This window comes from Sciurus carolinensis, unplaced genomic scaffold, assembly GCF_902686445.1.
Source record: "Sciurus carolinensis unplaced genomic scaffold, mSciCar1.2, whole genome shotgun sequence".
Taxonomy (NCBI): Eukaryota; Metazoa; Chordata; class Mammalia; order Rodentia; family Sciuridae; genus Sciurus; species Sciurus carolinensis.
In genome coordinates, this window is record NW_025920118.1 from 1,110,747 (window position 1) to 1,182,392 (window position 71,646).

The 71,646-nt window shown below is 48.8% G+C and overlaps 2 pseudogenes; both read left to right on the forward strand.

Moving 5' to 3' along the window:
* The first annotated feature begins 10,699 nt into the window (after positions 1 to 10,699).
* Positions 10,700 to 58,050, forward strand: LOC124973621 (probable RNA-binding protein 19; annotated as a pseudogene).
* An 11,249-nt stretch (positions 58,051 to 69,299) lies between these two features.
* LOC124973606 (biogenesis of lysosome-related organelles complex 1 subunit 5-like) lies at positions 69,300 to 69,932 on the forward strand (annotated as a pseudogene).
* The last annotated feature ends 1,714 nt before the right edge of the window (positions 69,933 to 71,646 follow it).

A 71,646-nucleotide genomic window follows, 5' to 3' on the forward strand; every position in this document is an offset into this window, starting at 1 on the left:
GGGTCTAGTGGAAGGATGTGAGGTCACTAGGAGCATGTCCTAGAAAGGTTTGTTAGGATCCCGGCCCATCCTTTCTCTTCCTGAATGAAGTGAGGACTTTGCTCCTTCACATGCAACCTGTCCTGATGTCCCTCCCCACAGGCCCAAAGCAATAGGGGTAAGTGACCGTGAACCTTCACAAACACAAGCCCAAATCTTCCTTTCTTTATAAATGGTTTGTCTCTGGTATTTTGCCACAGAAATAGAAAACTGAACAGAGAACCTGGTCCCAGGATGGGGTCACTGCTGGGACTACATCTGATCTGATTTAGAAGCCTTTGGAATGGGTTTGTGGGAGGAATTTGAAAAAGTCTAGAGATATGGGGCTAGAGTAGCATAGAGTTGTATAAACAGAGCATAGTGGATGATTCTGGTGGGATCTCGGAAGACCAGAATCCTGACGGGCACACAGACGGTGGAGGCTGTGTTGGTGAGGCTCCCATGGAAATGAGAACTGTTGAATTGGACCAGCAGCTGTTCATGTTGTATTTTGGCAAAGAACTTGTCTACATTCTGTCCCTCCAAAGGCTTTTAAGAGGCTAAGTTTAAAGGTGAAAGATGAACTAATCTGGAGAAAATTTCAAGTCAACATAGCATTTAGGTAGCATGGCTATAGTTGTCTGCTTCTAGTTAGATTTCAGTGAGAACCGGGAGCAAAAAATAGTGGTAAGATTTGAAAACTTGTTTAGCAACAAAACCCTCAGTGACTGAAATTTTAAAAACACTCACCTTCAAAAGAGATGATGGTCATTAACAATAAGCCAAAAGACAGGGGTATAGCTCAGTAGGGGAGCAACTCCCTAGCCCATGAGATCCTGATTTCCCACTCTTCCAGGAAAGTAGGAAAAAGATACATCGAGGACATCTTGGCAATGGGCAAAATTCAAAGCCTCATGGGCCTGGCATGCGCTACCTGCACAGGACCACCTAGAAAATCTATCTCCCCAGGATTCATTTCCCTGTGTTGAGTCATTCAGGCACTCTGGGCACTGTAGCCAAGGTCTGAGTGGTCCCCATGGTGTAGTTCACCTTGGCCTCGCTCACATGATGCTCCTTTTGAAAGGTATGTTGAATGTGAGAATTGTGGGGTTGATTTTTAAAGCAAATCTAGGGAGGCTAAAAAATGGCTTGTTGTCAGAAACCTGTAAAGAAGCCCTGGAGAGAGCAGGTTATGAAGCTATAAGAGTGAAGTCAAAGTTAAAATGGAGACCTCGAAGTTAGAGATGCCGGGAACGTGGGATGGCTGCTGAAGGAAGCTCCAGGTAGTGAGCAGAGCCAGCCCAAGAACGGCTACATGGATCATCCAGCCCGGCTGTAGTGGCCTGGTCATCCACACGCTTTGATGCTTGCATCCTGCTACAGGCATCCCAGATACTAACGGGAAGCTATAAGATCTGATGTTGCTCTGCTGGGTATTGGTCTTCCTTTGGTCTGATCCTTCTTATCTTCCTATAGTTGCCTTTTGAAATGGGAATGTTTACCCTGTGCTTCTTATATCTTAGAAAAAAGAAACCCATTTCTTGGTTTTGTTTAAACGGAGGCTCATGGCTCATGTTTGCCTTGAGTTGCAGAGATGACTTTGAACTTGCAGTTCCAGCATTTCTTGAAGTCCCACTTTGGGGGACTACCGAAGATGACTGGATGCACATTCCTTATAAGATGTATGTGAGCCTTCATGGGCCAGTGATGGAATGCTATGGTGTGCATCTGAAATGTCCCCAGAGACCATGCGCCAAAGCTTGGTGGCCAACCTGAGGTGGAGGTGGTGGAACCTCCAGGAGGCCTAATGAAAGTCACCTTGTGGAGGGCAGGGCTTGCTCTGAAAGAAGAGGCCGAGTCCCTGGCCACTTCTCAGTCCTAGGCCTGATGGGTGAGCAGCTTAACTGTGCCACACCACAGGCCCAAGTGACCACAAACTGCAGCCTCCAAAACCATTAGCTAAAATCCTTCTTCCTCTTACATTGATGATCTTGGGCATTTTTTCACAGTGACAGAAAGCTCACACAGTAGCCAAAAGTGTCCTAGACAGCAGACTGAGTTGACTCATACTCAACAATAAGGGCACCATGATCAGAGATTCCAGTCAGCACTCACAGTGCTAACCTACTTGGAAGTACAGTCTTGGTCAGAGGCAGGGTGATGTCTCTGGTCACTGCAGCTGTTTAAGTTGTGAAGGGAAATGAGCGAGCATGTGGCAGGAACAGGTGGAGCAACTGATGGCCAAAGTTCAATAGTGTCTGAAATGAAAGAATGGTAGACAGTCTTGTGACCTGGAAGTGGATGATCATGACTCACCATCCAAAGTCCTGGTGGGGAATGGGCTGAAAAACTCCAGGGGTGTTTGTTCTGGCTTGGTTTGCAGTCATGTGGCTTGGAGAATTTTCATGCCCTTGCAGGGATAATAACAATGAGGGGTGACATTGCATTCAAACCTGCAGTCAAGCAGTACAAAGTTTAAGGACTTGGCAGTTTGTCCTCTGCCCTCAATTAACTCTGAGTGCCAAGTTGAAATTCCTCATGGGCCATTTCTTGACTTTTGCTAATGATAGTGGGTTTTGGTGACCATGAACTTAACAAATGGTAGCCTTTGAAATTCTGTGCTAGAAGAAATTAGTGTGGGAGTGGTGAAACTTTACAGAAGGTTAGGGGCATAGAGTTCACTTGAAATTGTTGGCTCCTGGATTCTATTTGAAGGAGACAGAAGGAAAAGAGAAGTAAGGACCTTAGAAGATGGTTTTGAGGTCATGGTCATCCCTACATGGATGTTATGGTACACACTCTACTGGGACATTTCCAAGACCATAGAAGCAAATTCCCTGGTATTGGGGTCTTGCTGGGAATAGTCTTGACTTCAGTGAAGAAGTTAGCCCCCTCTGCTGAACCTAGGGAAGTGTCCCTTAACCTGGGGGGCTAAGGGAATCAAACCAGTGAATCAGAGCAGGCTTTGCATAAACAGTGTTCCTTGGCTCTGCTCAGTAACCTTCCCAGAAGGGATTATTGGAATCTGTGGGGTCAAGGTGCCTTTGCAAAAGGAAACTAATGTTTAACCCTCACCTGAGGATAAGACCTTCCCTGAACCAACTCCTAAAAAGGATAAGTTTTTCTTGAAAGAAGAATTTGCTTGTTTAACACATGGAATTCTCTCTCCCTGGATCTGACTAATACTTCTGTGTACCAAAGCTTTTACACTCTGGTCAAGTGGAAAGAAGGAACTTGGATTCCCAGTTACTCCCTGATGATGAACAGGACACCACTGCATGAAGTCTACTCCCTAAAAGATGACCCCTTTGTCACAGGAGCTGGCTGCTCCTCAACAGTCAACATGCTACCTGCATTGAATCCTCAAGTCAAAAATCCTCTCTCCATCGGGATCCTTACTGGAAATAGAGTCCATCTTGGGTGAGTGCTACCAGTGTGGGCAGGGTTGAGACAACCAAGAAGAGAGATTGGTGTCTCTCTGAAGTCTTGGGACTTTGTTCCCACTGCCACCCCTCCTAGAACAGAAAGGGCAGGGACATAAGCAGTGCTCTTGGGACCAGCTGAGCTTGAGGCATGGAAGCCAAACCCACAAAGGAATGCAGTCACTGGGAAGAAAGTAACTAACTACCCCAACCTCTCGGCTCTTGTCTTTCATGCTGCTGGCATCCTTGTCGACAGCATCCCCTGGCTTTCAAGCCCTGTCTTCCAGGTGAGTACCAACAGGTAGTTCTCCTGGAGCACAGGACAGGGTATACAGCATGATAGATCTCTGGAGTCAAGCCAAATAATCACACCCACCTGGAGAGGGCCTGCTCTTGGCCTGTTCTTGGTTCATCCTCCAGCATGAGGACTGACCATTTATGGTCCCTGAAATCCTATGTGGTCCTTTGTTCCACTAGAGTCCTCTGCAGTAGAATGGCATCTGTACACTTAGCACCTCTTCCGTGGTAGTGCAGGCCCCCTGCCTGACTGGTTAAAAGACTCTCCATGCTTCTACCTGTAGAGATGCCCTTTCTGATCTTGGCATCATTGTTATCCCCATCGGTGTTTCTGCTTCTCCAAGAGTTGCCATTAATGTGCCACCTCTTCTACTACCACCAATTCCACACCTCCTGCCCCTGCTATGTTGAAGGTCCCTCACCAGCAGTATAAATTAAGCCAACTGCATAGTCATTTTGGCTACCACTAAGTCATGGTTGAAAAGGGCGATGAAGGTGTAGGGACCTGGACTCTCATGTTAGAAGTACCTTCTTCATTAACTGGTTGGTATTATCTAGCATCTTGGAAAGGTTCTCAGTCTCTAGCATGTCCTGCGTGGGCACTGGCACATTTTTATGGGCACTGGCTCCTGAGGAACTTCTAATCCTAAGGTCAAATCCTTACTGTGAAAGGATGAACCTCGCCTCGTGTGGGTTGCACAGGTGAGGAACCAAGAGTACCTGAATCCATACCTGCAGGATGCAGAGGTATACACACTCCAGCTCCCTTGCACCCATGAAGCCAACTGGAGCCCATCTACACCATCTTCAGAGCTCCACTGGAGTGAAGCAGTTGCCTCTGGACTTGGCTTGCTATTATGCCTCTCTTCTGCCTTCTCGCCTCCCACTTCCTTGAGTGGAATGATCCCTACTGGTGGATCCCATGGGCGCTTGGTGGTCACTTCTGGATCCCAGAGCAGATGCCATGGGACACACTGAAGTTGCCTTTTTACCTTGTTTCTTGGCAATAAATAAACCTCAGATTTGTACAAATCAAGTAGATAAAGCTGAAGTTCAGTTTCCTACAGTAAGCCAGCACTTGGTGTGTGAAGTGGAAGTGGAGATGGCGTTTGAACCTAGATCTAGATAGAGTCTGGTGCTGTCTGAGAGAATAGTTTGCTCTCAGGGAGATGAAACATGGAAGTGAAGATGGAATAAATAACCATGCATTGCAGTGAGCAACCCTTCTAGGTGCTAATTCCAAATGGTCCCAGACTGCATCCAGCCCAGACCAAGGTCATTCCTCATTGGGGAGCAGGAACCTATAAAAACAGATGCACCAAGTGAGACTGCCTGCTCATAGGAAGGAGGCCTATAAAGATGCTTCACATCACCATGACTTTGGACACATATTCACTTCATAAACACTCTTTAAGTATGGGACTTGGGAACTTTGCATTTTCTACATGTAATAAACATGTAATAAAAACACTTTGAAACCAAAAAAATAAATACCCTGGGATTCCTGCCCAGGACCCAACCACAATATATTTGCTGAGCTTAAAATGACCCTGAGCTCATGGAGCCATTTGAGTGGCAGAGGGAATAAGACCTAATCTGCCACCTCAGGCCACTGACACATGCTTTGGGATCGCTTTTTCCCTCTTTCCAAGCTGGCTCACTTAAAGGACATACAGAAAGGAATTTTTCTGCCTTACATAGATAATTTGGCCTCTCCATTCACCCAGCAAAGCCCCTGGCTTCCTGCATCTCTTCCCCCACAGAGACTGTGGGTGCTGCCATGTCTTCTGACTCACCCTCCTCCCAGTTACCCAGACGACCAGCTTGGTTCTCGGCTGCTGCATCTGTTGGTGAGGCCATAAATCAGAGGCAGCCCCAGACAGGGTCAGGCCTGGTCAGCTTGCTGATGGAATTAGAGTAATGAATGGGGAGTGGGGTATTTATATTAGTTTTGACTCTGGACCTGAAGGAAGAAGGCTGGCATTTAACTTCTTGATAAACTCGGCACCAACACATCCTGGGTCAGCAATTATGGTTTAAAGATCCCTTAGGATGGGGCCAAGGTGGAACCTCCCTGGGGAGCTGGGCCACCTGAGGAGCCCTGCCATCACGTGAGAAGTGGGCAAGACATGAACTGGGAGAGGGTGAGCTGCAGGCGGTGTAAGGTGATTGTGGTGCTGATTGAGATCCACTCCCTCATATGACTATGCATATGTTGAGCAATTTGGCTGAACCTGATAAAGGGAGAATGAGATGCAGAGAGGGGAGATCTGGATAATGACCCAGGTCTAAGGACATCTGAGCAAACCCCAGTGGGATGCTCTAGAGCAAAGAGCACATTTGAGCAATGCCACATTAGGTACAAATGAGCCAGGCCCTGGGGTCTTTCCTGTGCTCAACCCCTGGCTGGGGTGTCCTCAGAAGCCCATGGTACATTGCCCCTGCTGTGATGGATCCCAGAGGTGCTGCAGACAGGTGCAGTCATACAACTGAACGACAAGTTTCTCTTTGGATAAAAGACCGGGTAGCTCAGTCTGTACCACATGGATGTTTTCCTCCCTGCTCCAGAATCCAAGTTCCCTGGAGAGGCTGTGAGGTGTCCATTTAACCTAAATGTCACTCTTGGGAATCTTCTCGGTCTGTGGACTTAGCAGTCAGCCCATTTTTGATACTCAAGGCAGTTGGAGTAAGAGAAGGACCTGAATTGCCTGTTCAGCAAATGGTGGGAGGGTCTGAAGCTCTGGGTTCAGCAGTCTTCATGTCTCCAGGCATCTACACTTGAGGAAGACCCAAGGCCATGGGTGCAAGTGGTTACTTGGGAGGTGATTCCAGAAAGCACAAGGATGGAAAGGGAAGAAGCCACTGCGGGTTTGATTAAGGTTGCCTCCAGGAGTGTCCTAGCCCCAGGGCTTTCCAGAGGGTTCTGAGCACTGGCTCATCCACAGGCAAAGTGACAGAGAAACTCAAATGCTAGAAACAGGCAACTGGAGTGACTGCAGGGAAGGGCTAAGTGATAGGGGGCCAGGAGGTCAACAGAATAGCAGATATTTTTAAATGGTCACCAGGTCCTGTTTTTCAAACTGCATGAAGAGAATGTACATCCCTTCCTACTTAGAACTGGACTCATCTTTGCCTTCTTTGATTGATAAAATATGGCAGAAATGAGTCTTCCAAGGCTGGTTCATAAGGGTGTCAAGATGGAGCTCTATCGACTCTTTAGGGATGCTGGCTCTTGGAACAATGCCATGTTGTGAGGAAGCCCAAGCTTCCCTGTGGAGACGCTATCTGCAATGACTCACCAGTCAAGTGAGTGGAGCTAACAAGTCCATGTCAAGAATGCTGTGCCATCACCCGACTGACAGGATGAGCTGTCTCTTACTTCCCTGATCCCTTCACGTGTGCGGATCCACAGACAAACGGATTGCTGTTGATTTAAGGCACTGTTTAGACAATGGATGATACAAAGAGCATCCCAGCTCTAAAACCCCAATATAAGGTGGGGGGATATAACATGTCCTTTTTGGATAAAGTTTCAGGGAGGTGAAGTTATATTCCTGAGATCACAAATCAAGTAAGAGAATAATCCTCAAAGTTGGATCTGTCTGACTTTTAAACCACACTTTCTAGGCCACCGACTATTGAGTCTTCAGGATGTTCTTCCTCAAACTTCAGGGAAGTCATTTAATCCCATATTCACACAGAAAGTAGTTAGGGATCCATGCTGGGGAGTACTAACCACCTACAAGACATGAATGACCCCACGTTGCTGGGGGAGGTGTTACCTATTATATTTGTTCAGCAACCAAGTCGCAGATACAGGGTTGCAGAGAGAAGCATATGTGCTTCCTAAAAGTTATGAGTCAGGGGCACTTCTCAGATCAGCCCAAGATGGGCAGGGATGACTTCACTTCTGAGCCTTTTCCTCCACTGTAAAATGGGAATAAAGAGCTGAGGAAGTGCATACTGGAAATCCTGTGGATTCTCAGCCTAGCCTTTCACCTTCAGTCAGGCCAAAGCTGTCCCCAACACCAAATGTCAGACCTGCAGATGACATACAGCTTCCCTCACCTGGACAACAAGCTTTCTCAGCTCTAGTGCTTCCAAGAATAGCATACAAGGGGACTCTTGTGCAGCTCAGACCCCAGAGCAGGTCCCCTTTACCCTGCACAATGAAGGGCACCTTGCTATGTTCCAGAGGGCTAGCCTTTCCTACTGATGCATAACTGAGTACTCCTTCATGTTTCATGGTCCCATCTATAAAGTTTGTTGCTGAAACAAAAGAGTCCTCTGGCTGAAACTGCCACTGGTAATCTGGTCTCCATGCTGAGAAGTTATGTACACAGACAGAGAAAATTATGAAGAATGAAATGAGACATTCCCAGGGGAACCAGGTAATGACTGGCAAGAAGCTGATGGTGTCCACTCCAGACACTCTGGTACCTTTTGGAGAGATGCTGATGTACTCACTGGGTCACTGGGAAGAGAGACCCTGACCCATCCTGAGATCCACGGGAAGGTAGAGATACACAAGACAAGAATCCAGCACTGACCATTGTCAACCGGTGCAGGTTTGGAGTCCAATCCTAGCTCTGCCCCTTGGCTATGAACCTGGTCTGATCAGAAAAATGGAAACTAACTTCAGCATGGAGAACATGTGACACCCTGTGGGACTGTGCCCAGTGCTTGGAGCACCAAGCACACGGACGCTCTGGACTCATTATGTTGTCAAGTCTGCAACATCTCTCTGCAGTCACTAGTTTCAATAGAGGATGTCATCGAAGCATTGCCACAGGTTGGATCTTCTCAGAAGACAGGCATGAAGGTAGGGGTTATGAGGGGTTCCTTGGGCTCAACCCCCATGAAGGTAGAGGAAGCAGGATGTGGGCAGAGATGAGGAGTGGAGTCACAGCACAGGCCCAGCAACAGACCCCATGGGGAGCTCTGAGTCTTGCATGGCCCTTCAGAGGCATTGAGGTGTCCTGCCCAGCCCCTCATAACTACACAGGCATGTCATCAGTTGGAAACCATGCAAGAAGATGAGTGACCTTGGGCAAGGCTGGCCCCATGGATGGAGTCTGAGAAGGACTGATGGCCCTAGCTGGCAGTTGTAGGGAAGTCTGGGTGCAGCATAGGCTACCCAGGGAGCTGGGGGCAGGGATTCCTGGAGGAGGTGGTGTCCCAGCTGAGTAGGCAAGGTGCAAGTGAGAGGGAGGAGCTCCAGACAAACCTCAGAGTTGAGGAGTGGGGAGAAGCAGAAGTGGAAGCTGGGCCCATTTCCACCTGCAGGCTCACTTCTTTTCTTCACTTGGGTTTCGTGGCAATCTTTCTGAGAAGGTGGCATTGAGCTGAGGGCCCTTGTCCATCCCTTACCTTGCCTTTTCTTCCTGGTTTTCTCCACTACCTGACACCACATCACAAACCTGATGAGAAAGTCCTTCTTCTCTGAGCAAAGGAAACTTGGAGGGGGCGGAGACTGACCTCTTGCTGAACATCCCCAGTACCCTGAGCAAGACGAGACTTGGACACATCCAGCGACTGTCCCATGACCCAGGTCTTCGAGAGGTGGAGAGAAGGGCCAGGTGCTACAGTGGAAGATGTCATTGAGTGCTAGGGTGTTCCCAGGTCTTGGAGGGATGGAGTTTGGAGAATGTCGGGTTTCTCTGCACCAGGGGTGGGAATTTTGATCCAGTTCTTGCCTAATTGGAAAGGACACCTGGATTTTCACAAAGGACTAGAGCAGAGTTCTGACACAACCTCAGATGGACAATCAGAATGGGAGAGAATAGTGCTCCATGGCCTTGTTCCCAAAGCCTTCAGGAGACAGACCTGTGCCACTGATAAAAAGGTGTATCTGCCCACGTCCTGGCCAGATGATCCCCTAAGCCATCCCACATGGGCAGCTCTCCTGCCTGCCCAGAGAAGGCCCCTCCTGAAGTCTCTCATCAACTTGCCTTGAAGTCGTACCTTCCCAAGCAGGATACTTTTATTGCAAACTCCCCAACTGATTGTTCTCAGGACCAAACCTTTGATGGTTTTATTGTCCCTAAATTCACACCAGGCTCCAATAACTTCAGAGCAGGTAGAGAATGCAGAGAAGGGAGGGTCTGGGAAGGGAGCAGCCCAGGATCAAGGCAGGAGATTGCCACTTCTAAATCTGCCTGGCCAGACTCCCTCTGAAGACTTGCATGAGTTGGGGTGGTCCCATCATCTTTGGCCAAGAAGGCCCAAGTTAAGTGGATCAAGGTGGCGGCCACCTCTGGGAGCTCCTGAGCACACCTGCTCCCCCTGGGTGTGGAGTGGTGGATCCATACAGCTCGCTGCTTCTCTGCCTACCAGCCAATCTGGGACCGAGTGGCCTTCAAGACATTTAGGGGGTTTCATTCTAGATTCTGAATTTCCCAGCTCCGTCTGGGACCAACTTCTCCAACTTATTGGCTCCATGTCTGCATTTGGAAGTCCCTAGACTGGGTACAATGAAGTCCATTCATCTCCTGCCCTGTCTTCTTTCCCTAACATCTTGCTTCCTTGGAATGACCTCTCAACTCTAGGAGACCATAAGACAGGAACTGGCCTGAGCAACGGGGCTTTATCCTATTGAGATCTGAGGTGACCTGAATATTTCTTGCACCAAAACTCATGTTGCAGACCTGACACCAAGATTATAGTAGAACATGGAGGCTTTGGGCAACTGGACCATGAGGGTGCAGTGTCTTCATCCCTCATGAAGGGACTACTACGCTTATAAAAGAGGCCCCAGAGAACTGTCTTGCCCCTTCCACGTGGAAACCAGAAAGGTGTCTGTGAACCAGGAAACAGGCCCTGACCAGACACTGAATCTGCTGGTACCTTGATCTTGAAATTCAAAGAACTGAGAAACTTGTTTATAAGCCACCCCTAATCTATGGTCTCTTGTTAGAGTAGCTCAAACAGACTAAGATAGGGACAACTTGATGGATCTAAGGATGGATATCCAGGTAAAGAGGAAGCTGTGGGATACTTAACCATCTTTTGTTAATCAGATGAGGGGCAGGGCCTCTGGGTGTGAATGTCTAAGTACTTCTGGATTGTGTGTGATTCTTGCATGCTACAATGGCCAGAGAAAGACTGCAGGTTGAGACTTTGAGGTGGGAGGCCATCAACATGATGCTCATGTGGATAAGAAATGCCTGCTGAAGTTGCAGATGAACTCCAGAGTGGGCTGGGAGGCTGGGGAAATGTGCACTGGATTCTAGCCACACACACCAGATTGCCTGAGTTGGCCAGTACATGCTGAGGCACCTACTGTGTGTCAGGACCTCTCCTAGGCCAATTGTAAGAAAGCACTCAGTCAGGAAGAACAAAGCCCATTGAGATCCATGTTCAATCTCTAGAAAGGACAGAAGAAAGGATGTGGACAGGTTCAGAGTGTTTGAGTTTACTGGATGGGCTGATGGACAGGATGTGGAAAGAGGGAGACTTCAGAAGGTGGGCATGTCTGATCTCTGATGTTGGGCTGCCAAGAAAACAAATGCAGAGATGGAGTAAAAAGGGACAGTGGTTTATTAAAGGCAACTCCCAGGGATAAATTGGAGCCAACTCTCAATTGTGAGTGCTACTCCATATCATGTAATCGGGTGTTGTGAGTTTACATCACAGAAATTGGCAGATGCTACAATTGGAGAAGGTGGTTAAACATTTGCCTGCACACTGCCCATGTCTGCTAAAGATGGAGGAAGCGAACCTAACATTATCGGTTAACTGGGAGTGGAGACAAGAGTGCTTCTCTAAGGAAGAATCCTGCACTGGGGGCATAAATGGCCAGGCCAGAGCACTGCCATGCTCAGCCCCTGACTTAGGGCTGCCTGGAAGAGCAGATATTTGGCCCAAAAGCCAAGATTGATCCTAGAAACTCGGCTAACAGCATTACTGCAGCGAAGTAGAAAGATGATACTGATATTTTTTAATTGACCAAAACATGTTTTGAAACATGTACATTGAGGACTGGCCCAAGCTAAGAGTTGATTTTACTTTCTTATTACAGAAAACAAGTATGCAGGGAAATGCATGAGCAACTTTCAAGAGTACTTTGTGATTTCCATGTTACACACTAGACCTCTTGAACTTGATCTTCATATCAGACATTTTGTATTCCTTGATCATCTCTCCAACCACCACTGACCTGGTAACTACCATGGTACCCTGCTTCTGAGTTCAACCTTTTTTAGTTCTACATATCTGTGAGCTCTCTTGGGTCTGAGACATTCACCTAAGAAAGGGGTAGATGTGCCCTGGTTCTCCTGCTGTCCATGGTAGCAGAGGGAATTCAGTTCCTCCAAGGGGAGGACAAGAAGGCACAACTCCTCGGCCTTGTCAGACACCCGGTGTTGATCCCCATCTCCAGGGATTCCCATCCTACCTGAAGCAGAGCTATGTCACTTCTGGCCTGTGCCATATGCCCCTAGTTCTGCTTTCAACTGAGTTCAGCCTGCAGAGACAGAGGCAAGACCTCAGGATGTGGGGGAGAGGTGGGTTGCCTGTTCCCCAACAGCAGAGGCTTTGACCCTGCTCATTCCTCTATATATGCAATCCTCAGAGAGTGGCACGGTTCCCTGACTCCCTTCGGGTCTTTACTGTTGTGCCACCTTCTTCATGAGACCTTTTCTATCACACTTACCATTATAACCTTACCCCTTGTCTCCTTTATTTTCTCACTGCCACTGACCACCAACTAGGATTGCATTTTTTGGTTTATCTGACTTCCCCACTTGGAATTCATAACTCCACAATGACTGGGGTTTTGCATTTGTGTCCTCTGCTAAATACTCAGCATCTGATTGACATCTGATGCCAAACTGCTTCTATCCTGTATAACTTCCAGGGGGACACTGCATGGGAGGTGCCCTGGATTGGCACAAGACAGGCACAGATAAGCCAATGGCATGTCCATTACTGGCCCCAGTCGGAAGGAAAATGCTAAGAACTTCAATTTAAAGGAACTGAATGTGGAGAATCAGTGGCAAAGCCCTTGGAGATGCTGGAGCAAAAGGAACCCCCCCAAACACACACACCCTGGCAATCATCAATAGCCAGAAGTCACTACTACAGAGGCTGGAGGGGAAAAGAGGTGGCACTACTAGAGGCCAGAAGTTTGAGCCACCAGGTTGGAGTTAGGAAAGCTCTGGGTTTTCACAACAGCAATTGGTGACTGTGGAGGAAGGAGCTGGTAGTGGGAGCTGGAACCAAGAGACAACTTGGAAAGGGGTAGATGAACCCGGGTCCCGCTGCTCTCTGGGGTAGGATTACATGTGAGAGGGGAAGGTGGCCTGATGAGATGAAGCCCGAGGAATCAGAGACCAGACTTGCTCTGCTATAACATGCTCTTACAAGAACCATTCCACAAGATGGCATCCATCTCTTGCAAGGGCAGTGGTCCCAGTGACTGGACCACCTCCCACTAGGCTGCTTCTCTTAAGGGTTCCATCACCACATGGACTGCCAGGCTTCTGTCATGTGAGCTCTTAGACATGGACCAACCACATTCAGGCCACAGTGGTGGCAGAGAGGGATAACATGTGCTGCTGCTAGGGAGTCTGGGAGTCTGCAGGGCAGTTCTTTTCTTGCTGGACTCACTCACACACACACCTGCTTGCTGGGACTGGACATGGATCCCTGGGATGCACGAGGGCTCTCTCATGTTCAGGGATCTGCTTGCTGTAGATGGACCTAGGGTGGTCTTGACTGGGACAACTGGGTCCTGTGATCCATCATTCTTCAGCAGGCTAGCTTGGGCTCCTTCATGTGAGAATACCTTATTTTCTCCCCTCTTTCAAGTCTAAAGTAGAAGACACCACAGTGTGCTGCCCTGACCTTAGGGCTGAGCCAATGTTCCCCTAGGGCTGCAAGTTGGGGGTGATCATGACTGTGAATCTGTTCTGCAGAAATTGCCCTCAGATGCAGATAACAATTTGACCCACCTCACTCTTCCCAAGGCCTCCACCATTCCAGGACTGGTCTAGGAGTGGGACAAAGCCCACCTCCTCCTCACTCCAAATTAGGGCAGTTCTGGGAGATCACCCCAGTGCCAGAGCTCTTCATGGGTCAGCAGGGGCCTCTGGTAGGTATACTACCCTTCAATTTCTCCAAGGGGTAGCCCAATTTTCTGCCCCCAGGATGTGTTACTGAGGTCCCACCTCAGGGAACTCGACTTTCCACCCGTGACTTTCCAGCTATAAGTCAGAGTCTGATACATCTTTTAACATTTACCAGCATGCCACTAATTTCATGAAAACCACTAGCTTTCCAGGGGGATATTCTGATTTGCATGTCTGAAATTGCCAGGGTAGAAATATTTACACCATGGAAATTGGCAAACTACCATTTGGAAATCTCTGCATGTGGACTGATTTCTAAAATAGCAGTCACTAGTCAATAAGAGCTGGCCCCAGAAGACCACTTGTCCTAGTCCAACCTACCCGTACACGTGTGTATATGTCAGTGAAATAAAAATATCTTAATGCAATCTGTCTTGGCTACCTTGCCTTACTAGTGAACTCTTTTCTACTTTTTAGGCTGCAGTTTGAAATGCATGTGTTAGGAATGGGGGGCTGTTTGGCAGAAAGGGCAGGAGCTGAGAGCTGGAAGGTGGGAAGTGTTGGAGGGGATGTTTCCTGTCCCTCCAGGATCATTCCAGGGGGTATTTTAATATCAAAAAGTTGACAAAGCCTCTTCTCCAATTTAGTTCCCCAAAGACCCTCATTTAAACTGTCTTACGATGACCTAAGAAGTGTTTTTGCAAGCAGGGAAAATAAGCATGGTCCTGCCTAACACATCCTGTGACCCCTAAAAGAAATTCTCAGGTTGTTCTGACACATGGTTATGCAGGCAAGTTGGGAACTCTCTGGATAACTCATATTCAGCTGTCAATATAGTGTCATTCATTGATGTCACCTCCCTAGATGGGACAACACTTTCAGAACCTTCAACCCTTGGCTACCTGGCTACAGTAAGGTCAAATTCAGCAGCATTCTTGTCAATTTGGCTTTTGAAAATGGAAATTTGACATTAAGGTAAAAGGTTTTAGTGCAGTGGAAGTCTGCAACCCTGGACCTGCATTCTCACCTTGCAATGAGCTGATGTAGTTAAATTAGAATTATCCTGAAGACACAGGGTCCCAATTAGCAGGATGAGTCTGAGGACCCTCCAAGAGCAGTGGTGGGCACAGTGGTCCTGGGGTAGATCTGAAAATCGGCACCTTCCATTGCACCACATTTGACTTGAGCAACTGATCTTAGCCAAGCGGGAAAAGAACTTGCTCCTCACCCAACACCACCATCAACTGGGGCCCTCACCATGGCTGCTTGTAATCAGTGGGAAATTGTGGCCTCCTGGTTAAGGTTTCTCTTCCTAGGCAACTGAGCCTCCTCTATCTCTTTGAAGATTACAGTGCTTTAGTATGCCTTTAAAGTGAATTTTTCCCTCTGCATTTTATTATAATTAATGACCAGAAAACTCTTCTCTTTCCCCTTTTTTATATTTTCTTAAATATGTTTCTTTCCGCTTTAAAAATGCAATATATTTTTTTTAAACCAGGATATGGATGAGCCTGTCCCTAGCAGGGCAGGTCCAACTTCATCTGTGAACTTGATTATGCAAAGCCTGTTTTCAGCTGACATCTGAGGTGGATTTCAGAGCCATGACTCATGAGTACTTCCAGGCTTAGAACACAGGGAGCAGCCCATGCACTCGATGCAGCCTGACTTCCAAGGCCCTGGGGGCTGAATGGTTCAGACTTTGTACACGTGCCTGCTCTAATACGATCATGTCGTCTGCTGACCTGGGCTGACAGTCGTGGACTGCTCCGGGATCAATTCACTTGGAAGAAACACAACTGCAGTTGCTCAGAATTGAGAATTTGCTGGGTAAGGGTGCAAAGACTTACCTATTTTGGTAGAAAACATTAGGGTGTCATTTTTTTCCCTAAACGCTCTCTAGTACATGCAGGTGACAGAATGATAGATCTCCACGCTAGTAAGTGCAAACAAGCAAAATTCAGAACAGCAGTTAAAGTGTATGCTTGTGCATAGATTTGCATATATACAGGATAGTTCTAGAATAGGGCTTCTCAACCTCAATACTGGCAATGTTGGGATGGTGAATTACTCTTGTTATGAGTCTGTCCTAAATATTGCAGACTGTCCTAAATATAGCAGACCGTTTATCAGCCTCCCTGACCTCTACCCACCAATGCCAGTAACACTATCTAGGTGTGACAACCAAAATTAGCTCTGAGCATTGCCAAATGTCCCCAGGGCAAAATTGCCCCCAAGTTAAGAACCACTAATCTCTGAAGCCATGCACCAAAATATCAAGGCTGAATTCTGCATAACAGTATTAGAGAATCGGATGAGAGGGAGATTTTATTAGTTGAGCTGAGTTAACTTTGATTAGTTTGCAGAGTGAGCTCTGAATCTTTAGGAGGAACACAGCGTATTCAATCCAGAGCCTGATTTAATAACCAGATATAGTTCATAAGCAAAGTGAGGTAATGAAAGATCAAAGTCTGCATAGCAATAGCTCCATCAAGAAGCTTTAACCCTTTATGTATAGGACTCATGAGGTTTTTGTTCAGGACATAAATGTGTCCTGACATAAGACAAAATCAGTGGGCACATTTCTCTGGCTGTTCATACCTTGCACTTGACAGAACCTTAATTTGGGTAGAGGAGCTTTGGCAACATAGACTCTTACACATTCTTCAAAGTATCTCTCAATCATGTTTTTTCCAGGAGCTGGGACACAGGTTTCCATCACTATGTAAGGGACGTGACTGGTCTGTGCCTCCATTATGGGACAACTCCAGTGGGAGTTGACTTAACCAGGATGGAACAGAAATGACAAGCAGAGGCCACATTTGCACATCACACTCGAGGAATCCAACAGGATGCCTCAGTTTGTAAACGACTTGAAAAGGTGTCTGTGGAATAACTGTGGGAAGATGATTTGGGATTACGGCTCCTTAATCTGACTTTGATCCCATCTCTGGAGACTTAGTCCAGAGGCCTGCACTCTGTCCCTCAGACTGATTTCAGTGGGTTGGGAGTTGGGCCTGGGCCTCTGGACATGAAAAAACCTCCCAAGGGACTCTCCTGTCACCATACCCCATTGCTTGCAGGTCACTTTCTGCAAAAGCCCACTGTCAGACCCTCTGAATAAGGGGATAGAACTGAAGTCGTAATCTCTGCTCTGACAAAATGTGGAGGAAGCTCATGATAGAAGCTTGACAGGAGGCCCCTGCGGCCTATGCTGTGGGGGGAGGCCTGTCTGGGTTTGGTCCCCTTTTAAAGGGCCTGTGCACCTTGTGTCAAACCTGCCTCCCAGGGCTGAAGACCCCACATCTGAGCCACGAGACTGAAGGGCCAGCTGAATTTGCTCAGAAACACTGAGAAGAGATGGAGGGCCAAAGCCCAGGCCTGGGATTCCACAGTTACTTGGTGTTCTGTCTAGAACAGTGCTGCCTGGCCGGTTTTACATCAGCAAGCAAGAATGTAAACCAAGTGCAACTTGCCCAAGGTCACCTGGGGACAGTGCAGCCTGGGACCAACCTGGGTTGGAGAACACAATCTACCCATGCATTTGCTCGCCCTCCCTGGCTGACCCCATGAAATGGAGCTGGTTCCTATAGACTGACCTTCTATTGCAGGGTGTAAGAACAGAGGGGCCTCTGTGGGAGAACTGCTGGATCTGGGGCGCCAGCTAATAGTGACATAGGAAGTTAATTCCTTAAGATTCCGTGATGAGATGCATACCCAAGGATGCAGGTTGGGGGACACAAGGGACACTTCTGTACCATCTGTGCAGGCTGGTGCATGTGCTAGGATTGTGGACTTCAAATTTCATGCCCCAGCTCTGCCACTGAGCTGCTGGGATTTTTTGAGGAAATGGGGTGAAATTCCCTAACCCTTCAACTCGGCTCCCCAACCTGTGAAATGGTGATGATGGAACCAGCCAGCAGCACTATTACAGACTGGGTGCATGACATAGAGCCTTCTCATAGTTTCGTCTGGTGGCTGGCATCACAGGTTACTCAGAGCAGGGACCTCTGAGCACCCAGAACCCAGATTAAAACTGGTTTCACTGCTTTTATTTTGTAGAAGGAGCCAGGAAGGGAGAACTGGCCCTTGGAATTAGGAGTCAGTTTTGTTTTCTGATTTTCACTTTTCAGCATTTTCCGTGAATTCACCCTGCCTGTTCACATATTTTTTGAAATATGTGTTTTTGTCATACACACATCCAGAGAAGAGAATGGTTAACAATACAGGGGTCTCCTTACAACGTGAAGTATCATGGACAGATATCTATGCTGTAGAGTGAAGTGAGAAAAGCTAGATTTGACCCCAAATATAAAAAAAAATAAACCTCAAAAAAGGTCAGATACAATGCTTTAAAACAGCAGCGATGATGTTACTATTCTATAGTTGTTACACATTTCTTCTCTGATCTCTATTTTCCAATTCTATTTTACGACGGAGGAAAGACGAGTATAACTGAAAGCAGAACCATAATCGCCCTGTTATCTTTTCTGATTCAGTACTTTGCCCCTCCTCTCTTTATTGGGCCGCACTTTTCTTGTTGCGCTGATGATCAGGGACCAAACTTCTCCTTGCAGAAGAATGTCATGGAATTCCTGGCGCCCCTGAAGCCAGAGGCCATTTGGATAGTGAGGAACATGCATGGAAACAAGACGGCTGAGGTCTGGGAGCTGTGCCTAGTCAGGGAGGCCGGCAAGGGGCGGGGCATGTCTCCTCTCTGGGTGGTGGTCCTCACTCTACCCTGGTCAGGACACTGCTCTGATGGCCTCCTTCCTGCCTCTGGCAACCTGGTGGACAGTGTCAGAATCTTCACCTGTTTCTCCTTGCCCAGCCTCTGCTCTTCTGGCAGGTTCCCCCATCTGTTTAGATAGAGGTCAGCAGTTCTGGGTTTGCTGGGCTGAGTTCATGTTGGTGGAAGATGGTGGCGTAGACAGGGTGCTGCTCTGAGGCTCCACGGGTAGAGGCCCCATGAGTCTGAGGTTATGGAGGCCTCCCATGATCAGGAAAGACTCCCCACCTGCTGGTACTGTGTGAGTCGCGGCCTCTTGCTCCCCAGGAGTGGTGCTGGCAGGCGGCACTTTGAGCGTGCGTGGTGCTGCCCCTGGGTGTCCTCTCTGACAGTGAACCTCCGCCCCTGGCCTTGGAGCCCTGGATCTGGCTGCCCAGGGGCAGGGGGCATGGCTGGAGGGAAGTTGGTGCTGGGAGGGTGGTGGCAGAGTCCAGCCCTCCAGTGCTAGGTTGGGTCAAGGGGCCTTTGTGAGCATTTCTCCTTTGCAGAACCTGGTCAGGGAAGGGCTGAGGCTGAGAGGGAGGCAGAAAGGCCCTTGTTTCTGACTCCTGGCATCTGTCTGCCTTCGCCTGCCAAGCCAGGCTGGTGTGGAGGGCTCCTCAAAAGGGAGTTTGACCTGGTGGGGAGGGAGGCGGGTGTGCTTTGGAGACTTCCAGCCTCTGCCCCGAGCCGGGTGCAGCATCCCCAGTGACTCCCTGTGTCTGCAGGGCCTGCAGTTACCTCTGTCCTGGTCCCCCTCAGGGTACGTCTTTGTGAATTTCAGCAGCGAAGAGGAAGTGAAGAAAGCCCTGAAGTGCGACAGGGCATACATGGGTAAGGGGGCACTGGCAAGGCCCCTCGGGCTCCTTGTTCCCTTGTGAACTTCTTCATGTATGTCTGTGCCCAGCTTTTCCTCCCACCCTATGTTGCGGGCTCTGAGGGTATAGCAGCAGAGGGGCTGAGGAGAGGTAGGCAGCCCCCGAGCCCATGAGCGGGCCAATGGCCCTGGGCAGTACGGAGTGGTCAGGGCAGTGGTGAGGGCTGGGGTTGGAGGAGGCAGGTCTCTGGCGGGGTGGCTACTGGGCCTCCTGGAGTGAGGAGCAGGCTCTGGCCTCTGGACAGGGTTGGTGGGGGTGCAGCAAGGGCACCTTCCCCAAGCTGGGACGTGGTCCTCCACCCTCTCTGGCAGGGATGGCGATTGCACCCAACCACGGACTCCTGGGGTTGCGTTGTGTCAGGGTATACGGGGGTTCCTGGGAGTCCTGCTGGCAGGTTGGGGGAAGGTATCCATCAAGCTCTTGCAGTGCGGGCAGAGGCAGGCCATCCCTGCAGCCTCCTTACACATGCAGGGTGGTTTTTGCAACCTGCTCACCAGCAGGTGATTGTTCAGGGTCGGGCTGTCACATGAGACCTTTCCCAAGGCAGAGCCGCCAGCAGTGCCAGAGTGGGCTCAGAGTTCAGAGGACCTGTCACTTGGCCTGGGATACTGGGAGCAGGCCCCAAAGACCAAGGCCATGCTGGCAGGCTGAGCGAGGTCCCGGGGGCTCAGGCTGCTGCCCTGCTACAGAGCCTGCTGTTGGGCCCATCGCCTTTCCCAGCTGGAGCATCTGGCAGCCTGCAGCCAGGGCCTGGGTCCCCAGCCAGGTGTGTCAAGTCCCAGGCTCCCCGGAGCCCTGACCCTCTCCTCCTGCAGGTGGATGCTACATCGAGGTGTTCAGGGAGAAGCACGTGCCCACAGCCAAGGGGACCCTGCAGAACAGTGTGCAGCCCTGGCAAGTCTGGTTGCTTGGAAAGAACCAGGAGGAGGAGGACCTGACTGACTCCGGGAGGCTCTTTGTGCTCAACCCGCCCTACACCAGTACCAAGGAGGACCTGCAGGGGCTCTTCTCCCCCAACGGTAGGTCTCCACTCCTGGCCACGCATGTAGGCCCCTGGTGCGCCCGGCTCCCACTTACCTGGGTCAGCCCCATCTGCCTCCCACTTGCTCTTGACCTTGGGCAGTGGCTGTAGCTGGTCTCCTCATCTGAAAACAGGGCTCTCTGTCCCCACTACAGATCTAGTGGCATCTTCTGCTTTCTGAACTTGAACTTGAATTCCTTTTTTTCCTTCTTAACAGTGTTGGGGATTGAACCCAGGGTCACTCTGCCACCAAGCTACATCTCCATTTTCTTTTAGTTTTAATTCAAGACTGTCTTGGTAAGTCCACGAGGCTGGCCTTGATCCTCTTGCCTCAGCCTCCCAAGTTGCTGGGACCACAGGCATAGCCAGCACGCCCAGCAGAACTTGGTTCCTTAGCTCTCACCATTCAAATGCAGGGCGGGAGTGATGGAGGCATTTTCCTGAGATTCTTTGGCTTCTGGTGTTGGAATTCAGCAGCCGCCCAGCCCTCCCCACCCACCATACTCCTGCCTGGGAATGGTTTTCTTTCTCAAGTCTTCCCAAGCAAACCGAGCTTCCGAGAAGAGGCAACAACCAGGGCCATCTTTGGTTTTGCTGCTGTTACTTCTTGGGCTGGGAACTTGCAGGCCCATAGTTGAGCTTGGTCACAGTGGCCGTTTGTCGAGGGGAGGAAGGTGGGCTCACAGTGCAGGTGAATCTGTGCTCTGGAGATGCTGCCGGTGCCCTTGTCTCCTGGGAGGCTGACCTGGGTGTGGAGGATCAGGGAGGCCGTGTGAGTGACTTGGGCCTAGGACAGCCCAGAGTTCCCAAGTGGAACCTGCTTGCAGGCCAGGTGATGGGACCTAAAGGTCTGTCCACGCTATCCTGCTCCCCAGATCCTCCCATGGGCTTGTGTCCTAGTCACACGGCAGTGCTAGGTGGATGGGAGGGGGCTTGACCATAGACTGCAGGTGTGCATTTGGGATGTGGCCACACCTGGTGTTCAGAGTGGAACCACTGCAGACAATGTCTTCTGAGAGGGACGGTGTCATGAACACTTATGTGGCACTAACTGCAGCAGGCCCTGGGTAGTGACTGCACACTAACTCTTGGGCCCTCGAGGCCACTGTGTGTGGGGCGACTTTTGTGCCATTCACAGGCGAGAGGAGGAGGCCTATGTGGGTGAGGCCACTGCCCAGGACAGGCTGTGCGCAGCAGGCTGTGGAGCCAGGTGCAGCCCGACACCTTCCTCCTTGCTTCTCTTGGGGTGGGCGCGAGGGGAAATGACACCCTTGACCTGGAGGTGGGTCTCGTGGCTGGCAGTCACCATCCTTCCCTCGGACTGAGTGGATGTGGCTGGTGCACAGCAGCTGTTCTATGTTCGTGTGGCCAACCCTTAGTGCCCAGCACTTTCCCCTGAGCTTGGGCCCAGCTCAAACCCAGGCGACTGATGCTCTCCTGTCCTCAGGTCCCCTATCAGAGCTCCACTACCCCATCAACAGGCTGACCAAGAAACCCAAGGGCTTTGCCTTCGTCACCTTCATGTTCCCCGAGCACGCAGTGAAGGCCTATGCGACAGTGGACAGGCAGGTGTTCCAGGTAAGGTTGCTCACGAGCCCACCAGGGTCACCGAGCCTGGTGACAGAGGAGGGATGGCCCTGTGGAATGCAGGGAGCTCTGCTCTTCAGGGTCACCTTGTGATGTGCCCAGGCCACCTCCCCTCCAGTGCACCTTCATTCACAGTGTATGGACCTTGTGGGCTCCAGGCCAGACCTGGCCCACCCATGGCTGCTCATGTTCTCCCTGTGCAGGGCCTGGGGGCACAGTGTGAGGGGCACCTTTCCCTTGGCATGGCTGTGTTGGGGCCCCCAGCACCAGCTGGACTGAGAGTAACTGAGTGTCTGCTCTGGCTGCCGTCCCTGTCCTCCTGCAGGTCCAACATGTTTAGGACAGGAGGCCCCACTAGACAGGAGGCCCCACTGGAGGGCAGGGCTGGAGGGCAGGAGGGCAGCTCGCCCACTTCCTCCCTGTTCCCACAGGGCAGGATGCTGCACATGCTGCCGTCCACCATCAGGTAGGAAGCCAGTGAGGATGCCGACACCCCCGGCTCTTCCTACAAGAAGAAGAAAGTGTCCAAGGACAAAGCCAGCAACTCCAGGTCCTCGCCAGCCCCACCCAGGCTCTGCCACCCTCTTCACCTTTCCCGACCGCCTGGTCCCTTTTGTTCTATAGCTTGAGGTTCATCGTCACCTCTGAGCCCGCTTCCCCACTGCAGATGGGGAGAGCGGTGCTGTGCTCACTTATGCTCTGAGGTATCACGTCCACTATGAGTGGACAGTTGCCACCTGCTGGGCCCTGCACAGGCCAGCTGCCGGCACTGCCAGAGGTTAGATCTGTCAGCCCCTCTGCCTGCAGGTTGGGAGCCCACCCAGGACAGGCAAGCTGGTGGGAGGGCTAGGAAGGCGGGGAGGCTTGTGACAGGCTGTGTCTGAGAGAGCACCTGTGGGTCCCAGCGTGGCCTGTCCTGCTCTGCCCCTGCCCGCAGCTCCCACAACTGGAACACGTTGTTTATGGGGCCCAACACCATGGCTGATGCCATCACACAGAAGTACAGTGCCACCAAGAGCCAAGTGTTTGACCACGTGAGTGGCCCGTGACTTGCGAGCTTCGTGTCCGCAGACCCTCTTGGTGAATATGTCTGGACCCCTGCAGAGTTCTTTCTGGGCAAAACCAGGAGTGCATTTCAGCCACTTGGCAAGGGACGTCCCTTGATTCTGCCCATTGACTGCTTTCTCGGTCCTCTGGCCTTCCTTAAGACACTGGAGGCCAACCTGTCGGTGGAGGTGGACAGCAAGCCCGTGTGTAACTGAATGGCCTGGTGACCACATTTTTAAAAGAAACAGGAAAATTAATTCTAACAGATGCTGTCTTCAGCTAATGCATCTGAGGGATCATTGCTTCGCTGTGTCCAGCGTAGTCATAGGGTGTTTCTCCTCCCTTGTTACACGCAGGCCACTGAGTTCCATGCATAGCAGGACGTGGATTTGAACGAACCACTCCTCAGGTGCCCAATAGCTCATGGCTGCCATGCTGGGCAGTGTAACTTGGCCTGAGTTGGAGGGAGGGACAAGGGACAGCTGCAGTGGCTTAGGTGCCAAAAGTACCCCAAGCACCAGGGCTTCGCAGTGCCAGGACACAGTCCTGCCTTCTAGAGCCTTCTGGTGCCTTCTGGAGCCTCCTAGTGGAGACAGGTGGAGAGAGGAGAGTCTGGGATGTTCAGGGAGGTGACAGAGCAAGGACTGCTTAGAGTGAGGGGTCAGGGTCAGGGTCAGCCCTGCAGAAGCCCCCAGGGGCTGCAAGAGGAGCCACAGACCTGCCCACTGTGGAGAAGGGAAGAGCCCGAGTAGGCGTGGGGACATGTGGCTGGAGAAAGCGCCAGAGGGGGTCAGGTGGGTGTGGCTGGGTGAGGGGCACCGCTGAACCCACTTCCACTGGGTCTACTCAGCTGCTGGCTGGAGAGAGCAGATCGGGTCCACCTGATGGCCACGGGCCTACTTTCTTCCCTCCCTCAGGAGACCAAGGGCAGCATGGCTGTCTGTGTGACCCTTGGGGAGACCCAGCTGGTCCAAGAGTTGTGGCGCTTCCTTCTCCACAATGGGGTCAGCCTGGACTCCTTCAGCCAGGTGGGTCCCCATTGCCCTCTCCATGGACTCTGATGGCCCTGACTGATGGCTGCTGTAGAGCTGGGGACAGGGCTCCAGGGAGGCTGGGGGTGTATCGACAGGCCCTGTGGTGACTGGAACCAAAACAGGGCTCACTGCTCCGCAGCCCCTTGCAGGGACAGGCTGCGCCTGGTGCTTCTCTCTCCACGCCTGTGGTGGCAGGTGGCCTGCAGTTCCACACTGAGATGCCAGTCTGATCAGTGGAACAGCGGCTGGGGCACCTGGGAGGTCCAGCAGGCTGGTCATTCTCTGTCAGGGTCTGCATGGGGGCTGACCCCTCAGCAGAGCTGCCCAGCTGTGGAGCCAGCAGGTGGCCTGCTGGAGAGGGTGGCACCTCCTGGGTTTGCTTCCCAGGCGCCTGGCCCCTGGGGCCCCAGACAGTGCTGGTGCCAGACTGGACCCCTGCTGCTGTCCCTCATGAGTCCTGTCCGCTCCACAGGCCACAGCAGAGTGAAGCAGGACCCTGATTCTGGCCAAGAACCTCCCTGCAGGCATCCTGGCAGCTGAGTTGCGGGAGACCTTCAGCTGCTTCGGGAGCCTGGGCCGAGTGCTGCTGCCCAAGGGCAACGTCACTGCCATCATCCTGGAGTTCCTGGAGCCCCTGGAGGAGCGCAGGGCCTTCTGACACCTGGCCTACTCCAAGGTAGGGCTGCCCCAGCGCAGTTAGGGGAGAGGGAGCGGGCCTGTGGGAGGGCGCTCAGCCTGAGCTCCATCCTCCCACAGTGCAGCTGCAGAAAGCACCCTGCCCCCTGCCCTGCCCCCGCTTTCCCTGGCTTCCTTTCCTGCCTCAACTTGAGCCTTCACTGTCTGCTTCTCTGCTGTCATGTACCCGTGATAAGCTGAGTTCCCTACACAGGGCTGTTTAAGACTATCTATAGCCACGGCATGTTGGCTTAGACCAACAGAAGGTCACTGTGGCAGAGCTGGCAGGCAGGTGTCCAAGTCCAGGGTGTGGCCAGCACCTCTGAGGGCTCTGGGGAGGACCTGTCCTTGTCTCTGCCACCATTGGGCTCCTGGCGTCCCTCAGCTCCCTGAATCACTACCCTCCCACTCCCGTCTGTGCCCCATCTTTGGACCTTCTTGGTCCCAAATCTCCTCCTGGGTTTACAGCCCACCCAGATAACACAGGACATCCCACCTCGGGATCTTGGTGACAGTTGCATGGGATGTCTCCTTAGATTCTGGGGTGGAGGCACAGCCGTCTCTTGGGGAGCCACCATTTAACCCACCACGAGTACTTTGTCAGGCACCTTAATGCTTTGCAGACCGAGGTCCCCCAGTGATCCTCAGGGCAGGCATTGCAGGTGCGGAGGTCATTTCTCCACAGCCACTGCCCTCTGTGGTCATCCCCAGCTAGGACCCTGCCCACTGTGCTGCCAGGAAGTCAGTGAGCTCCTGACCCACAAGACAGGTGCCGGTGCCAGCACCACAGACGCCCTTCTTCCTTCCTCCTGCTGCTGTGGGAAGGAATCATCATCAGGTGAAGGGTGGTGAAGGCCCACCCAGGCAAGGCCACGTTCCTCTTCTGCACATAGGGAAACTGAGGCCCAGTGACCCTGAGTCACACAGCTCAGAAATGGTACAGCTAACTCTGCTCCCCAGTCTGGCTCCTGTGCATGGGTTTTCTTTTTTCCCTTTTTTTTTTTTTTTTTTTTTTTTACTGGGGATTGAACCCAGGGACATTTAATCACTGAGCCACATCCCCAGCCCTTTTTTATATTTTATCAGAGACAGGGTCTCACTGAGCTGCTTAGGGCCTCCCTGAGTTGCTGAGGCTGGCTTTCAACTTGCGATCCTCCTGCCTCAGCCTCCAGAGCTGCTGGGATTACACGTGTGCCCCACAGCACCTGACTGCTTGTGGTTTTTTTTCTGATTGTAATTAACTTGTGAACCTCGCATTGTGAAATTTGAAAAAAGTCCCAGAGGGCCCAAGTTAACAAGTCTCCTTCCTCCCGGCCCTGCAGCTTCCAGTGCCTTCTACTGAGGCAGCCATTAGCAACATCTGTGTCTCCTTGGTTAAGAAACTGCCTCTAAACATGTATGTGGAACAAGAGCGCTTCTCTGGGTGACCACACTGACTTCCTGCTGGAGCGGCCCCTTGCTAGCAGTTCTTCCCCTTGTCACACTCCCCCTTTCATCCTATGACTAGAGAAAATGCAGGGGTGCCTTGACTCCACCCTCGTCCAAGGCAGCAGAGGCATGGGTGCTCCTTTGCAGCCTGAGGCACAGCCCAGGGGCCGGAGTGTTTTTCTCTTGGGGCTCTGGGCTGAATTTCTCTTTCTGACTCCTCTGCCCTGGGGAGCAACCATCTCCTCTGACCCTCAGACTCTTCATCTGCACGTGGGACTGAGTCCCTCTCCAGCCATGTCCCAAGATGGAGTCCCACAAGGTTGGCACCTTTGCCTCTGCAGTTCCACCACATCCTGCTGTATCTCGAGTGGGCTCCAGTTGGCGTCTTCTCCGGCACAGCCCCACAGAGGAAAGAGCGCCAAGAGGCACCAGCGAAATCTGCAGAAAAGAACGTGGTGGAGCCAGAAATGGGTAAGAACAGGTCTAGGTGGGAGGAGAGCAGGGCAGCACGGAAGTGTTCATGAGGCCACTGGTTTAACACTTTGTTCATCTTGCACACCAACGGACTTCGGTCTCTAATTGTATAGGTGTGTAAAATATCCCTGAAAAATAGAACATCAGAGCCAGGCATGGTGGCACACACCATTCATCCCAGCAGTTCGGGAGACTGAGGCAGGAGGATTGTGAGTTCAAAGCCAGCCTTAGCAACTTAGCGAGGCACTAAGCAACTCAGTGAGACTGTTTCTAAAATATAAAATAGGGCTGGGGGAGTGGCTCAGGGGTTAGGCACCCCTGGTTCAACCCCTGGTACCAAATAGAGCATTGTGAGCACAGTGTAAGGTAGCAGCTGAGGGCGAGGGAAGAAAACCTAGATCTCTTCATACTCAGAACAGTCGAAAAGTGTCCCTGCTAGGTAGGTGTGGAGAGCTGGCGGCAGGGAGGAGAGCCCTGTTTGCATCTGGCACAGCGCCCCCTGGTGTTCAGCAACTGCACAGACAGGAAAGGGAAGAGCAGTGGTGGGCCACCCCAGCCTGGGTGGTCCCAGCCCCCTGGCTGACCCACACAGTGGGCTTGTGAGCAGGGTAAGCATTCCTTGTCAGGACTGTTGTGCAGACTGCAGGACCTGGCACGTTCCTGAACCTCACCCCTCTCAGGATGCCCGAGAACTGAGACCCACCCCATACCCACCGCTGCCCCAGGAGACAGGCAGTTCCCCAGGGACCCACAATCACACCTTGTAGTCAGACACCTTCAGGAGCCTCCTGCGGACTGGGTTGTTTGACCCAGGTGTTAAGATTCTACCCCTCAGCCTACCACACACAGGGTTACCAATTGCTCAGTTTACTAAAATGAGAATTTTCTTCTTAAAGACAGATAAGCCCCTTGTCTACCATCTCCATTGTCCTCATATATTTACACAAAACGTGTTTTATGGCAAAAAAAAAAAAAAAAAGCAGAGGGTGGCGGAGCCTCTGATCGCCCCTGTAAGGTTTGAATCTGTGGCCTTGCCTGGTCGGGGCCTTCCTCCATGCCTGTGGCTCACGTCAGCATGCCCGTGGGTCTTCAGGACTGGCCATCTATAAGGGCATTTGGGACCCACTAGCCTGGGAGCTGCACCCATCCCTTCGCGTTCTGCCCATCCCTTTGCTCTGTGAATGGAGCGCACCCCATCTGCTATGTGGGTGGTGAAAGGCACGAACCTTTCCAGTCCCTCCTTGCTGCCGCCCAGGTCAACTTTGTGGTGGGGTCCTTTCCACCCTGCTTGCACTTCTGGACCTCTCCCCTCGTGGGGTCCTCCTGTGTCCGTAAGCAACCGTCGCCCTGCAGCTGCCAGCCACCTTGGCTTTCAGTTCCGCTGCTGCACGTGAACCCAGATGATGATTTCTGACCCAATTGAACCCTCCTCTCAAGCACACACACTGGCGGGGTCAGGAGGCTTGCATACAGCTCTGGTCTGGCTTCTTCCTCCCTGCTTCGGGCACAGGCATGGCACAGGAGCATCAGGCACAGTGCCTCCTTGGGGGTCTGCCTCCATCTGACTGGGTTGATTTTGTTTGAAATAGATGGTGCCCTCTCAAGCAGGCACCTCGTCTGCCTCGTTGACCATGCACCCTGTGGAGTGCCAGGCCCTGGGAGTGTGGAGAGGGTGCTGCCCCAGGGCAGAGCGGGGCCTGCTCCCTGCCTGCTGGCGCCAAGCTCTCCATGTCCTCACACTGAGGTGCTGCTTCTGGGGAGGAGGTCATGCGTGCCGGTGATGGTGGGCAGGATCCCTGTCCCATGCCCACTCTGGGGCTGGGCCAGGTGCCTCTCTTCAGGCTGTTTCTGGTCCTGAACAGTGAGGGTGGCGCCCAGGCAATGCCCTGAGGATGGGGGAGATGCCATGCTGACCACTGTTACCCCCACGCAGCGGGAGCACACATCTGCCACGGTTGTCCAGGGTGACCACAACGGACATGGCCCAGACTTCCCAGGAGCTCCTGGGCTGGTCACGGCCACATCCGAGGAGGGACTTGGGTGCAGACCTGCTCTGGGGTGCAAGCAGTGTCTTCTTGGCACCAGGGTCTGGACCCTGTTAGAACGCTCTTCTGTCCCCAGGCTCAGGTTAGTGTTGAGGGTCCTGACAGGCTTGGAGGGGCTGGTGTCTGCTCACTGGCTGACAAGAGGCCTCAGAACTGAGGTCTTTCCAGCCCCACTGGGCTCGCCGCAGCCTCTGGGAGGTGATCTCCTTTACTGACCATGTTGCCTGCATAGCCCCCAGTCCCTGGTCCCCTGAGCTGTGCCCTCTCTCCTGCTGTGCCTCACCCACCCTCTGCACATTGTTTCAGATGCTTCCACAGGATGACAGGAGGTGGGGGTACCCAGCAGCCCCAGGCCCTGGGTTTGGGGCTGGGCAGGGGGAGCAGGAGGGACCACGTTTCTCTGCAGCCCTCTGCTCTGCTCTCTGCCAGTCTCCAGGGAGGGGCCAGTGTGTTTTATCTCCCCACAACCAAAATCCTCACCTCTAGATAAAGGAATCTGGATGGGGGGGTCCTGGAAAGCTGTTTGCAACTGATAACAGTCTGCCAGTGGTCGCAGCCCGGGAGCCTAGAGGAGTGGCACAACCTGATTATAATAAAGCTGTGTGGTGCTGTGTGCCTGGATTTGATTGTGGGGCTATGGCAGAAGCCCCTCCCAGCCTCCTGCCTGCAGCCCAGTGGCTCCTGCTCCTGCTTCTGCAGCCGGCTCCTCCACTGCTTCTTCCTGCCGGGGCCTGGTGATTCTGTTGGCAAACATCTGCTTGAGTTTCACAGTCATTTATTTTTTCTTTCCCATCGTCCTTTGTCTCCCCATTGAGGCCGGCAGCAAAGTACTTCTTATAAAGACTTTTGGGTGGTGGCCTCAGCCCTGGGCCACATCTGGACCTGCCTGGATCTGGATGCGGGTTGCGGTGGAGTTTGGTCTGGTGGCTCAGAGGTGCTAGGAGGTGCAGGGGTGACTGGGTCAGGCTGGGTCCTGTCCTCAGGGCCAGCAGGGACAATATCCCCTGCACCCAGAGGTCTGGCCTGGAACCTGCAGGAGGAGGGCTGGGCTCCCCTGCAGCCGCCTTCCCTCAGAGGGGATCATGGACTCCCCTGGGTGCCAGCCTGGCCAGCTGGACATGCAGGGTCCAGGGACAGCATTCATGGTGCAGGGTTGCTTCTGGGGTGTCGGATAGGCCCAGGGGCTGTCGCACAGCCTCGATGTTCATCTCCCAGTCACCTTGCAGGCAGCTATGGCCATGGTCCCCACTCACATATGGAGAAGAGGAAGCTGCGGAGTTAGTGACCTCTGGATGTTGCACACGTGGAGTGCGTGGGGATGTGCCCCACAGTGGTGAGCCCTGAGGCCTGAGCCCTTGCCCGTCTCCACTGCTCCCCTCGAGCACTCAGCTTCTTGGTCATCTGCAGATGTTTTTGGAGTGTCTTCTCTGAGCCAGTGCTGGGGGTGCAGGGGTGACTGTGTCAGGCTGGGTCCTGTCCTCAGTGAACTCCCCTTTAGTTGGGGACCCAGATGTAACCAGTAAGGAAGGTGGTTTCAGAACAGGCTAGGGGCTCTAGAAAGAGGACACTAGGGAATGGTGGCCTTTTTTACTAGTGTGGCCAGGAAGAGCTGTCTGAGCGCAGGATGTTTGGACTGACACTGGGCAAGCAGAAACCAGGTCCAGGAAGACAGGAGGGGAGACGGTTGGGCCAGGAGGTAGCAAGTGTAAAGACCCTGTGGTCAGCATGGCTCTAGCAGGCTTGAGCATCAGCGAAGAGGTCAGTGAGGTCAGGGATGAGGTCATAGGAGCTGGCAAACTGGGAGGAGGCACTGAGGCCACTGGCAGGGCAGCCACTCTGTTGTCCTATGGCAGGTGATAGTAACCAGGCCTGTGGATGAATAGTGGACACTTGTTTTTCTTAACAGCTCAACACAGTGCAGAAGAGAGAGAGAGAGAGAGAAAGAGAGAGAGAGAGAGTGAGAGAGTGTGTGTGTGTGTGTGTGTGTGTGTGTGTGTGTGTGCACGCGCGCGCATGTCAGTGTGGTTTTACTCCGGCTGCAGGAGGGATGCGGAAGCAGGGGCAGCTCTGTCACTGGCCCAGGCTGCATAGGTGGTACACAGTGGAGCCCAGCAGTACAGGCCCACAGCCTTGTGTTCCTGCCTGTGTGTCCCACGGCTCTGCCCCTCCTGACCACTGTCTCCAGATCCCTGGGGTTAGCAGATCTCTAAAGACTGCCATGCCTTCTTCTCGTAGCATTTCAGGATCCGGGCACTCCAGGGGCAGGGATGTTGTCATGGGCATGAAGGGTTAGGGAGTGGAAGTCTCTGGAACTAGCTGGCCTGCGCTGTTGGGGAAAGGCTGGGCACACGGGAACATGGCTTTCATCTCCAGCCAGCTGTTTTTCCCAGTGCCTCTTCCTGGGTGGGACTGAGAGCAGCTGACCTGCCTGGGGAGGGACCGTTCCTGAGCACAGTTCCTGAGGTGCCCACTGACCCAGCCTGCTCAGCTCAGCTCAGCTCTCACTAAACCCAAATACCTGTGACCACCTGACCAGGCTCCTGGACTGGGTTCGGGTGGAGTTGACTCCACCTTGCTGAGAGCCCTGGGCTCCCCAGGGTGTCCCTGGGAGGCTCCCACTCCTGGAACCCCAGCAGGCTCCTGGGACAGTGCAGGGAAGGTGATCAGTCTTTGCCTCCCTCTCTGAGTAAAAGGGAGGTGTCTGCTTGCTGGTCAGTTAACCAGCTCCTGCCTGGCACAAAAGCCTCCTGCCGTTGAATTAAGGTGCCAAGATTGAAAAACTGGGTTTTCCCATGTAAAGTTGGGTTTTACGCTTCTTTTCAAAACTCTGAACTTCAGGTCATACTGAAGGGGCAGAAGCTGGCTATTGCTGAGAAGAGGCTACCCCTTGCACTGGCCATGAACCTTCTGGGGCACCATCATCCCCAAGCCTCTCCCCTCTATAAGTTTCTGTCAGTATTCTGGGAACCTGTCTTGCCTTCCTGAAGCTGCTTGGCATCTAGTGTTGGAATGCTGAATGTTCCCGAGGCCACCTGTTTGTGTTTGTGATGTTGTCTCTGTGGTTGTGGTTGAGTCCAGGTAGTCAAGGCACCTAGCTGAGGTCCTGGCACGTGGCAGGAGATCTACTGCCCATTCTTTCTTTGGCCTTCAACCTCTGAGATGCGGGATGACCAGGAGACCCAGAAGGTCTTCCCACTGACAGTCTTTGACTTTCACTTTGATTGAAGTCCTCCTCCAGAACCTGGAGTTTGAGCTGCTGTGTCCTTAGTAGGCCGTTTCCTCCTCTCTCCTTTGATTGGGCTTCTGAGTACTGATGGCCACACCTGGAGTCCCTTGCTGGATCTGTTGGTTGTTTCCTGGGTGCGGGGGAGCCTGCATGTAGATTTCCTCTTTGTGGCCTGGGGCCCAGGAAGCTGGAGGACTGGAGTTGTCCTTTGGGCCCTGGCAGAGATCCAGCTCAGTCACTAGCTGTTTCTGTGAGACTTGAATGTCTTGTTCAGTGGCTAAGCGGTTGACAATTAATCAGGACTAGAAAGCTTCAGGCCACAAGCAAGAGGCAGGGAACAGGACCCTGGAGCTTGGCATGGCAGCGCAGGACAGGTCTGAGGACCCAGAAGTCCCCTTAGGCCCTGCACAGGTGGGAGCTGTTGGAGGGAAGTGTGCTGGGGAGAAGCCCATGGGCTCCTCTTCGACTTCGGGACCTCGGGAGTTTCTGCAGCCTGGGGGGCAGGGCTGGAGTCTGGGGCAGGGTAGTCACCTGCTCAGCACCAAGGTGGGTTGGGGTGAGGAATCCCCACCCTGGGGCTGTCCCCCTGGGGCTGTGGTTATCCCACTGTTGAACCTTTCCTGGGAAGGGGCTTGTCCCCAGGCCAAGCTCTTGGGACCTGGTGAAACTGGGGAGGTTGAACCAAACTGAGCGCATTTCCCTAAAGTAGTGTTTCTCCAGTGGTCCTGAGCCTGAGCAACCACCACCCTCACCAGGGCAGACACCCACACTGGGCCCTGGCCAACCACCCATGTCCCTGCCCCTTCTGTCCAGTGTGCCCGTGGGCACCGCCACTAACTGGCAAGGCCACATTTGCCCTCCCTCTCTCTGGAACCTGTTCCTTCAGAGGGGGTGAAGTGCAGGGGCGGTGGTGACAGGTACTGGTGCAGTCGCCCGGGTCTGCTGCTGCAGGAACGGCCACGGCCCCGCCCTCTGTTCTCACGGCTACATGCGCATGTGCGCTTTCCCCACTTGAGCAGACTGATGGAACCACACACCACCTTCCTCGTCTTCACCTTCAGCTCCCCTGGTCCATCAGCGCCCTTCAGCATTCCTCAGCACAGCATTTCATTGGTGACCTACCATCCCAGCCTCTGGTGGCCTTGCTGGTCTGTCCGTGACTCTGTGGTGGGTTTTCCCAGTTTCCACTATTACGAAATTCTATGACTTCCTCGTGTATAAACAAAACCACTTTGACACACATGCATGTTCAAGGGGTATTTGAAATCCATATTCAAGGGGTTTTAGAATGCTGTAAGTTTTCCCATTCTGTAATTTTTGCAAAACTCTTGAGATGCATTTCAGTTTGAAAGTTCACTAGTGCTGTTTTTTAAGGAAAAATAACGTTTTGCTAGGTTCATGGTTCAAGAACATAGTTTCCATAATTTATTTTGAAGTTAAAATGAGTGTAGCCTAGTCCTATCTGGGGCTTGTAGGTTTGGATCTCTGTCACATTCTCTTTAAAACAGAGCAGGATCTGGGTGCAGTGATGCATGTCTGGAATCCCAGCAGCTCGGGAGGCTGAGGCAGGAGGATCTTGAGTTCAATGCCAGCCTCAGCAAAAGGGAGTGCTAAGCAACTCAGCGAGACCTGGTTTCTAAATAAAATACAAAATAGGGCTGGTGATGTGACTTAGTGGGTAAACACCCCTGGGTTCAATCCCCAGTACAAAAAAAAAAAAATACAACAGGGGCAGACTATGGGACTTTGTCTCTCTCCCTGGCTCTCTCACTGCTGACACCTGCAGTCCATCCTGACCCTGTCACAGAGGCAGAGCCCCTTGGTACAGCGTTCCGTGCTTTAGGCCCTGGCTTTGGTGGGTATATGTTACTTAATGGGGTTGTTTGTTTTTGATGGGGTTAGTGGCTGATGGTGAGACCCCAGAAGGTGAGAAACCAGGAGGGGAAGGAGCAGAGGCCCCCACAGTCGAGGGCAGAAGAAGAGGAGGAGGAAGATGAGGAGGAAGACGAGAGCCTTCCAGGATGCAATCTGTTTATTAAAAATCTCAACTTCAGCACCACAGAGGAGACGCTGAGGGAAGTGAGTATCCACCAAGAACGGGGGACGCTCCAGGCTGCGATGCGGGCAGTGCGTCTGCTCTGGGTCCAGCCCGACTCAGGTGGTGGACAGCCCACCCTTCCGCACAACACCCCTGCTGTCGGTGCGGGAGTCCATATTCCAAACGTGCTTAAAAACAGTTCCCCAACTGCTTCTGTGGTGAGCGGCCCAGAAGTCAGTGCCACCACTGTGCGTGGCCTGATGGAGCCTGCAGGAGACTCATCAGTGAGGGTGTCCCCGCCTGGCATGTCTGGATGGGGTGAGTCTGCACCTGTGGGAGGAGAGCAGGAGGGGCAGGGTAGGGAGCTCCAGGCAGATATTGGCAGATGCCCAGTGAGCATGGCAGCCCATGGACTGCAGGGCCAGGATGGGCAAGGGGCCCCTCCTGCTCAGAGAATGGGGTCTGCGAGCTCCCTGCCTCCCCAAACGGGACTCCCCAGCAGAGGTACTGCTTTTGGTGACTCCAGTGCAGCACAGAACAGACGCTCACCTGATTTCCTGCTTAATGGATGAGTGACACAACTCACAGCCGTTAACTTGTCCTCGAAGGGAGATGGACAGAGGATGCAAATCTGAATCTCCTACCTTTCAAAATGTCCCCTGAGCTCTAAAATTCTATAGAGGGTTCAAGAGAAGAGGCATTATCCACTGACCCCGCCTCTGTGCTGTGACTGTCCCTAGGTAGGAGGACAGCCACAGCAGTGGAGAGGCCCAGACCCAAGCAGGCAGCATGGCCAGGGGCCCTGGAGCACCTGGTGAAGCCCTGATACCCATGTGACTCAGTTTTATAGGCGCACCCTAGCAGTGTCTCAAAGGCAGGTTGCTCTGAACCTGTCAGGACAGCCTCTGGTCCTGTGTTGTCCTTGTCACTCCTGGCGTGGTGTGGGATATCACTATTGGATCAGCATTTCCCGGAGTTGCACAAACGACAGCTCAAGGGTGTCCTTAGAATTGAAGGCCCTGGAGCTGGAAGGTTCAGCTAGGATCATCTAGTTCAGCTGGGAGATGGAGCTTCAGAGAGGTTGCCTCACTGTCCTGAGCTCACACAGCCCATTAGAGCACTGTGGGGAAGCACACCCAGATCACAGGACCCCGTCCCAGCACCTGAATGTGGAGCCATGATCAGGGGATAGTCCTCCCAGGCCTGGATCCTGGCCTCAGTCCTTACTAATGGGCAAGCCCTGCAGCCTTTCTGTGCCTCAGTTTCTCCGACTGTCATAGAGACGTGAGTGGAACTTTCCCATTGGGTTGTTTTGAAGGTTTGACTAGGATGAGTGAGATCCTCCAGGTAGAGGGTCCTATGCCTGAAGCACGAGTCTGCCGCCAGTGTGTGTGAGGGTCTCCGCTCCTCCTGCTGCCTGTCGCTCACTTGGTGGACAGTACTAAGCACCTGTTTGTCTTTGGTGCTGAAGACAGGGCCACAGCCAGAGTCACGTGGAGTGTGCCTTAGCTGGACTCTAAAGGGAGACAGGGGAAGGGAGGGGAAACGTAGGTTGTGACTTACAATCTTTTAGGATTATTTTGGCTTTAAGCACAGAGGATAGTGACGTGGTCGGGCCCGGGGTCAGTAGACTCCATGCCTCTGAACTGACCCCAGCTTCTGGGATCTGCAGCAGAACTCTCAGCTTTTCCAAGGCCTAGTTCTTCCCTATGTAAGTGGAGCAAGAAAGCAGCCCAGCTGCCATTTTGAGAGGCCTGGGGGACTGGCAAGTTTACTTGGTACAGGCCATTGCTAACCACCTCCGAATGACCCAGGATCTCCATGGGCAAACGTGGGAGGACAGTTTGGCAGGCTGCACAGTGGCTCAGAGCCTGGCTCAGCAGCCCAGGCCAGGTCCAGCATTGTGACCCCAACTGCCAGCTCCTGAGCCCTGCCTTCAGCTGCCCATCTGAGGGTGTCTCTGGGTCACTAGGTGGGTGGATGGTGTGGGGCCTGGCACAGACCTGTGCATGGTGAGCCGGCTCCTGGGGTCAGCTTTGCGTGCCTCCTGCTTCCTGTGCCCACAGCTGGAACCATGGTGACTGGAGAGGTTCCCGCGTAGGTGGCGGATGCTCCCAGAAGTTGGGGGCTGCATGATCCTCTCTTGTCCAGGTGTTTTCCAAAGTGGGTACTGTGAGGAGCTGTTCTGTCTCCAAGAAGAAGAGCAAAGCAGGTACCCATGGAAATCTTGGTGAAAGGAAGTGGTTCCAGAAGAAATCATACCTGTGGGCAGGGAGGACGGGCAGGCTTGTCTGAAACAGCCCCTCCTCTCTCATGGAGACTCCTGCTGCACAGTCAAAGAGGCCCACGTGTCCTGCTCTGTCTAGAGCCTTGCAGGCTCTCACATGGTCCTGGAGCTGTGTACCTAGTGGGCGGGCAGGGAACTGTCAGCACCCGGGGTCTCCCTCCTCCCCATTCCTTCCAGACATAGCAAGAAGGACTGATTGTGGGCTTTCCCACTTCAGTTCCAAGGGAAATGACCCATACATAGAACTTCTAGATCATTCCACCAGGTCATTAATCTTCATCTCCCTGGCCATTAGGTAGTGGGCAGGCAGAGACCACCTGGCCTCTCCCTTCAGCCCCGGGTCTTGTTCTGACCCTCCTGGCCTCCGCTCATTCATGCCCTGGTTCCTTGCAGAATATGAGCAAGGACACGTCCTTTGTCCTTTATCACAGCCACGTACCCCATTCAGCAGCCCTTTGATTCATGGACATGGTGGGGTGCAGCACAAGTCAAGAGTGACCACTGCTCATTCACCCCCTAACTGGCCTAGACCACCAAGGAGTGAGTGCCAGAGATATGGTCCCTGTCCCCAGGTACCTGCAGTAGCTGGGGGACATGTGAGCTGGTGGCTTCAGCACAGGACCAGGAGGGCTGTGGAAGGTTTTTAAAGTCAGAGTGGGCCTAGAGGCAGGGAGGCTGAGCAGCCTGGTGGCAGAGGCCAAGGTAGGAGGTGCCCTGGAAAGGGAGGCAATTTCCAGCTTAGGAAGTGACTTTTATGCACTGCAGGGGTTTGGACTGTGGTCTGGTGGGAACCACCGAGGGTTTTAAGCAGATGCTTCTGTGCATGAAGTTAGAGTTCCCTTGCCTCTGTCTGCTCATGCTGCCATGGCAGCAGATAAACCAGGCCACAGGGACACTGCCCCTCTGGGAACCTGACCCCTCCCCTGCAAGCACTCAGCAGCGCCTTGCCGCCCTGTCTTCGGTGTTGGAAGCAGCTCTTGGGGTGTCTGTTGTCCTTTCAGGAGCCTGCCATCTGGCCAGGCACTGGGGAGAGCTAGGTGGTATCTGGTCAGCCATGTGCAGCAGGATGAGACTGCACTCGGCCTGGGGCTGGCGTGAAGGACAGCTGGTTGCAGGTGGCTGTGCAGCAGGTCATACTGCTAACCCTTGAGGGGTACAAGGAGAGATGGTGGGCAGAGCTTGTGCAGAACTGGCACATGGGGGGCCAGAAGAGCTGGGTCCTTGGCACCAGCATGTGCCCCTCTCCTGCAGTCCCAGGTCGGCATTTCCTGTGGGCCGATCCCATGGGCGCAGAGGCTGGAAGCCAGGTGCTGCTCTTGGCAGACACCAGCCTCCCAGGCAGAATGTCCCTGCTGTGTCGGAGGCTGGGTGAGCTCCTCTTTCTCAGGAGTTATGATCGCCCACCGCCCGCGGGGACAATCACAACGCGTACGCTCTTCTTGATCACAGGAACCAAAAGGACTTTATTCCACAAGTCTCAGACTTATATTGAGAACATCAGCCTATCAGAGAGTAGACTACCAGGAAAGTCAGCCTATCAAGGAACAGTCTCCAGGCAGATACCAGGATCGCCTCATGTACAACAGCCAACCAGAGTTACTTCCTAAAACTTGTATATGAGTGCAGCTATGTCTGGCAAGCTGCCAGGCGCCATCTTAGAGATCAGGCCACGGTGTGGCTCTGGGTCCCTCAGAGCCCGCCCCTGACAAGGAGTATGTTGACACCCAGGTGCAGATGCCACCAAACAACCACCCCCAGCCTTCTGCCCTCAAACAAAAACTCTGCTCAGAGAGCAAACTGACAGGCACCATGGGAGAGGACTGCCTGCCCCCTGCAGTTTTGAGCCATGCTCGGGCTGTTCACAAGGTTCCCTAGCGTGCCTGGCCCTGGGTCCCTCAGCCTCTGGATAGAAACACAGGTGCAGGGCTCTGCAGGGGAGGCAGAGGTGCAGTTAGAGACCTTGTGCTTTGGGGTGCACCATGGGACTCCCCAGTGTTACCCCTTTATACCTGAGACACGCACACACACTGTCAGGAAGCAGCACCGCTGGAGAGGCTGCTGTTGCTCTTGCCCTCTGACCTCCTGTTGCCTTGGAGTGGGGAACCAGGCAGAGCCAGGGCTCCTTCACCTCCATGTCAGAACTTTAGACCTGAAATCCAGGAGCCAAATTCGAGGGTCAGAAATGTCCCCTGGATTCGGCCCTGGGTGCTTGTGATGCCACATGGAGGCAGGGCTGTCCAGGTAGAGGCTCCTGTTGGAGAACAGTGGTCAGCCCCGAGTCAGTTCCCATTCCCTCATGAAGGCAGGATCCTATTAGGAAGTTAATTATCACATCAGTCATCTGTTAATTAATAGTCAGTGAACCTCTGCAGCTGATTTGCTGGGGCAACTAGTCGTAAATGGCAAGCCAGGAGCTGAGGCCATGTGGGGGCTGGAAAGGGAACTGGAAAGGATCCAAAGCTGAGCCCTGGCTCACTCCATGCTCCCTCTCGTGGTGGGTCCCCTGTACCAGGAGTGCTGCTTTCCATGGGGTTTGAATTCGTGGAGTACTGGAAGCCAGAGCAAGCCCAGAAAGCCCTCAAGCAGCTGCAGGTAAGTGGGCTGTGAGCCAGGGTCCATGCTGTGGGCCCGTCACCTCTGAAACTGGGGGCAACCCCTGATCTCCTGTCTTGCTGGGCACGTCCTTTCACCAGTTTTCCAGGGGACAATGCCCAAGCAATGAAGACCCCTCTCAGCACTCCACGGCCACTTTCATTCACTTATTCCACCCACACGCTTGTGTCATGGGCCTAGTTTGTGACAGCACTGTGGTAGGCCTGGGGAGACCCTTCCACTTTCTGGTGTGGAGACGGGCAGTGAAGCCATGAATTAACACAAGACAAGATCATGCCGAATGCTCAGTCACATGACTTCAGAATTGGGGCTGCCTTGGGCTGGGTGGGCAAATGGGAGTCCCTGAGGAGCAGATGGCTGAGCCTACACCTGCCCACATGAAGTCCTTCACAGAGACCTGGAGGGAAAGCCATCCAGGAGCAGAGGATGACATGTGTAAAGGGCCTGTGTCAGGGACTTGAGGGAGTTGGGTTAATAAGCCCCCGAGGGAAGCTGGCCGAGCAGTGTGTGGTGGGCATCAGGGGAGGTAGAGGTGTTTAAGACCAGATTTGCAGGTCACTTAAAAGACTGGATGTCAGCCTGAAGGCTGGGTGAGACTGTTGGAGGTCTGGGAGCACATTGGGAAGGGTCTCATTTGTGCTTCAGGACAGTTTCCAGCCCCTGTGTGAAGATGAGATGGGAGCAGGGTGAGCAAGAAATCCTCAGTGGTCGGAGAACAGTAGCTTGGGCCAGGGATGGGCAGCAAATGTGGTGGGATGTGCTGGAGAGTATTTGAATGTAGATTGAACATCCTGTGCAGATGGAGGAGATAGCCTTCTGGCTGAGCCATGAGTCCGGGGATAAATGGGACCCTTAGCGAAAGAAGGGAGCCATTGCCGCAGGGAACACATGGCCAGGGGTTCTGTACCACCCCTGGGGAGCTGACCTCACTGCCAATGACCACATCTCCCTCACTGTGGCCCATGTGCCAGGCCCTGTCAGGGCATGGAAGAGGGAAGAGCACTTCCTGGTCTTTGGATAGACACTGGAACTCCCACTGTGTCACTGGCACTATGCGCTGTCAGGTCAGATGCAGCTCCTCTGACCCTGTGGGCATCTTCCTCTTCCACTTAGGTCAAGGTTCAGTTCAACTCCCTTGTGCAGACAGCACACTGCTCAGCCCCAGCTGTGCACACGTGTGTGCCCATGGACACCGAGGATTGCTTATGCACAGCCACCTGGCTATATTTTCTGGGAGGTTGGAGGGATTTTTGGGGTATTTCACACAGACGCCAGCCTCACCCACAGGGACAACTGCTTTAGGTGCAGGGTGTTGGGCCGGGAATTTTGGGAGCTGCAGACTACATAACAAACTCTCTCTGCAAGTCACACCAGAAGGTCTCCTGAAACTTAAGATGCTTTTAAGCAATGGCTAAGTCTGAGCACTGAATGCTGTAAGGTCAAGGTTACTGCAGTGTTCAGGGAGCATTTGGAGTCTGGGTCTCTGTGACCACTGGCCGCTGCCTGGCTCTCATCCTGCCATCTTGGGGAATGCTCTTCCGTGCCTGCCCTCCTGACCCCTCAGCACCGCCTCTGTCAGCTTGGCCTCTGTGAGAACGCCTCTGTGAGCTTGGCATCTGTGAGCACTGCCTGTATGAGCAAGCCCTCTTTGAGCTAGGCCTCTGTGAGCACGTGCTGACCTCTGTTAGCATGGCCTATGTGACTTGGCTTCTGTGAGCTCGAACTCTGTGAGCTCGCATTCTGTGATAACAGCCTCTGTGAGTAAGGTCTGTGAGCTCAGCCACTGTGAGGTCGGCCTCTGAAAACAGCCTCTGTGAGCAAGACCTCTGTGAACTCAGCCTCTGTGAGTACGGTTTCTGTGAGCTTGGCCTGTGTGAGCACCGCCTATGTGAACAAACTCTCTGTGAGCTAAGCCTCCATGAGCTCAGCCAATGTGAGGTCAGCCTTTGTGAGCTAGTCCTCTGTGAGCTCAGTCTCTGAGAACGGCCTCTATGAGTATGGCCTCTGAGCTCAGCCTCTGTGAGAACAGCCTCTGAAGCAAGGCCACTGTGAGCTCATCCTTCATGAGAACAACCTTTGTGAGCAAGGCCTCTGTGATTATGGCCTGTGTGAGCAAGGTCTCTGTGATCACAGCTTCTGTTAGCAAGACCTCTGTGAGGAAGGCCTCTGTGAGAAAGCCCACTGTGAGCTCAGCCTCTGTGTGCATAGCCTCAGTGATTACACCCTCTGTGAGCAAGGCCTCTGTGAGTTCGTCCTCTGTGAGCATGGGTCCTGTCAGCTCAGCCTCTGGGAGCCTGGCCTCTATCAGCAAGTTCTCCGTAAGCTCGTTCTCTGTGAGGATGACTTCTTTGAGCTTGGTCTCTATGAGCACCACCTATGTGAGCAAGGACTCTGTGAGCTAGGCCTCTGTGAGAACAGCCCCTGGGAGCACGGCTTCTGTGAGCACGGACTCTCTGAGCAGATATCTGTAAGCACAGCCTCTGTGAGCTCAGCCTCTGTGAGAATGGCCTCTTTGAACTCGGCCTCTGTGAGCACTGCCTATGTGAGCAAGCCCTCTGTTCCTAGGCCTCTGTGAGCTAGGCTTCTATGAACATGGCCCCTGTGAACTTGGACTCTGTGGCCAAGGTCTATGAGAACAAGGTCTCTGTGAGCACAGTCTCTGTGCACACCACCTATGTGAGCAAGGCCTCTGTGAGCTCGGCCCCTATGAGCATGGCCTCTGTGAGCAAGGCCTCTGTGAGAATGACCTCTTTGAGCTCGGCTGCTGTGAGCACTTCTTATGTGAGCAAGCCCTCTGTTCCTAGACCTCTGTGAGTTAGGCCTATTTGAACACAGCCGCTGTGAGCTCGGACACTGTGGCAAGGCCTCTATGCACAAGGTCTCTTTGAGCAAGGACTCTGTGAGAAAGGCCTCTGTGAGCACGGCCTGTGTGAGAAAGACCCTGTGATTTGGCCTCTGTGAACATGGCCTCTGTGACCATGGCCTCTGTGAGCATGACCTGTGTGAGGAAGGCGTATGTGAGTTCGGCCCCTGTGAGCTCAGACTCTGTGAGCAAGCCCTCTGTGAGTATGGCCTTTGTGAGCAAGGCCTCTGTGAGCAGGACTCTGTGAGCAGGACTCTGTGAGCTCAGACTGTGGCCAAGGCCTATGTGAGCAAGGCCTCTGTGAGCAAGGCCTCTGTGACCAAGGCCTCTGTGAGCAAGGCCTCTGTGACCAAGGCCTCTGTGAGGAGGACTCTGTGAGCATGGCCTCTGTGACCAAGGTCTCTGTGAACTTGACCTCTGTGAGCACAGCCTCTGTGAGCAATGTCTCTGTGACTATGGCCTTTGTTAGCACGGCCTCTGTGAGAATGGCCTCTATGAGCACTGTGTATATGAGCAAGCACTCTGTTCCTAGGCCTCTGTGAGCTAGGCCTCTATGAACATGGCCTCTGTGAGCTCAGACTCTGTGGCCAAGGCCTATGTGAGCAAGGTCTCTGTGAGCAAGTTCTCTGTGAGAAATGCCTCTGCGAGCACAGCCTCTGTGAGCAGCACCTCTGTGAGCATGGCCTGTGTGACCATTGCCTCTGTGAGCAAGGTTGCTGTGAGCACAGCCTGTGTGAGGAAGGCGTCTTTTGTGTTCAGCCCCTGCGAGGTCAGACTCTGTGAGCTGGTCCTCTGTGAGTACAGCCTCTTTGAGCTCAGCCTCTGTGAGCACCACCAATATGAGCAAGCCCTCTGTGACAATGGCCTCTGTGAGAATGGCCTCTTTGAGCTTTGCCGCTGTGAGCGCTTCCTATGTGAGCAAGTCCTCTGTTCCTAGACCTCTGTGAGTTAGGCCTATTTGAACACAGCCGTTGTGACCTCGGACACTGTGGCAAGGCCTCTATGAGCAAGGTCTCTTTAAGCAAGGAATCTGTGAGAAAGGCCTCTGTGAGCACTGCCTCTGTGAGCACAGACTCTGTGAGCACTGCCTATGTGAGTTCTGTCTCTGTGAGCACTGTCTATGTGAGGAAGGTCTCTGTGAGAAAGGCCTATGGGAAAAGAGCCTCTGTGAGCAAGGTCTCTATGAGAATAGCCTCTGTGAGCATGGCCTGTGGGAGAACGGCCTGTGTGAGCTCGGCCTCTGTGACCCTGCCTATGTGAGCAAGCCTGCTGTGTGCTAGGCCTCTGTGAGCTAGCCCACTGTGAGCACCGCCTCTGCGAGCTGGGATGTTGTGAGCAAGACCTCTGTGAGCAAGGCCTCTGTGAGTTCAGCCTCTGTGAGATCAACCTTTGTGAGCAAGGCCTGTATGAGCCCACCCTCTGTTAGCTAGGTCTTTGTGAGCATGGCCTCTATGAGAACAGCCTCTGTGAGCATGGCCTCTGTGAGAACTGCCTCTGTGAGCACATCCTGAGTGAGCTGGATGTGCCTTTGTGAGCTGAAAATGTACAGTGTGCCCCAGTCCCACCATGCTCTGTCCCTCACTGGGCATGCTGTCCAGTTGCTGCCCTGGAGCACGGAGCCAGGGACCCAAGCCCACAGAAGCACACTAGGGATGCTGGGGCCCTGTTGCCATGTCTGGAGGCCTCTGTTGATGAAGGCATGAAGCAGTCCAGGGCCAAGCCCTGGTGCTGGCTCTCGACCATCCTTAGTGAGTCCTGACTGCCCTTGGCAGGGGTGCACCCCTCTCTACTGGACCCCATCCCCTGCCAGGACCTGGACGTATCGCAGGTCTGATCTGGCCCAAGAGGGGGCCAGGTGGGAAATGGGAGATCAGATGGGCAGGTGAAGAAGAGAGGAGGAGGGTTGGCCAGTCCTCCTGCCCAGAGAAGACGAGTCCTGCCAAGGACACAGAGCCTCAGAACTGCTGGTCAGGGAGGCACAGAGCATGCCTGACACTGGTGCAGGGTGCGGGTGTCACCAGGGACCTTGGGGTGTGCCTGTCCTGGGCCCAGATGCAGCTGGCATCTCTGTCCCCCAGAGTCTTGAGCTGCACCCTCTACATGGGTGAAAGAAGAGGCTGGGCCTCTGGAAAACACTGAGTTTGTACTGAGATCAGAAATGACGTACGCACAGTGATAGCCTTGGGAGATGCCCTGCCAGATCCCAGTGGTGCCAGGGAAATCAGCACTGACCTCACTGCTGAGGAGCAATAGCCACACGGTCACTCCCACCTGTGAGCATGTGAGCTCTCTACCAGGGAAGGTGGAGAGACCTGTGTTCACCAACACTGGGATATGCCAGGGGGACTCAGCACAGGACCTCAGCCTCAGCTCAGTAGAAGCCATCTGGGCACTGCCTTGGGCTTCTACTGGCTCAGTAGAGGGGCCCAGCAATCTCTGGCAGGTGCTCTGCCCCTCTCTGAAGCTCCTGCCTGCCCACAGGCACTGGGACTCCTGTGGCCCCACTGCCCAGACACCTCCTCTCTGTGTGGGCTCCCTCTCTGTGCCTACGCATCTTAACACTGTTCAGCCATCATCAAAGCACATCCGGCCTGATACTTTCTGACCACCCTCTGTGGGCTGCTTTGCTAGGCAAAATCTCAGGCCTCATTCTGAAGAGTGAGTTTTAGCAGATACAGGTGAACAGACAGGTGGAGGCCCAGGTGCCCAGCACCACACCTGCAAGGTCAGCTGGGAGGGGAAGGCTTCCTCTGAACTTAGATCTCAAGCCAAGCCACCTGTCAGACTGTCCCTGGTCTGGATGCTTCTGTGCAGCCTCCGTTATGTTCTTTGTTCAGACTATGTTAGACATGAGTACTTTATTTGGAAGAAGAAGTGCAGGGTGGCTCTAAGACAAAGTTCATTTTTACAAGATGACATGGAGATCACAATATCTGTGAATTTGAGTCCTATCTTTTCCACTTAGCATTATGCCATGAGCATGTCCCCATGTTATTAGATGCTTTACTACAGGGACTTTGGATTTATACAGAGGCCCTTTATGTAAATGTAGTCACTACTTTTAAATTGACTCACTTAAAATCACTGTCTTGATGACATTGTTTTCCCCAGGTTTGATTTTAAAACTTACAATTTACATTCTTGGTGGTCCAAATCTTAGTGTGTGTCTGTTTGATTGTTTCCTCAGGAGAAAAATCGGGAGTTATAATTGCTGATCCAAAAGAGGTAAAGGTCTAGGACACACCTGATCCATGGAAGATCTGCTCTTCTGAGATTTCACACAAAAGGACACACTCATCAGAGAGGTATGGAAATGATATTTAATTCCTAGCAACAGCTGACAACTGTTGTGTTTTGTTTTTGAAAATCTGCTTTTTTGACCATTTAAAGAATGGCACCTGGTTTAGGTTGTGTTCTCTTGGCAGCTGGTGAGGTTGAATAGTTCTCATACGGTGATGGGATGCTTTAGTCTTTTCTGAATTGCCTATTTGTATCCATAGTCCTTTCTTCCATGGAGATACCTTTTTTCTATTGATTTACAAGTACTCTTTACATATTGAGATAATTAACAGCCTTTTGATATTGCATGTTTTAAGTATTTTCCCCAATTTATCATTTTCTCCTATTTTTTAACATGAAAATGGTATGGAAATTTTAGGTTGCCAAATTCATCAAATTTGTCCTTAGTGTTTCAACATTGATATCATGTTTACAGAAATCTGTTTCCACACCAGATATGTATGTATAAAATATTCTTTCCATAGTTTCTTATGACTTTGCTGTTGTAGTAATCCATCTGGAGTGTATATAGATATGTAGTGTACTATGTGTCCAATGTATTTGTCTGTTTATAGTTGAGCAGTTATTCTGGTTCAGTCTGTCTCCACCAATTTAAGGTGCAAGTGGCCTTACATTAAAGGGCAGGACAATCTGGCTTTCTCTTTGCTCCGTTGAACTCTGCCTTTTCTCTGGCACTAAATCAGCCTTCCTGTTTCCTTACCCATATGAACTTCCACATCCCGCTTCATATACATTAATGAAGTTCACAAAACTATGCAGGAAGATTTTTGTGTGTGTGGGAATTTCCTTTTGTTTGCTAGTCAATTTGGGGAGAACTGACATCCTTACAGTATATGTCAGATTGTTCATCTAGGAATAGAATGCTTTTATTTCATTTGTTTCCTCAGTAAACATATTGCTGGATAAAGGGTATTTTTCATCATGTTTATTGACTTTTGTTTTTATGTCATGTGGTTATTCTGAACAGCTTTTTAACTATTGCTGATGTATAGAAATTCATTATATTCATAATAGTATTATTTTGTTGCTGACTGTCTACCTTGACACCACAGTTCACATTTCTTGGCTCTTTGTGATTTGCTGTTTGAGAGAGGGGCAGAGGAGAAAACCTTCCTGTTGAAATTAACAGGAGTTGTGCCTCTGCCTTCCAAATCCTCTGATTCCAGATGAGGATGGGTGACAGGAATGAGGGTCACATGCTGAATTTGCTCTTCGCAAGGTGCCCACAAAGCTAGGAAAGCACTGGCCACTGATTCTCCATCTGGGACACAGGTCCCTTGTGAAGTTTGGTGGTTTGGGTACCAGGATTGAACCCGGGGATACTCTACCACTGAGCCATATCCCCAGCCCTTTGATTTTGAGGCAGGGTCTCCCTGAACTTGCAATCCTCTTGCCTCAGCCTCCCAAGTTGCTGGGATTGCAGGCATGTGCCACCACACCCAGCTGTGGTAAAGTTTTAAATACATATTTGTTTTCTGTCCATCTTCACTGGACTTTCCAGCCATGGCTCACTAGTACTCCTCAACATTCTTCCAGCCTTTCTCTATCTTTAAATGCATATGTATTTTCACTCTAGGACTTGAAATGTGTAAATTTGTAGTCTAGTTTCTCTGTTGGCTGTACTTGGTGTTTCTAAGATCTGAGCTCTGCTGGAGTTCTCTGCCAACATCAGGTCTAGCTCTCACTGTGCAAGACCAGGGAGGACCGTCCTTCCTCACCGGAAATGCTCTAGAACATGTCAAGTGAGGTCTGGGGCTTTATAGCAGTAAAGAACCAGTGGGGATTCCTCGGCGTTGGGGAAGTTTTTCTGTCAGTGGTCAAACTGCGTGTATGGTTGCACGTCTATGCCAGGAGCACCCCTGCTGTGTCCCTCACTCAGGTCCCGTGGGTTTGTGGTGGCACTCCGTACCTGTTTAGAAAGGCCTTGCTGTCTTTCTTAGTGCTTCGTGTCTGGCACAGTGTCCTGCACCAAAGGCTGCACCCACACTCACCTCCTCAGAGCTGGGTCCATTCGTCTCAGGCTTTGGTTCTTGTGCCTCAGTGACAGTCTGGGGACCCTCCATTTCAGCTGACATGCAGTTTACCCTGAATGCTCCAGCACCTGCCAGGGACCCATGCTGCGTGAGTCTGGCAGGACTTCTGGTCACCATGGGAGCTCTCTGCACTTTCTGCTCTTCACGTGTCTAACTGAGCTTCTCTCTGAATTGCCCTGGACTTCAGTGGGCCCCAGGAAGGGATCCCAGGTCTGCAGCGAGCTTTCCTACTACCACTGGGCTCTGCTTGCTTCCGTGAAGACCTCAGTCCCCAGCTTGCTTTGTGGTTTCCCTGTGTCCTCCCATGTCCCATCTTCCTGTTCCTTGCCAGTCCTTACCCAGGTGCCTTCTGGCAATCTTCCTCTTTACCCCATCCCTTCTCTTGGTCTGTGGCCAGGTGTTACACGCTGTCCCTGGCAGGTGTCCAGCTGGCTGGATCTGTGGCAGGTGTGGGGCTAGCCTACCACTCACTAAGTACATTCCTGGATACATTGGAAAGCCATCTGTCCCTCTTCCCTTTCCTAAAACGATGTGGGAACCACTCAGCCACTGGAGCCTGGGCTCTACCCACCACCTTCTACTGCTGGCCAGTCCACTGTTGGATCAGGGAACCCGGGAGGGGTGCAGAAAGAGACCAAGAGAACCTGCTTCTGAGAAGGTCCCAGGGCAGCAGGTGGCAGGTGGCAGGGGAGGGCTCTTGAGGGTCTTCCCAGGGCACTGCTGACCTTCCTGACCTCAGTGCTCTGCTGCACGCCAGCCCCCATCATTATTCATGCTAGACCAGTCCATCATGAGTGCTTGCTCCTTGGCTTGGTCAGCAGTGACCCCAAGGACGGGAGGAGCCAAGTGCTTCCCAGACCCCATTACCTCCTCAACCCTCACAGTGATCCTGGTGCCCACAGATGGGGCATCTCCTGTGGGCCACAGTCTAACCCCTTTTCTGTTTTTCTCTCCTTTACTAATTACTCTGCAGGCAGAAGTTTTCAACTGGTAGAGGAAATTAAACTCTCTGAAATAAGGTGGCCATGTTCCTCCGGAATGCCCCTTGGTTTTAGCAGAGAAAACAGCATCTCCGATTGTGGCCTTGCTGGCTCAGGGTGGAGGGGCAGCTCTGACCTCACGCCAGGTCTCCTCGGTGTCTCTATGGCCATGTAGGTGTTTCCTGCCATCCTCTTGTCCATCCAAGGTCCTGTCCTGGGCCTGGTCATCTTGACCCTCAGAGGCAACCTGTTTTTCAAAGCGAGTTTGTTCCCAGTCCACTGTGAGCTCCTGTGCTCTGCTGGCCCACCTGCCCCAGGCCGGCTGCCTCCTGGCCACGGGCAGCTGTGGTCCACAGCTCTGCCCTGGTCCCAGGGCGTGGCTCAGTCCCTGGCTGCACCTGCACACCCACCACCAGCCTCTGCTCAGCCCGCCTCTCACCTGGCCCTTGCTCCCAGCTGCTCAAGACTCAGCCTGAGCACTCGAGCTTTGCCACAGGCTATGACAAGCCAAGCCGAGATGAGCTCCCTGAGGCAGAGGCCAGCAGAGGAGGGAAAGGCCCAGGACCTGGCGGTCACTGCAACAGGCATGCTGGGGCGTCTCCACACCTGGACAGCCCCCATCATCACAGGTGTGGTGTCACTCTCACCTCCCAAAGCAACACGGCAGTCGCTTCCTGGGTTCCGCTCTTGTGTGTATGCTGCATGTGTTTTTGAAGGGAAACCATTACAGCAGGAGAGCAAGTGGCCATGGTCAGGTCCTCCTCTTGGAGAAGGCAACTGGGGCTACTGTGCAGCAGATGAGTGAACACGAGGAGGCTGCAGCCTGAGAGAAGAGACGGAAGGTGACTTCCTGGGGACAGTGAAAGATGGCGGTTTGTGTCAAGCCCAGCGGAAGTGGGAGAGTGAAGGCCTGAACTGTCCTGGACGGGGCTTGGCAGGGCCCTGCTCAGCAGGAAGTCACTCCCTCCTGAGCCCTGGACCTGGCCCTCAGGTGGAGCCTGACCTTCCTGACATGCCATGCTGCCGTGCCCTCTCGGGGTCCACCTTGCATTGCTAGAGGGATCCAGAGGCAAACCTGGGCTCAGGCGCCTATTCCAGTGGTATCTGACAGAGCAACCAGAGGACTGGATCAGAGAAGGTACTCTAGCCAGTGGAGTAAGAAGAGCTGGGCCCACGGGCCTCCGTGAAGAGAAGGGCCCGAGGGCAGGGGAAGCTCCCTGGGCTCAGCAGGGGCCCCTCCACTGCCCACAGGGCGTCTGATCAACGAGTGGCCAGTGCTCCTTCCTCCCTGTGTCCCTGGCAGCTCTGAGAGTGCCTCAGGTCTGTGCTGGATCTCCACCCTCCCAAAGCACAGTGTCTGGGTGGTGGGAATGGCGGAGCCTCGTGGGGCCCATCATTCACTGAACACGGAGCCCCAGGCAGGCTCTCCCTGCTCCTGGAGCACACGCGCCTTGCTGCCTTCTCCCTCCCATGTCTGCAGACCCCTCCACGGGTTCCTCTTCCCCGTGCAAATGCACACAGTGTGGCCCCAGCCCAGCCCCACAATGTCCTGGGCCCAGGATGAATGTCTTCTGTGCCCATAGTGCCCTGGCTTCCTGAGGCCCTGCTCCTGAAAGAGGCCTCTGGGTTGCTCCCAGACACTCTGGAAGGTCCTCCACCTCTGTATCACAGACCCACTCTCCCCTTGGAGCATGGTTGGGTCTCAGGGAGGTGTGAACTCGATCAGAGATCAGAGAGGTGACCAAGCTGCATTTGTCCCCGGGACTGACTGCCCCTTTGTAAAGCCAGGTCTTGCTTTTGAGAGGCAGGCTCTGTCCTGCCTCTGCATGTTGGCTGGCCTTAGCCTCCTTTGACCAATTGAATGTCATGCAGTGACATTGCAGCTCCTGGCTGTGCCCTGAGAGGCTCCATGTCACCGCCTCTGTGCCCTGGGTGTGCGTCCCTAGGGCACTGCTCCAAAGCTGGACTGGCTGTTGGGGGCTGAGCACCACGTGGAGAATGACAAAGCAGCTCAGCTGACAGCAGGCACCAGGCAGTGGCCTCTAGACCCAGGAAGAGGGGCTGCACAGGAGCCCAGGCAGGGCAGCAGGGGCCCACCAGATAGCCTGGTGAAATATGAAATCCTTAAGTGGCTGGTTTGTGGGTGAGCGGTTCTGTAGTGACACCTGACTGGCAGAGGTCTGGAGACTGAGTGGGGGCGATGCCTTGGAGGCCTGAGCTACTGGCACTCCATGGTGCAGTGACGTCTGGACCTTCCAGTGGTTTCTCTCCCACCAGTTCCTCCACAGCCCTGTGAAAGCATGTGGGTCTTGGCAGCACATGTCTCAGGCACCAGGTGACTGAGGAGAGGTCACCAATGTCCCAGCCTGGAGTCCTCTTGCAGAAGACAGAGACTACGGAGCTCAGGACAAACAGCACAACAGGCTGCCTTCACCATGCAGAGATGAGGGCAAGGGATGCTGGTATGGAGAGTGTCTGGCGCAGGTGCCCTTGGAGTCGCCTCTGCACTCAGAAGCATTCAGGCCTCTCAAGCCCATGAATCATTGGTTAGACTATCAGCCGGCGAAGGGCACTGAGGCTCAGTGGTGCTCAGCAGAAGCTGGGAAAGCCTTCCCCACCTGGCCTGGGAGGCAAAGGGACAGGAGGCCTTGGGAGATCGGGCCCTAACAGAGCAGTTGATTTGTTCTGCTCATTCAGCTCCGTGATATTAAAATGTAAGTAAGCCTTTGCGTGTTTGAAGATGCATCTGAACACACTCACTGGCATAGAAAGGCCTCTCTTAGGTTGGCCTTTTCCAGAAGTGTATTTGCATTTTGAGCCAAAGCTGTGCCTGACCCACCCTAAAGATTGAGAGGAACCCAGTGGGTGAGCTGAGGACAGACAGGCCCTGAGTGAGCCTGGGCCTAAAGGGTAGAGGAGGTCAGGACCTGGCCCTGCCTTGTGAGCATGCAGAGGGTGGGTGTGGCCAGAGACAGATGTGTGGGCTGTCTAATCAGCACAGGAATGTCCTGCTTGAAGAAGAGGGACTCAGGTGCTTGGAGCTGGGTGGGAGCTGATGTGCTATGGGTGTTCCTCCATGCTGGCCACCTCTAGTGACATGTAGACAGAGAAGTAAAGGAACTGAAGCTCTAGCCTTGTCCATAAACCCCATGAACAAAGTGCTCTGATTGGAAGGATGGTTTCTCCTGGGAAGCCTCCTTGGGTTGGGTTGTGGGTGCTCTTCCAGGGGCAGCCGGTGCACTGTGGCCAGCCTGATGGGCAGCACCCAAGTCCTTTCCATCTCGTGCTCTGCTGCCTCACAAGCTGGCTCCCAAAGGCACCAGGATGTCTCCCTTCTGGAGAGTGGAGAACAGGGAGGAGGTGAAGCCCTTCTGCGTTCCCTGGCTCCTCCTCTGTGAAAGGCCCCGGTGCAGCTGCAGGAGACGCAGTTGGAACAGGAGGGGTGCAGCCCTGCCCTCATATAGCTGATCGTCTGACTACGTTAGGCCCACTTTTCTCTTGCTTTTTCTCTACCCAATTTCCAGTTGTGATTTTCATACCCAGCCAGACTCTCAGTCAAGGTGGGCATCAAGTTCAGTGTATACTCCTCCCGATATCTATTCCAACTGTCTTCTCTGCCCTGAACTAAACCCCTCAGCCTCCCACCTGCCTTGCCTTTTGTCTTCAGTGCCTGCCCCATACTACCAGCAGGACGGCCCTGGTAACTAAGATGGCAGTGTGGTTCCATGTGCAGTCACTTTCCCAGTCTTAGTGGATGGGGTCCAGATTCCTGAGAACAGAATCCAAGATCCTCTGGAGGGCCTCTGTCCAGCCCCAGTCCCATCCCTCACAGCCTTTTCTCACCTCCACACACACACACTCCCACTCCCATAAAATCCCCTCTCCACACCACATTGCTCCTTCTTGCTGTTTTGAGTGGCATCCCTCTCTCACTTTCTTGGTAAACTCCAATTAATTCTATACTTCCAATTCTTATAAAATATTTGGTGTATGTATAGTCCAAGTGTGAATTCACTCTCCTCCAGCACATGTGCCAAGCACAGGGCTCCCTGCCTCCCTTGCTCCCATTTACCCTCCTCAGACATGATCATTTTCAACTTCTTATTCTAAAGGTATTTATCTCCATGTGTCTAAATAAAAGTGTCTAGGTTGCTCCTTCTTGGAGTCTTACCTTAGCCCTGACTTGCTGAACGCCTTCATGAAGATGTGAACCAGCTTGTTCTTGCTTTGCATGTCCTCCTGACATGGCGGTGCCGACTCTGAAGCTCTTTCTACCAGCTTGACTTACGTGGGTGTTGAGCATGGGCACTGTGCACTGTGCCAAGACTGCTTTCCCTTCGCTGGCTGCCCAGGGCTCCTGGAGTTCACAGCTGTCCTCGTATACCCTCATTTTCTATGTACTTATAACTAATTACAGCCCGACCCTTCTCTACTTTTCTAATGCTCTGAATTTCAGGTCAACTCCTGGCATCTCTCCAGAACGTTTTGGGGGTTGGAGAGCCTCCTGGCCTCACCCATCATTGTGATCTGAGGATTTCTTTGCCTCTCTTATTTCCTGGGCTGCATTTTCCCTTTCTCCCGATTCACCCCTTCCTTTTTTGGAGGGCTCCCTACAGTAGCTTTCTGATAAGGTATATATTTGAGGTAAATTTTTTGAAGAATCTGTTACGTCTGAAAATAATCCTGATTTTACCTCATTTTTGTTTGCTATTTCGGCTAGATGTGAAAGTCTAACAGGAAACACTTGCATTCAGGATGTGATGCAACCCAGTTTCCTGGGTTGCTGTGGAGAAAGCTCTGGTCCTCTGGTCCTCTGTATGTGACCTTGCTTCTTTTCTATCACATTCTGGACTCCACAGTGCAGTGTACTGATGTGGATCTACAATCATCCCTTTCCTGGGCACTTGACTTCTTCAATCTGAAAACTCATGTCCTAAAAATTTTCTGAAGTTAGTGACTATTTCTTCTTCTGTGTTTCTTCTCACCTCCTTCTAGAATTGCTATTATTAGGATATTGGTCCTTCTCAACTAATACTTTAATATTATCTTTCCCTTCTTTTTATAAGTTCTTGTCTCTAATTCTTTTATTTTTTATAGAAATATAAATCTATTTCTTTGAGGTTTTGCTCTGCCTTCTAAGAGGTTTATTCTACTTTGTTGTCCAATTCTTTGAACTTCTCATTTCTGCCATCATATACTAAATTTATTTTGTTCTCTGAGTGATTTCTTTTCGTGGCCTTCTATTCTTGTTTCTTGGATGTAACATCATCTTTTATTTCTTTAACGACATTAGTGATGGCTTCCATAGAGTTTGTTTCTTGTGTGATCTCTGATTTATCTGGATACATGTTTTGCTGTGTTTGTTACCCTCTCTTCATGTCACACTGCAGCCTGTGCTCATGTGTCTGATGACAGTTGACTTTAGCTCATGAGTGAGCAGGAAGCATGGCAAGGCCAGTGGAAACTCCAGGCATGTGGGGGGTTCCTTGCTTGCGGGGCTTTCTGTGAGGAGGTTCACTGTTCCTGCAAGTTGGGGATTTTCATATCGGTATCTTTAGGCCTGTGTATTTGTCCGGTTGGATTGTTCCTCTTCTTGGCTGGACTCATAAGGCCTGACAGCGCCTGTCCCAAGGGCCAAGCAAGCAAGGAGCTGAACAAGCGTGTGCTGCTGTTCTCTGTGGTCAGCGTGGTGCTGCAGCCTCCTACTTAACTCTCTTGCGGGCCATGCCCTGGCCTTCTGCTGGGCAGGGAAGGGCATCTCCTGGCCTGCCCATGTAGGGCCTCCAGGCATCTGACCACGCTGAGGAGAGACTCTGGCACAGCCCGCCTGTTTTATCTCCACCTGTTCCCAGCTCCCACAGCCCTGGCGCCAGCCACCACTGAGCTGTTCTGCCCAGCTACAGCAGGCTCTCCTGGGCTTCCCAGCTGGCAGAGCCTCTGCCACCCCAGCCCTTCCTTATGTATCCAAACCTCCAGCTCCTTTCCAGTTTCCAAGCTCTGTCCTCTGCCCTCTTCTTCACCCTTGTGGGTGTGGACCTATCAAAGAAGCCCTGTACTGTCTGTGGGGGACTCAGAGCAGGATCCATCTGCCAGCCTCCAGGTTCAAAACACAAACTGGCCCTCCTCTGCCCAACTGCCTTGGTCCTGCAGATGGAAACATGTGCACATGAGTGTGTGTGTGTGTGTGTGTGTATTATTTGCACACACATATTAAAATACATAGCACTCAATAAGATTTATTCTTTCAGAATACCGATCCCAATTCAAGATCCCAGAAGCTAATGTGTGACCTTTGCTTGATTGTCCCATTTGCCATCCTGCTGCCTGTGAGGGTCTTTCTGAGTCTCTGAAGGGTCATGTAGGAAATGCTTGTGGGTTTTCTCACCAACCCACTTGCTCTCACTTGCAGGCAGACAGAGCAAGGTACAGTGTGTTTTCTGTGCCAATTCTGTGCTGCATGCAGGAATCCTACCTGGCTCACCCTTGTCCCGAGAGTTCCCAGCACAGAGTATCCCTGTAGTGCTCCACATACACTAAGGACTGAATGAAGATCCAAACAGATGAATGGATATGCCAACAACTGGGTGGTGGAAGGATGGGTGGTGGTGGAGGAGTGGATGGATGGATAGAAGCTGCTTGGAAAAGCAATGACATAATGAGCTGGAAAACCCTTGGCAAGCCCTAAAGTTATATACATAAATTAAGGCATTCTGGTTCTGTGTGTGTGTGTGTGTGTGTGTGTGTGTGTGTGTATCCATCCCTCTTTTTACTTTTTATTTTGAGACAGGGTCTTGCTACATTGCTTAGGGCCTTGCTAAGTTGCTGAGGCTGGTTGAACTTGTGATCCTCCTGCCTCAGCCTCCTGAACTTCTGGGGTTACAGGCATGAGCCCCTGTGCCAGGCATTGGGTTTATAGTCTTCATGCTATACTTCTCAGAAACATTGTGAAGTGTCTTCAGAATCTTTGCACCATAGCTATTGCTTCTTGGCATGACCATGTGGAACAGAGGAGCTCTAGTGATGGGTGTGCACCACTCAAGAGGAAGCTCAGTTTAGCAAGGGTTTCCTTTGGGCACCACCTTGGTCTCTAGCTGGTGACTTCTACCTACATGGAGGGTAGACTGGGTTCTGTGCATTAACATATATTCCCCTTTCAGACCTCAGTTCACAAATCTCTTAATCTAGCTGTATGGTGGTACATGCCTATCATCCCAGCTACTGGGAAGGCTGAGGCTGGAGGATTGTAAGTTGGAGACCAGTTTTGGTAACTGAGCAAGACCCCATTTAAAAATGAAAATTTAAAATGGGCATAAGAAACTGGGTGGCACCTGCCATTCAGTAAAAGATCATCATCATCATCATCATCATCTTCTTCTTCTTCTTCTTCTTCATCATCATCACCATAATCTGGAAAGCATTTCTCAGAGTTCCTTCCCCAAAAAACTGACCTCTGCTGTACTTCCTCCAGGCCCTGCTGCACCTGGATTTCCAAGTACTTTGTCCTTACATTCCTTGTCCAGCAAGCCTAGCAGATCAGGTTACCCCATGTCTGCACTCAGGCTTGCTTCAAGGGTGACAGGCCCAGAACAAAGTGTGACACACATTAATAACAAGTTCTAAAGATGCAGTGAGCAAGAGTGGAGGAGGAAATGAAGTCTGATGGCAGGAAGCACTTCCTTCCACTACAGGCCCAGTGGTTGTCAGACAACCACAGGCCACCAGGAGCAGCTAGCCTTCCTGAAAAGAGTAGATGGCCTCTCACCAGACCATGGTAAAGCTGATCCACTGGCCATGATCTGAAGACAGCAGAGCTGTGCCCTGGTTCTGTGAACCACACAGGGGTTCACATTCAGCGTCCAGCACACTACACCAACTAGTGCTCTGTTGCCAGCAGACCTGTACTGCAGACTCACAATGCTATTTGTCCATGGGTGGGATAAGTCTACTTCACCTGGAGGCCACCCAGCAACTTCACTCCCTTTCAGTAGAAAGTGGCTTGGAGATGTCGTTGCCTACTTTCCATAGAAATCGAAGCTAGAAATTGACAGTGGGGAAATATAATGGGTTCACTAGATGCTTTGACTATATCCTGTGTCACTTTGAAACTTACATTTTTTTCTTTTTCCCAACCTTTTCCCTGACCTCCCTGATACTTTATTTATTTATTTATATTTTTTATTGGAGAATAAACATAGGGACAATTAACCATGACTCCTCATCCCCTGTCACTTTTTGTATTTTATTTAGACACTGGATTTCACTGAGTTTCTTAGGGTCTAGCTAAGTTGCTGAGGCTGGCTTTGAACTCTCGATCCTCCTGCCTCAGACTACCACACCTCTGAGATTACAGATGTGTGCCACCATGCCCAGCTCTTCATGATTTTCCCCCCTGATCTTTTCCCTAACCTTCTCCTCTCTGATCTTTTCCTCAGTCTTCTTTTCCCTGAACTTCTGTCCTCCCTGATCTTGTTTTCCCTAAACTTCTCCCTGATCTTCTTTTACCTACACTTCTCCTGCCTGATCTCTTTTGTCCTGATTTTCTTCCTGATTTCTCTCCACAATCTCATTTTCTCTGAATCACCTCTTAAAAACACCCCTTTTCCTCATGATGGGCATAATTACAATCTTTCTGTTCCTAGGACCTTGATTCATTCTGAGTTGAGTTCTGTACAGAATGAGAGATAAGGATTTAATTTTATTTCTCTGTATGTGGATTTTCAGTTTTGCCAGCACCATTTGTTACAGACACTATCTTTTCTCCAATGTAAGTTTTTGCATCTTTGTCTAGTATGAGATAACTGTACATATGTGGGTATGTCTCTGTGTCTTCTATCCTGTACCATTGGTCTGCCTATTTTGGTGCCAATAACATGCTGTTTTTGCTATTATTGCTCTGTATGTCGGCATTGCGATCCCTCCTGCTTCCTCCTTCATGGTAAGGAGTTCTTTGGTTGGTCCTAAGCAGATATGATTAAGATTTGGACCTACTTTTTCTTCTATTAGGTGCAGGGTCTCTGATCTACTTCCTAGGTCCTTGATCCATTTTGAATTGAGTTCTATGCAGGGTGACATATAGGGGTTTAGTATTATTTTGCTGCCTATGGATTTCTAGTTTTCCCAGCACCTTTTGTTAAAGAGGCTATATTTTCTCCATTGTATGTTTTTGGTTCTTTTGTATTTAGATAACTGTATTTATGTGGGTTTGTCTTTGTGTCTTCTATTTTGTATTATTGGTATACCTGCCTATTTTTGTGATGATACCATGTCTTTTCTGTTACTATTGCTCTGTAGTACAGTTAAAAGTCTGGTATTTTGATAACTCCATCTTTACTCTTCCTGCTAAGAAGTTCTCTGGATAGAGTTTCAAGGACAATATTGAATTGGAGCGATGAAAGAGGGCATTTCTGTCTTGTTCCAGTTTTTAGAAGGAATATTTCAGTTTTTCTCCATTTAGAATGATGTTGGCCATGGGCTTAGCATAGACAGCCTTTACAATGTTGAGGTATGTTTCTACTGTCCCAATTTTTTCTAGTATTTTGAACATAAAAGGGTGTTGGATTTTATGAAATTCTTTATCTGAAGTTATTGAAATGAACATATGATTCTTACCTTTAGTCCATTGATGTGATGAATTTCATTTTTTGATTTCTGCATGTTGAACCAACCTTTTGTCTAGTGGATGAATCCACTTTGATCATGGTGCACTATACTTTTAATATGTTTTGTATGCAATTTGCCAGATTTTAGTTAAGAATTTTTGCATGTATGTTCATCAGGGATATTGGTCTGAAGTTTTCTTTCCTTGATTTGTCTTTGTGTGTTTTTGGGATCACGGTGATACTAGCTTCATAAGAATGTGTTTGAAAGGATTAGCTCTTATTCCATTGAATAAAATATGAGGAGTATCGGTATTATCTTCTTTGAAGGTCCTGAAGATCTTGGCTGAGAATCCATCTGGGGAACCCACATTTCTTATGGAGGAAGGCAGCCAGACCCATATTGGACTTCTGGAAAATGAGAGGTAATTATGTATTAGGTCACTGAGGCTTAGGTTTTTGTCAGAGCATTTACTGATAATTGTGCCAATTAACCCATATAAGCTCACTTCAACTGAGGAACTCTCAAGGTCTGATGCCAAATCAGGGTGAGAAATACTTGCACTCATCACACACTGTTGGCCAAGAAGAGTATTCCCGCAGGGGCCAATGTTTGGCCTTGGAGTTGTTAAAAATATCGGAGAAATTGTGCTCACGGACACTCTTCATAGAACTGGTACCCAAGATAGTACAAGGAGCATGTCCGCAACTATATAAATGATGCCTTGAAACAGAAATTTCAGCAGTCCACTAAATGAGAGATTTTATATTTACTTACTTGCTTTGCTTTGGTTTCAGTTTCCGGGCATACATGTCTCTGTTCTTATGCAGCACTCACACAAGCAAATTTTTTCCAGGTGGAAGGTTACCCATCCATGCCATTTAAACACTTCTGCAATAGGAGAAAGGAGGAAGCACTTGACTGCTCATCACTGACAATCTGCCAATCATATCACATGGGATAAAGAATCACCCTTGGGGGCTGGGGAGATAGCTCAGCTGGTAGAGAGCTTGCCTTGCAAGCACAAGGCCCTGAGTTCCATCCCCAGTACTGCAAAAAAAAAAAAGAATCACCCATCACCCTTGGTAGGAAAACTGGAGATGCTTGCTATCTGGTATACTGGCTGCATCGTTGTGACCCTTAGAAACCACACTGTAACAGGAATACTGATGACACTGAAATAAATAAATATATAAAGTTCTCTCTATAGCTCCACCTTATCTTAGATTTACCATGGAACAATAAAAAAAATGCATTAGGTGACTGTGTCAGGGCTGGAGTCTCCTTCAAGCAAACTGATATCCTTAGAATTAGGAAAGTGAAGCTTGACTTGTTCTCTTTTATACAAGAATTGCTACATTTTGAGTCATGTTAACATCATATGTTTGAAACTAATTGGCTAGAAAGCAAAACAAACTCTGAGAGAAATGAATCTAGTTAGTATACTGCACACTCTCTTCCAGTTATCATTAAATATTTTATCTCTGCTAGCAAAGATACCATTTCTACTCAATGCTTTCACTAAAAATATCTCACCTCTATCATTTTAGTTAATACCTGGAGTTCTGTTTGTTTGAATTTTGCAAAAAATGATTCAATTGGTTAGAGTCCAACACATTTTTATTGAGGTTTTTTTCACCATACCCTGAATAAATATAGGAGATACAATGAAGAATTGATTATCTGCTCCCTGTTCTTTTGGATGCTATATTTTTATGGGATTTTTATATTTTATATAAGTGTGGAGAAATTACAGATGTGTAATTAGTACTCTGAAAAAAATAGGGTACCATGAAAAATAAAAGATGGAAGGTATTTGATTAGCACTGTGGAGAAAATAAGGTAGCATGTAAAATGAAAGGGATAGCCAGCAGGAAAATTACTGTAGGTTGCAAGCAGTTTTACCACTCAGGAAGTGGGAGGAAAAACTGTATATCAAATTGTCCCTCAACATAATATTTTAAAACAAACCATCTCTTGTACTTTTTCTGAATCAGGAATTGGGAGTGTCTAGGGTGGCATTTCTGTCTGAAGGGGCAATCTGAGGTTGTAGTCATTTCAAGGATCAACTCATGGATGTACATCAAACTCATGGGTAAGTGTGCCAGTCACCTCATATCCTCACTGGCTTCTGGTCAGGCATTTTAATCCCTTACATGTGAGTCTCTGCACAGTTCTTATAACATGGTAGGTCACTTTCTTATAGTGAAACATATTTCTGAAGCAATGTACCACCATCTCTGATGTGTGCTCTTGGTTAGACAAATAAACCATGGTATGGCATGGAAGGATGCACAGAAGGATGGAAATATCAGGAAGCAAGTATCATTTAGGACCATCTTTGAAGCTTGAAACCACATGACTATCATAAGGAACTTGGATATTATTTTGCAGAGTTGTCACTGGAAAGTGATATAACATAATTCATACTTCAAAACATTTACCCAAGTTAGAAAATAATATCTATTCAAACTACTCAAATTTATTCAAGTTGGAGGGTGATCAAAAGAAAAGCAGATAGACACAAGGTTATTGTTCCAGTAAGAGAACAAAATCTATAGCTGGGTACACAATATTCACAGACATTTGGATAAAGACATATTTGGAATATATTTTAGGTATTCCTAAGAGCATTCACTTCTTTTCCACACTAAATGCCAAGCAGATAACACCCAGTCTTGATGTATTATCAAACATCGAGTAAGAGTATTTTAAAAATTTATTCTGCACAATTAGAATTAATCACTATAGAATAGTAAATGCTTTCATTTTATTATCTATACCCCTCACACTAAAATGAGCATGGTATAAAATAAGTTACATGTAGGGATAAGTCCAAATTTTACAAAATGTTATAATTAATATGAATGGTGTTAATACAATAAAATTAGCATTTATTAGGATCTTGTGGTATGTTAGGCATTAGTTTAAAGACATTAAACTTTAAAACTATTCAAAGCTATTATTTCCCTCATTATATAAAAATATGATATTCGGAGAAATTAAGTGACTTCTCCAAGATTACCAATATAGTAGTTAGTTGAGTCCACATTTGAAAATGGGTCCATTTTATTTCATATCCTACTCTATAAATCAATGTGGAGTTTGCTACCTCTATTACTGCATTCTTTTTTCTGAATTTCTTAATGTTTCAACCATGTAGGTTTTTTTTAACCATTAACTTCATCTTTTCTTTTTTTTTTGTTATCAGAATTGAACCCAGGGATAAGCACTGAGCCATGACGTCCCCTGTCCTTATTTTATTTTATTTAGAGACAGTGTCTTGCTGAGTTGCTTTGGACTTTGCTAACTTGCTGAGACTTGCTTGAACTCATGATCCTTTTGCCCCAAGCTCCCACAGCTGGGATTATGGATATGTGCCAGCACATCTGGCTCGCCTTTACTTTTGATGAGAAAAGAAATTTCTTTGAGTAAAAGTTGTAATACAAGGTGCACTGAATAATTCAAGGTTTTTTTTTTTTTTTGGACTGGGGGTTGAACTCAGGTGCATATTAACACCTTGCTACATTTCCAGTCATTTTATTTTGTGTTTTAAAATTTATTTTGATACAGGGTCTTGTTAAGTTGCTGGCAGTCCCATGAGGTTTCCTTGACTGGTATCAAAATTGGGATCTTCCTCCTTCAGATGCCTGTAAATAGCCAGGATTATAGACAGCTGCCACTCTGCACATCTGAAGTTCTTAAAATACAATTGAAAAAACATTCAGAATGCATTTCAATGGAAGAAATACCTACAGTGCAACTTTTTAATTGAATAGATGTTTTAAAAGTAAAGAGAAAGAAAAATCTCTTCATTCAAGTTTTTGCACTAGGTTAAATTAAAGCTCTAACTAGCAGACTATTTGTATAGGAACAAGTCCTTATTTTAAATATACAATATTCATCATTAACTATTTAAAAAATTTGGATGGGTTCTATACCTTAGGTATTATATTAACAGAGCCAGATGTATTCAAATTTAATTTTCCTAACAACCTCTCAAGGAAAATTGTTTTACCTATTGAACGCTTGGGCTCAGGATGCTCATCATATACTGGGACTCGTCAAAGATGAGATGAGAACACAGGACTGAATTCCAACAGCTAAATCCTCCTACTTGACCACATTCTTTTCAGGTGCCTAGTCTGTGCTCAGTCTGGAGGCCAATAAGCAGAAAAGACTTATGATATTCAAATTACTGAGCTCTATAGGACCATAAAGTCTATTTGCTCATAAATTACATGTAGTTGTTGCAGAGGAATACATTTTTCTTCATCTTTCTTGGATTAGTTTCTTTGCAAATAAGGTAATCTTCAAAATAGAAGACCATTTTTTTCCTTATCTAAAGATGTCTATTGCTCTGAATATTGCAAGCAACCAAATGGGTCTCTGTTTTGTTAATATGATTTGCTAAAATCCTTTTACATACATTCTTTTCTACTGGAAAATTGCTATTTTTAGATATATTGGGGAAAATATGCCCACCATCTACTTCTATAGATCACTTGTAATTTTGATCTTACCCATCTCAAATAAATTTACACCATGTATTTTCCACATACTGCTTGTGAGATGACTTTTAGGTCACTTGAATGATTTCATGAAGTCACAGACTCTGTATCCATTGATGTAAACATTATTTTAGGTAATCATTTCCTAAAATATTTTTAAGAATTTTATGTTTATTAGATATTTCAAATATGAGTCATGTATAATTATTTGTTATTATTACTTATTATTATTATTTGTGAAAACCCAAAACACTTAAAACAGAAATTCTATTTGATGAAATAATAATTATTAAATGCTGGTATCTTGCAAAATTTCTGACCACAATTTTTTCAAAATGTTTTCTACATATCTGATCTCAAAAGAAACATTTAATCATATTCACAAATCATCTTAATGGCAATAATAATTTTGTAAAATAAGCAACACCCAAACAGAAACAGTCCCTGAAATACGAAACGTGTGTCTTTCATGTCTCACACTTGGACAAAAGACGGGGTGATGTACTGGATCATTTAATTTGTTAAAATAATCTGAGACCAGCAGTTAGTATTCAGTATTAAGACAATTTGTTCTCAGCCATAAGAGGCAAGTGGCAGTCTTTGGATCTTCATTATATCAGTTCTTTTACAGACTCTTTAGGAAACTGCTTTTAGTCATTAGGATGAGCTCACAGAAATAAACTAAATTGGGACAAATAATTGACCAGCTGCCACATATGTATTTAATTGAATTAGGTGAGTATTAGTAAATACAATACAGAGGATTTGTTTTTGTAATTGGCTAAAAATAATACATTTTCTCTATTTCCTGCTGAATAGTGACAGTATTTCCAGAGTGTTATTTGATTTTATTGTCAGTCTTTTCATTCTAAATTGGAAAAAGGATTTAAAACAGATGTACTTTAATTACTATGTTTAGAAAGGTACAGTATTTAAAAAATTGAACTTTAATTAAAAAACAGGCAGTTAAATGAACAAAGTTTTAGAAAGAAGTTAATGTTTTCTCTGTTAATAACCATAGAGAAATCATATAGTATTACAGAAAAGAATTGACTACTCACCTTGCAACACATCACAAGATACTTTCACTATACCCTTTGTAGCTTTGAAACTTAGATATTTTTATCTTTTCCCCACCTTTTCCCTGAACTTCTCCCTGATCTTCTTTTCCCTAAAATTCTCCTCCCTGATCTTTTTCCTAAACTTCTTCTCTCTGATTTTCTCTTCCTTGATCTTTGCCTTCCTAAACTCTCCTCCATAAACTCATTTTCCATGAATCATCCTTGTAAAAGCCTCCTGTTCCTGATGATATGGAGAATCACAGACTGTACAACAGGACTCCCCTGTTTCTCCTTTGCTAGCAAAGCAATAAATCATCTTTTTCCTTTTCTTGAACCTGTGTCCTCAATATTAGATTGGCATCTGGAATAAGGACTGAGATTTTGGCAATAAATTTGGCACCCTAGATGGGACCTGAGAGCAGCCCCTGCTCCAACTTTCTGATCAGGCTTGGACCTTCAAGTAACTCCCACTTGCATGATGAGAAAACAAGATGACTGGTGAGTTTGTTGAGAGCAGACTGCTGAAGAAATTTGGTGATGGTGTGAGTTTGCCTCAGACCGAACAAGAGGAGCTGTTCTGTGAGTAGAGGTTGGGACTTAAGGACTATCCCAAGAGCTGTTGAAGCTCATTTAACTTCACGGACTTCCTGCCTTCTTTCCCTGAACTGTACAAGTTGCTCTATCAGTGGCTTTACTTGGAGAAAAAGGAAACTGAATACAAGAAATTGTGACACTCTTGTCATTTGGTGTGCACACCAAGACCCTTGATTCCATACACTTAATTCTTCTTTGTGGGAACATCTGAATGCTTCTTCTTGGGACATCTGTGTCTCCAGTTGTGTGGGAGTCATGATTCAATGAGAATTAAGAACCTAAAGATAAGTACTCCCTTCTTATCTCTTTTAGGTTCTCATGTCTTGTTGGCCTTGATCTTTGGAATTCCTTCTGGTTTTCTGTTGTTTGTGTATACTATGACCCTTTTGAGATATGGCTTGTACTTCACTGGTTCTATGGTTAGTCTCTTGGGAAAGATCTTTCCTGGTTAATTTAAAGTTTTCCATCTGTTGGTCATAGTTTGGGGGTTCCTCTCTGGTTTCTGTTTCTTTTTTGTACAATATTGCAGTTGGAATTGATCTGTTGGAGGTAAAGTGAGTTAAAAATAGGGCCACCTTTAAGTCTACAATGTTTTTTACTGTAATAATCTGACTTTTAAATAGCTTCCTAGATCATTGTACAATCTTTCAGTTGGAGTTGATCTGTCCAAGTTTAAGGAAATGAAGGAAATTTGTACATGCAGATTTGTCTGATTAAAGTTCCATATGTTAGCCCTAGTTTTGGTGATTCTTGTCTGTACATATAGGTACAAGTGTCTAGAGAAATATAGTTTAGTGTAACAAAATCTGGAATTTGATCCTATAGGGATAAGTATGTCTAAGATAAAGAGGACTTACTGTTAAACAATCTGGACTTTAAATGGTTTTTCTGGATTATTATACAATCTTGACATTGAAGTTGGTCTGCCAGGGTTAAACTATGTGAAAGAGATTCTTTATGTACAGGCATTTTTGCAGTTGCATAAAAGGGGTCTGAAGCATCAAGAACTAAGTTAAAGATGCCAATTCTTAGTTTGGCTCCAGGAAGTTACAGATCATCTCATTGAAGTCAAGCACACTACACCCAAGCTGGGGGGGATCCCAGAAAAATTGCCTTGGCTGTAAAATAAATGGTCAAAGAGAACATGCCCTCTGTCCTGCCTTCCAGTGCCATTTCCCAAGGAGGGTGGAGGTTTCTGTCCACAGAGGATGTGGCAGCACATTCCAGAGCTTTCAGTTTCTCAGCTGGGGACAGGAATATTCTCACCTTTTAAGATTAACAAGGGAACCCATTTTGCCAGGGACTATCATTACTGGGGCAAAGAAATTCTTGCTATAACAGTTTCATTCAACTATATGCCTGCAGAGAGTTTCAGAATCAGTAACTGGTTAAAAAACAAGTGTTACATAGTTTATAACAATATAGTAGACACACTAAATATATGACATGGTATATACATGCATCTGAGAACTCTCTCTAAGCCTTGTCTAAATTTTCTATAAAAATTTATAAAATGAAAGTTTATATAAGCTTACAGGCAAGATACCAATAAGTGCTCTTTGGTACATTGTATCTGACATAGAAAGGCCACACTGTCATTTGAAGACCTGTCTTATATCTTCTTGCTTTGACTAAGTCAATTTCTGATCATTAACCTTGTTTTCTAAAAGACCTGTGAGTATTGTCAACATACACTCTGTATTGAAAATTCTACCTTAATAGTTCAACTTAGTCAAATGTAAAAAGTCTTCTCTTCAGAGATCACTTTGCCATGTTGGTATTCTCCAAAGTACAATTACGTGTAGCAAAAGGCTCGCATTTGTGTGGAATAACAAATTTGTTTGGTATTTATTTATGCATTTGATGTTTTATAGTTAAAGTAACCTGTTGTCAATAAGTTATATGTCCAATTTTGTATGACTCTTCACACTGGAATTGGAATGTAAATGCATTTTTGGAAGGTATTAAAGAGAGCCTGATTTGTTTAAAGGTGATATTATAAAACATGGAAGGATTCTGCCACTTTTTATGCAAAAATAAAGTTAAAAACTGTCTCTGTCTTTGATTTGTTTTCAGATGTAATGTTGTATTGTGTTAGTTGTGAAGAGCCCCACCTTACCAAAGATAAGACTCTACCTCCCACTTACTCCGTGTTAGAACATTTCCAAAATAATCTAGATGTCAGCTTATTTAAAGTTGTGTTCAAAAAATTAATTTTTTTGTAAAAATTATTTTTATCTCAGACAGAGAATATAATATACACCTAAAGTTTCAAGATTATAAAAGTCATTTTTCTTGGTTCATAGACATCACAAAAACTGAAGATATTTTTTTCTGTTTATTTTGTATTTTCCATATAATCTATAGAATATAAAATGCTTACTTCCAGTACTAATACTAACCCAATTAAATTAACGAGGTATCTGTACAATTATATATACTGAAGTCATAACCTGTTGCTCTCTCTTTAAACAGGTGAAACTGTCTTGCCTGGTGTTTAAACTCAAAACATGGTAAACAATGCAAAAAAGTGAAAGGGCCAAGGAAGAAGCAGCCAGTATTTGACTTTTCAATCTAAAGTCATCCAGTATTCAAAGAATGACAGGACCACTCTCCGGGCCCTGCACTTTTGGTGAGTCACCTGATCTGTGATAAGGGAGATTGAGAGGACCCTAGAGAATAGGAAGCTAGCCAGTACACATTATACTAAGAGATGGGTCGATGGCAAAGGAAATAACTGATGCATCCAAGGGAAGCCACATAAGGTCAGGTGCTACATCTATTTTCTACCACTCTGACACTTGGCATGGTTCTGTTGGAGTAGAGAATTCAACACTTGACATTGTTCTGTTAGAGTAGAGAATTCAACACTTGACATGGTTCTGTTGAAAGATTATCCTCCTTCTTGGGGGCCATAGGCATGGCATGTCTCCATGTGCAGTTGCTTTCAATACTAATATTCAATATCCTTAGATTCAGATTATAGAGAATGGGGAGATTTCATGGTGTTTGGACACAAAATAACATACAATAAAATTTAATATTAATACTTAGATGAAATTATAATAAGCAATTATGACTTGCTCAAATTTGTAAGGAGACTGTGATTTCATTTAGTATACAAATTCTCTTAAAGTTATATATGAGAGTGTATTCCTCTGAGTTTTGATGTGGTGTTTGGTCTTCACTGCTTTCTTAGTGTTTATGATTAAGTTTAAGAATATTTTTCTCACAATAATTAAATAGGTTAATCATAGGTAAAATTTGTTTTCTTCCTATATTTAGTTAGAGTGTTAGTCCATCATTGATTACATGAAATAAAATAAATATTAACTATAACCCAATTCCTCTGTTCTCTGTTATTAATAACAAAAACATTCCACTGTTAATAACAAACATTAGCGTTCTTGAATGGGGTAACTTCTATAGAAACTTAATGACATATTCTTTCAGGGAAATTAAAACTCAATGGAGCATAGTGCCCTTTACCTTGCTGGGAACTGGTTTTCTTTTTGTTTAAGCTATCATACAGTAAAAACATGTTTCTTGAATAGGATAATTAATTACACTCTTGAAGATTTTTTACTAAACATTTCCTTGTATTAAGCATGAAATGATGTAATCAATACCAAAGGAAAAAAACATAAAAAGACTCGGTGAATAATAAAGATTCAGACTCAGTCTGAGAACACTTGGTGTCTCTGTGTGCTGTTTCTCCACCACGCCGATGGCTCCCTTCCACCTCGGACCCCCAACTGCTCTTAGGACTGGACCCTGGCAGTCAGCCAGACCTGGACCCATCCTCACAGTTGGCACATCTTGTAGAGGAAAACTAAAGAAGTCAGGATGCTTGGCACCTTGTACCCAAGAATGATCTCTGAGGAATCTCAGCTGACATTTAACAGTAGGTAGGACAAAGGTCAGTTTTGACCAACTTGTTCTCAAACACCTGGCAGGAGAGTAAAGCCTGAACACAGTCCTACATGGACATTTAAAAAGGAAAAGCAATGGTTTCTAATATAATTTAAGAGGTACAATTGTGTGAACCCTATAAAAATTAAGTAAAGCTAGAGGTTATCATGGAAATGTTCTTACATAAGAGTGCCTAATAATAATTACAAGAGTTGCAAATTTCTCCTGAGTTAATTTCAGTCTGATTTCATAAACCTACAAATCTTCCTAACCTTCTACAGTGATGAGTTTGATCTGTTTTTCACTGACAAGTTTATGAGTTATAGTCCACATGGTTTTCAGAAACTGAGTGAAATACTAATTTTTTTGTGCTTATTATTTACAAAAAGTTATGATTTACTACTCTGTTTATTGTGAACTTAGCACAAACCCTGCCTATGTATGCCTTGTTCAGTCACATGCCATCTTACACTGTGGACCTCTGGATTGCTCTGGTGCTGAATGCCCTTAACTGTCCATGTCCCACCTGATAAAGAACAAAGACTTTGGGATACTTCCCCTAATTTTTCCTTCTTTCAGGAGAAAATAGATAGGAGATATCATTGCCAACTTTCCATAGAAATAGAAGCTATAGATTTACAGTGGGGCAACATAACAGAAGATCACTTGATGCTTTGAGTATATTCCTTATCACTTCAAAAATTGTATATATTTTTCTTATTTCTAACCATTTCCCTGACCTTCTCCCTAATCTTCTTTTCTCTAAACTTATCCCTGATCTTAACCCTAAACTTCTCACCCCTGATCTTCTTTTCCTTGATCATCTCCTTCCTGAAATCTCCTTGCTGAATTCATTTTTCTCTTAATCACTTCTATAAAACCCCCCAGTTCCTGATTATGGGCAAAATCACAATCATTGGCACAGGAATCCATCTCATTTCTCTTTGATAGCAAGGCAATAATCCATCTTTTTCCTTTTCCAAAACACATCCTCATTGGGACTGGGATATAGCTCAGTCGGTAGAGTGCATGCCTCGTAAGCCCAAGGCCCTGGGTTCAAATCCCCAGCACCGCAAAAAAAAAACAAAACAAAACAAAACAAAAAAAACAAACAAACAAACAAAAATCCTCATTATTGGATTGGCATCAGGGACTCAAACTGAGCTTCTGGCAACAACCTCATACCCACTGAAACCATCAATAACCTCATATTTCATTCAATAAGCAAATCAACAGCAACAAATTATGTGTACATAAGAGAGATTTTGAACAAGCTTCCGATTATTAGTTTTCACTACATTTTTAAATGGATATTTGTGGCAAATTTGCAATTTCTATCACAAAATGTAACCATAACACCTCTCTATATAAAAAGTGGAGGGAGAGTACTCTTTTATAATATTTAATGCTATTTCCTTCCACGATACAGGTCCTAACCTACCCATCTTCTTAAAATTTGGAGGCAATAAACTACATGTAGAAAGTAGTAATTTAGTGTAGCAAGGTGGGCAGAGCCAGTCCAAATGAGTGGCCAAGGGACAGAGACCCTGTGGGTGGTGAGGTCACCCCGGTGAGCAGCGTCAAGAAGAGGGACTCGCTGGGGACCGCGGGCTCAGCACACCTCATTATCAAGGATCTTGGAGAAATTCTTTCAAGGCTTTTGGATCACAGACTAGTTATTCAAGGTGAAACTCATTATTTTGTAATAGAATTTGAATTCGAACATCAGAACCCACTCACACACTCAAGTTGAAATTGAAAATTCCCTTGAAAGCCCATGTTCAGTGAGAAAAATGTAGTCTTTGAGAAATGCGAGTTCTTGAATATTTGAAGAATATGATCCATGAAACAAATGAACATACTCTTCCAAATGCAGAGAAACAATGCCGGACAACTTGAAAGAAGTTCTCCAGAGACTGCAAGCAGTTAATGACTCCGTCTGTAGACTCCAGCAGAGGGAACAGGAACAAAAAATCATGTATAATGACCGCTTAATAGCTAGTGAGAAGCAGCGTCATCTCCTGTGGGAGGATTTCATGAAAGAACAACCCCACCATCAAGCTGAGGCAGATGAAGAGCACAGGAGAGCCATGGAGAGGCTTAAAGATCAGTATGCTAAGATGGAGAAGGACCTAGTCAAATTTTCAACTTTTTAAGAACCTGAAGTACAACATTGACAGAGAAAGGAGAAGACATTGACTTCCCCCACAAAATGTTCCCACTAACATTTAGCCTGTGCTTCAATCTTAGCAATACTTTCAGTGGCACTCTTATGTCCAAACAGAAACTTTAGCTTGAGCCTGTTCAATAGAGGAAGAGTGCTATACCATTCCTGTTTTAAGTGCCTATGTAATGATCATTTGAATGGGGAAGAAGAGAAAGAAAATGGGATGAATTTACTCATTGTCAGATTTGACTTGTTTTCCAATCATTAACTGAGAGAACTGTAAGTACAGACTTCTTAGGATAATTGAACTCATTCTCACACAGGGTTGATGTTAGTTCATCACCATGGCTGACAAGGCAGGTAAAATAGCTGCCTATCACAGCTTCCCTGGCTGTGAGAGACATAAGAATAAAGCATTATAACACATGAAGTATTATTCCATGAGTGATATAAACAAACAGCTGACCTTAGAACAAAGATCACATTTAAGAGAGTTAATGATCAAAATATTGTCTCCACTATCACAAAGATGGTCACAGTGGTCCTGGCCCTGCCTGCTGGGAAAGATTGCAGATTTTGCAGTGCAGCATAATGCCTGTGTTTCCCTGGATGACAAGACGTGTGTGTGAAGCTTTGTGGCCTTCCAGCTCTTAATATTTTTATCTTTTGAAACATGCCTAGGAGGAAAAGCTTACCAAAAGTATATTTTGGTTTTAACCTTTCCAAGAACCACAGTCTTGCCCATAGTATTTACCTCATTTTTGTGAATGTTTTTCTGTGGGTAAGCTTTATAAGATAAATAATGTCTATATATGTTTCAACTGTATAATGAGTAATCAGCACAATCTGCCAAGGAGTCCCTCTGGAACCATATAAGCATTCTGACTCTGAATGAACCAGAAGTGTTTTTCCACATGGCAAATGATCTGTGTTAACTGTAAATCCTTTTTAATGTTCATGTCTGTTCTCATAAGCAGGTGTATTAGGATGAAACTTGTATCAATTATGTCATCACTGTGATCCTTATAATTCAGCATTTAACAATCAAATTGAAGAACTAAGTTGATTTTGTTTGCCATAAACCAAGCAAAAGTAAATGCAATAATTTCAAGACATTTATGTCAAATGAATTTGAGGTATGGCTGGATCTTTCTAATAGTTTTCATTGCTTTTTATTAAGGAAAAGTAGAAGAAAGAAAATATCTAACTCTCATGTTATCTCAGTGTTACCACTGCAGAAAAATGACAATGATTGTGTAAAATTATGGCTTACTGTCAAAGCTTCATTCTTGGCTGCATGTGATTAAAGTTAACAGAGGAGAAAAAAAAAAGTAGTAATTTATTTGGGGAGATTATTGTTTTTATTTTGGTTTATCCTCAGATACATAAGTTAGAAAAAAGGAATTAATAGGGAGCATCTCAGATAAATAGGGAAGTCAGTAGAGGAGAGGTAGGGGATCAACATGGAGATAGGGAGGGAAAGGGAAGAACTGGGCATACTATGAAAAAATATATTGTATAAATTTTGAATACACCATTGTAAATTCCATATTTATGTATAATTAAAATGCACCAATAAAAATGTAAATAAATTAAAGTAAGACCAGAAGAGTAGAGGAAGGGGAAAGGGCAAGGAAGGTAAAGAGGACAAGGGAAGTACTAGGGAATGAATTAGAATAAATAATAATACATCCATGGAGGAA